Raw genomic sequence first — 72,089 nt, forward strand, 5'->3', positions numbered from 1 at the left:
ACTCCGGTTGCTTATGACAAGGGAACCATAATTCAAAGTTTTTTGGTTATGCCTGCTGGTACCATGGAAGGGACTATAAACTTAGGGCGCAAATGGATGATGGCCACCAAATGCAATATCGATTGGGCAACCAGACGAGTCACGACGTAAGAACCAACACTAGGTCTGACCGCTCAAAATCTCGCTCCTAAGCCATCGACTCTAGACAAAATGTTGGATAATGAAAAATCACAAAGTCCAGTGGCAAAACCATCTTTGATTGTTTTCCACCCCTCTAACGCTTCAACGCCAAGAGTGGAAACAGGCAAGGTGGTCTCTAAGGTTCCGCTTACTATGCCAAAGAGTATATACAAATGGGTCCCAAAAGCTTCGTTAACAGCTACTTCCCCTACTCAATCTCGTTCAGACAAGAAGCCTTGTAAAAGGAAAGCAGCTACCCACCCGAGAAAGGGCAATGTAACATCACGATGGATCCCTAAAAAATTATTAGTAGCCCAAGGGTACTACGAGGGGAATGACCAGATTTGGGTCCCTAAACATAGGTTGAATCCCTCTACATTACCTGTAAAACCTTGCAAACTGAATGTTGCCACCCTGACGACAATTCAAGACCGTGGTAAGGGAAAGGTAACAGAGTGCTCTGCACCACTTCTTCCAGAGCTAGTTTGGATTCCCAAACGATATCGATCAATACCACCCAGCTCAGGAAGGGGGGAGTCACATGAAGCTTCTAGCTCTTCATGCCAAACACACATTGATATAGAAGTTTCTTCATGCTCTACACCTACTCTTGTCAACACCCGACAAGAGACCAATGAGTCTATGTCTCCCTTTGTAAAAGTATCGTCAGAAACCATTTCCTCCATTCGTCAATGGGAGTGTACACTACCATCTCTGCAATTGGATATGGCCACAAGGGTCATAAAAAGCTATCTGCCCACATCACAACCTATGACCCGCTGGACAAATTGGTTCCAAGAGGCTGCAACATCATTGCAAATAATATGATCTACCCAAGGAAAGGGGGAGGATGTACTCACGCTCGACATTCTAATGCTTCCTCCTTAACCTTCTCCCCTGACCATGTAATTGCCAAATTCAAGGAGATGTATATATATAGCTTCATACATTTTTTTAAAAAAAATAAAGAAAAAATAAACAAAAAATAGTAAAAAGAGCAAGAGCACAAAAAGAGGAGAAATATCCATATCCAATCAAGAACTAGATTGACCTGTCATAAACCTACTGATGCTATATCTGTGTTTGCAGATATGGCAGATGCACGATCATCATACACTTCATCCACTCCCACCTTTGGTGAGAGGTATCATCTGTACCTTTCTCAGATATTTCACATGTGCTATCCTATAATTAAAACTGAATGGGATCATATAGATGTACTAGCCAGAAAGGAAAATGTTGAGGAATTAGAATGGCTAATTCGCCTATTGACCATGACTGACCCCTACTCCGTAGAGGAAATATCCCCGATAGCCCAATGCTTTCCTTTTCCACAAGATGACTATCCTCGCATGGTTACATTCTTGATGAGTTTATGTGGATGGGAAAATGAAAAGGAAATATCTGACAATGATGAATGGACGGATGAAACTCATGGCACTACTGAGGTTGACTTTATTTATTTGGATGATGTGGATAGAGGATTAGCCTTAGGGCTAGAGCTAGGACTCTATAACATCCTCTTACCGTATCCTCAATCTCATCAAATTGCGGGCATTTCTCTCATCGAATCAAGGAGATTTTCAAAATACAGGTGTAATTCTTCCATACCCACTCTCTTTCGTTTTTTCTGTTCAATTAATTGCATGAACTATAATGCATGACCACATGGAAATTGTCAATGTACTACTTAGTTTTTGAAGTTGCTTGACGTGCTAGTGTAAATCATTAATGAGCTTAACCTTATTGGATATATTCCTGAGAATGCATGACGTCTTTAGTTAACCTTGGAATACGATTGTCTTAGGTCTAGGGTCAAACCATCTTAATGTTTGACACCTGGCCATGTGTGTGTTGACCTCTAGGACATAGCCTTTACCCCTTTGTCGAAAGGATGCAAGACAAATTATAGTTCAGGAGCGAAGATCAAAAGAAATAGATTTAAAAAAAAAAAGCCTACAATAAATGGCAATACAAGTCTATGATGTGCTTTAATGTTGGCCTATCGCCTTATTGATACTTGGTAGGCGAAGAGTATTCTACTCTAGACCGATGCCTTGGTTGGTAGGGGGTAGCCTTGCCTAAAGTGAGCTAATAGATTCCTGGATAATGCCTTGTGTTAAACATGGTACCAGGATCGATGTTAGTTTTGCCTTAGGAAGGTCGCCATTGTGTGTAAAAATTGTCACGTGCATAAAAAAATAAAGGCAAAAGGCTCCTGTAACTCTGATGTTTCTTGTGTCCCTAGGCTCGTGGTATTAACTTGTTCTTAGAGTAGACACAGTGTGGTCATCTGTTTATTTATTAAGCTTGGTTATTTTCCTTGACTTAGGCCAGTTATAAACCTTGATTAACCTTTGACACCTTGCTAACTCTTGGTTTACTTTCAATAATTTTAAGCTCCTGTTAATTTGCTACACTAGCTCATTCATGTGACCCTTAAACTAAGTTCTCATAACACATCCATTGTGGTCTAACATGCTTGAATTTATACACTTTATATCTTTTGAATTCTAGCATACTTTCACTCTACTTCCTTGTTTTACAGACGGTCTACCACAACAACCCTCTCGAGCTTACCATACCATAGCTTCCGAGGACGGAATCTACATCAGGAAGGGGGGCATGTTAACCTATGATGACGGACATTGAGACGTACTATGTTTTACGTCATTAATTTAAATATTCTGAGTCATGGGCCGGGCTTGTCGGCACCATATGTTAAGGATGAAGGGATTGGGTGATCGCCGATGAGAGGCGCACCTTGAATATCAGTAGGATAAGGGTTAGGATCGGCCGGCCATGTATGGGCGCCCAAGTGTGAACGGCCAAGTCACCTATAAGAGTCAAATGTAACCCTAAAATCCTCATTCTCATGTGTTGTGAATACAAGAGTGCTCTTGCCTTATCTCCTTGGTTTCCTTCTCCTGCGTGAGAGAGAGAGAGAGAGAGAGAGAGAGTGAGAGAGCGATCGAGCACTGTGTAGCAGCACGGCGCGGCGGAGAGGCGGTAGAGCGGCGACGGTGGCTCCTTCTTCACTGCGACGCGGGAATCCTTCAAGGCGGCGGTTGAGCGGTAAGTGACACACTCTTTGCATTTTGTTTGAGCTTCCTTCCCTGGTTGTATGCTTGCAGCCATTCGTGGCTCGCATACGATGTCCGGCAAGTCGGTAAGGTGTGATGTTGTCCGTGTTTCTCGAGCCTCTGACCATGCTGCTGGTAAACTGTTATTTTATTACGCCTGCATGGCTTGAAATTAATTAAACTCTTATTTGATTACGCCTGCATGGCTTGAAATTAATTAAACTCTTATTTGATTTCATGTAGGTGTTCTTCCTTAGTTCTCAGCTTCATGGCAATTAGTGGATGGGGTACGCTTGCATGCCTTGTTGGGATGTTGTTCATGCCAATCGGTTGATGGTGCTACGCATGCATGCGCTGTTGGGGATGGTGTTGTTGTGGGTTGCTATGAAGCCTATGCACATCTACTTGTAGCGTCTTTGACGTTCACCTATCTAGATCTTATTTTCTTTCTTGTTTCTGAAAGTTCTTGAAATATGATGCATGGATAGCAAGTTTATATTGCAAGTACTTTCTATCTGATGCGCTGTTGGTGCTGGCTATGTATTTAATGGCATTTTGTGTTGTCTTGTTTATGTGCTTGTCTTCACTATTATCTTTTTTGTTTGCCTGTGACCCGTGTGCTATTTGTTCATATTCTGTTATAGTCTTCACTGCTATGGCTCCCAAGAGAAAACCTCTACATGATATCACTAATATCATGCGAGTTGATCGTGCTAGATCCTCGTTCCCCTTTCGTCAGTTTCCTGCTTGTACTTCCAACTCTATAGGAGCTGAGGCGAATTCAAATCAACCATCGACATCAACTGTTCCTAGAGCACAATTACATGCTACACCTAAGCGAGTTTTGACTCCTCTGGAAGGTCCTTATGGACTTAGAAATTTGCATTCTATGAAGCAACGAGCACATTCGTCTAGTAATTCATATATAATATTAATCTTGTCGTTTATTAAGTTGTTCTTCTTGGCTTCCTATCTATAGTTAACTTAGCAAATAATTACTATTCGCATTAATGTTCTCTATATATTCGCTTGCAATGTTATTAGGCCACTGATGTGAATATTCACATATTAAAAAAAAGTAATTAACATGTTCGAGTGATATATATATTCAGCTAATGATGTTAATAATAATATATATAAATTTATTTATTTTATGGCTGATTGAACTTCGATTTGCAGGTTCTACACAACCCGACAAGAAAGGGAAGAATCCAATAACAAATGATAAAAACAGTGAATCTGAGCCCTCCGTGCACAAAGTCCCTAATTTCCACTGGAAAAAAAACAAGGCTCTTTGAGGTCTCCGTGACTGTTGGGATAGGTAATGGGGAAAGAAAACTTTCTTGCTGGGAGCCATTAGAGGAATTCATATGGATGAGTTGTTTGAATGGGCTCTTTGCATTAGAAAAGGTGGCACTTTAAATCACCTGCATTTTCAAATGGTATTAGTTTGATGGCTCCCTCCCTCATTAGTATAGGCAAGAGCATAAAAAGATATTTGGGTTGGGACTTTTTTAAACCCAAGGGTGGTTTGGTAATGTGTAGAGGCCTTAGGCAGATCAAGTTGCACATATTAGAAGGAATGATTGGATATTGCATGAAGGACCTACATAAACCATCTGTCACAATATCTCTACAGAATATCTCTACAGAGAAGATAACACGGGGAAGATAACTATATGCCATGTATGGGCAAGCAGACTTAAAAAACAAAGTTTGCCTTTCGCTAGTGAACCTTTTTGAGAGGGCCTATGTCTATATGGACAACTACATAGCCAATAATATTGGAGCTTCTCTACAAAGCACTCTACTGAAGATGGTGAGAACTGGAAAATACTATCCATCGACATCGTGGATTATACCGAAGATCGGTTCAGGTATGAGTAGACGAAGATCTGCTGTGCTGCCGTGTGGAAAGTGATGAAGCTCCCACATCGGTTCAGGTATGAGTAGACGAAGATCTCCTGTGTTGCCGTGTGGAAAGTGATGAAGCTCCCACATCTAACGCATTGCGTCGACATCGAAGAAATCTTCTTCTCTGACACACCACTTGCAAGATATTTTGTTGCCATGCAAGAACAACGTTATGCATAGCATGAAGATGACCAGAGTGACAATGATAAAATGAACACAGCAACCATGGCGCAGAACTAGGGAGTCAAGCAAATCCCATCATCATTCATGACGATGGTAGTGATCAATGCTACCAAAAATATAGCAAGTAATATCTGTTTGTATGGGAAAGAACTTAGAATTTCAAAAAATCAATTGTGATGATTTTGTGCCCCTTTCACCGGAAGTATGTAAATATGTCAATCTCAAAGAGGAAGATGCTTGCTTCCTTTGGATGTCTATTATCTGCAGACACTTGTTTTTGATCACTGCATACTGTGATCTACAGTATCATTGTACATGGGTTTTCTTGGATACTGTGGCACTTTATAAATACAATCCAGAAGTCTTTGTTGTCATAAAAAAAATCGTAATTTGCTTATTTATCGTTGATATATTTTGAAATAAAGAAAATTTACATGTCTAATTTTGTCCCATCAACACGAGTTTTGTTAACCTTTGTCAACCTTATGTTTAATACCCTTCACTAAGGTTTCATAACCTTAGTGAACCTTATTTGTGAACGAAAAAAAAATAATTAATACGTTTGAGTGATATGCACCTATATATGTTTTTTCTCCAATCTGGTAAGTTGAATATATGTAACACATATTTTTTTAATATAAAAAAAGCACTGGAAATGACGACGTGCAAAGATTTGCTTGCGGATACCAATGGCGTTCCGGCAGCTGGACCGACGAAACGCGCCGGAGCATAAAAATTAGTGGCGATTCTGGCGCGGCAGTCCGCGTGGCTTGTTGTGACAGTTGGACAAAAAAAAAAAAACAGAGATTTGTCACCTGCTGAGTCGGCGACTCGGCGGCCTTATTATTATTATTTTTTAAAAAACGACCACAATTGCATAAGGTAATGTGAGAACATGCAATGTGGATACTGAGTTCTCACACAAGCAGAGCACCATGCCTACCGCAAGAGTGTTTGAGTGCATATGTGTGTGTTTGGGGGGTTTCTGAGTTTCTTTGTGTAGGCGATTAATTCATGAGGCATTTGTGTGTGTGTGTGTGTGAGAGAGAGAGAGAGAGAGCCTACCGCAAGTGTTGAGTGCGCATGTGCACTGTGTGTGTGTGGGGGGGGTGGGGGAGGAGGGGCGCTCCACTTTCTGAATTTCTTTGTGCTACTGGGCGACTAATTCATGAAGCATTTGGTCAACTGGGCGATTGATTTTACCGGAGTCTTTCTCACTTGGCGTTTGATTCAATGAGCAGATTAAAGTTGGGCGATTGAATTATCCAGCTTTTCCCATCTGGGCGATGGTGTTTCGCCAGTATTTAATCTGGGCTCGACGACATTGATCGCAAGAGAAGGCCATTGATGAGAACAAAAGCTAGCTAGCCTTTTCGTCGGTCCTGTTTCATGTGGGCAGAAGAGTGGTGGCCATTTTTTGCATGTTGCCACACACATAGATATCGTGGGCGTCCAGCAAGGTTTTGCAAGGGTTTAAGGTAATTAGCTATGGATTATCCACCTCTCTTTCTTTGCCTTTCACCTCATTGTGAGCACTGATGTTTTGCACCTCAATGTGCGCAGCACCTGCAGATAAAAAACTGTTTGATTCTACAGCCTGCATATGTGATAATAACTAGTTTTGTATCGTGCACTAATGTGTGATGCGCTGACTTTATGTTTCCATATGGAATCAGCTGCATCTGTATCATACATCCCAGTTGATAATATTGGTGTACATAGATCACTTAGTTATTGCTTCCTTTGTAAGTTGCATGAAGAAGGATGACACCTACATTCTCAAATTTCATACTGAATAGGTTCTGAAGTATGTCTAGTTTTCTACCGTAGGTGCTGGAGCAGTTTGTGAGGTCAGGTATCCGTTACTTGGAAGCAATTGAAGGACTGACCAGGGTTTCGGTGTATGTGAACAGTATCCATGGCAAAAAGGGATGAGCCTTCGCTGACAGAACTTAGAGGGGAGTGCATCAATGAAGCCAGGGAGGATGCATTCAACAGAGAAGGGGTGGAGGGCACTGAAGCTAGCCCTATGGATGAGACTTTTCCATCCCTGCTTAAGACGATTTCTACTGGAAGCTATTCTTTCTTAGCTAGTGATTTCCTTGACACAAGTACTCACTCAAGCATTAATGTTGTGGAATTGGAGGACAGCAATGATGCATTCACAGGCTTCGATTGTAGAGGACTCGGTAGTCACCTTCAAGGGGATGGGGGATCTCTCGAATATGGTGCGGTTCCAAGCGACCAAACAGATGCTCCTAGTGAAGCTGCAACAGTGGACATATCTAAGCTGGTAGTAGAGAAACAAAACATGTCCTGCCAAAGTAAACTGAAATCTGGTGGGGTACTTGCCCCAAAGTTGATCTTGTCAAGACGAGGAGTTCCATCTACCCCTCAGGGGGCCCAAGCTGAACTAGCCAAAAAAGTGTCGTTTGGCTCTAGGAGCCCGAAATGTGATGCCGATTGGGACAATGGTGATGCACCTCAAGCACCCCAGAATCCTATGCATGAGCCTGCAAAGACACAATCCAAGAGGAAGTTTTTCTCACAGCCAATGCCAACAACCACCAAGCTATCAGGTACAATGAAAGGCAGTAGATCTACTCATTTTGCACGGAGATGTACTTCACATGATTTGGATGGAGCAAAAAAAGAAAACTATGTCATGTTCAGAACAAAGTCTGCTAAAATTGAAAAGCAACTCTCACGCCTGCGATCCAAACGACCACAAGAAGAGAAGTTATCTGATGCTACGTCCAAGAATGAGTGTGATGAGGGCAAAGCCATGCCTGCAGGGCGTTACTTTGATGCACTGGAGGGCCCCGAGTTGGAAATATTGAAGGTTAGAGGACACTGGCCTTTTGGGAATGTTATCATGGTGTTGAAGAAAATTCAAACTTTACTGCTACATGAGATGTTTTGCTGTCTATTGCATCTTATATTTGATTTCATCTCATGTCTGCATCATCTCATGGATGCACGCTATTGAGAAATGAAAGCTATACTTTATGATCTCTTCAATGATGCTCATGTGTTATGAACATGCATTTAAAGGAAGGATCAAACCTCCTGGATGGTCTGAATGTTTAAGGGTGATATATGCGTGTGACATAAACCTTGAAAATCATACTGCAGTAACTTAGTGTTTATCATGCAATTGATTTCTTTGTCTCTCCTCCTTAAATGTGGTATGGACTGATAATGTTAAATTGTTTTTTTTTTGTGTAGGACTCAGAGGAGCTCTTACTTCCACTTGGTCAACAATGGCCGTTTCTTCTTCGATTTCCAATAGGGTGCTTCGGTATTTGCCTTGGGTTAGGTAGTCAAGCGATGCTTTGGAAGACTCTGGCCACCAGTGCATCCATGAGCTTTCTAAGAATACCCCTGATCATAAATCTGCTCCTGTGGTGTTTGGCTGTTGCTGCACTTGTTGGCATCTCCATTATATATGCTCTGAAGTGCTTGTTGTACTTTGAGGCTGTGCGGCGAGAATACTATCACCCAGTGAGAGTAAATTTCTTCTTTGCACCATGGATAGCCTGCATGTTTTTAACCCTGGGCATTCCTCCAAGTATTGCTACTTCTATTCATCCATCTGTATGGTGTCTATTTACTACACCACTCTTGATGTTGGAGCTGAAGATATATGGCCAGTGGCTTTCAGGAGGAAATAGAAGACTATCCAAAGTGGCAAATCCTTCCACTCACTTGTCCTTGGTGGGGAATTTTGTCAGTGCATTGTTAGCAGCAGTGGTTGGTTGGAAAGAGCCAGCTTTTTTCTTCTGGGCTGTCGGTTGTGCTCATTACTTGGTTCTCTTTGTAACTCTCTACCAGCGGTTGCCCACTGCAGAGGTGCTTCCCAAAGAGCTTCATCCTGTATTTTTCCTCTTTGTAGCCGCTCCAAGTGCTGCTAGTGTTGCCTGGAAAAGTATTGTTGGGGACTTTGACCGTGTTTCAAGAGTTGCTTACTTTGTGGCATTGTTCCTGTATTCATCCTTGGTGAGTTCATACCTTCCAATTGTGAGATGTGGCTACATGTGCTTGCATGTCCAAAATATCAAATTTGAATAAAGCAGTCCATAGTTCCAAGCCATTGGCCCCTTACTTTTCCACACGGCCTTGCAGGTTGTTCGAATCAACTTCTTCTGTGGATTTCAGTAAGCTTATCAAAACCAATCCTTGAGATGTCTCGTTTCATTGCTTTTTCACAACAATGACAACTTTAGTAAGCTTAGCTCTGAGGTTAATACCTTGGAAAACATCTGTGACAGAACAAAATTGTAGTTGAATCCTTTTGGTCAGTCTTGCCATGACCTCAATATGAATGTTAAGGGTGACTGACTAGCTGGCGCCTCTTTACATGCCAGCATCTGATTTTCGGCAGATATCTGTGATTATCATGACTTTGTGGGAGTTGCAAGTTTTATGCTCCAATGTGGCACACATTTCTTTTGCCATGCTGCCCACTTTTGATTCAAAACAAGGGCACATTGATAGCCTGTTTGACTAATTCCGGAGCTGAATCTATTTAAGCACGTTGAAAGTTAGGGAGGAAAGAGCCATGGTTTGGTGAGATCATGTGCATCCTTGAGGTGTCTCACATCCTCTCTGCCATAGCGTGGATGCAGATAGAGAATTGTTTGTTTTAATTTTCCCAACATGAGTCGAGTAGGACTCTGAGACATGATATCTATACTCCACCTTCCATTCTGATGGCTACCCCTGTTCCTCTCTCGCAAGGGCCAGTCTCTCACTGATACAAGGGTCTCTTAGGTGTTTCTCATCCTTCTGGTGAAGAGCTGCAAGTGTATTTCAAGTGTCCTTTCCTGCATGACTTCTAGTTCTTCGCCTCCACCATAGATTGACAATGCTCACCATAGTTCTTCGACTCTGAGGCATGGTATCTATATCCACCTTCCATTCCAATGGCTAGTTCCTCTCTAACAAGGGCCAGTCTCTCACTGATACAAGGGTCTCTTAGGTGTTTCTCATCCTTCTGGTGAAGAGCTGCAAGTGTATTTCAAGTGTCCTTTCCTGCATGACTTACAGTTTTTTTTGATTTTGTTTTTCGAGCCGGGGTCAGAAGCGAGCAAGCTCGTTCTAGGACTCGCATGACTTATAGTTCTTCACCTCGGCGTTTGAGAGAGCCTTTGCTCTGTGAGTCAAGTTGAAGTTCAGATAATGTCAAATCTTTACAAAGATCCTTCTATTAGTTAAAAGTAAAACCTGCCAGAATGACAGAATACAATCCCTGCAATAATGCAGTCAAAATGTACAAAACATGGGGGGATTCTACCTCCATGGCTGGCCGTTCTCAGAGGGAGGCTACATTGGGGAGAGAGAGAAAGAGAGAGAGAGATTCACACTCGGGCCTATGATGCCAAGTAACATCTCCACCCTCACATGAAAGAAAGGGGCCTGGGCTCCAGATGCGGAAGAAAGCCTCCCGCCTCTGCTGCGAATCTCCAGTCAGTCTCTCAAGGCCATGCAGAGCATGTCAATGATATCCATCTAGATCGTGTGGATGGTCTCTATGGGGGGAGTAATCAGCCCGTCAATGGTCTCGCTGCATTTGGGCATGTTCCTGGATTCATCTAGGTATATCTTTATGCTGAATTAGCAAACATAAATTTCACATTGTGAAGTTCTGTTGATATTGTTAATTCTTTCTATCTTTAGTGGTGCATATACTTATCAACTACCTTTTTGTTGTAATAATTCTTTCCATTTGTTATGATCCTTAGTGCTAGGCTTCATTATGACCGAGTCTGCCTTGTGTCTTCGAAGCTCTGACAGAAACTCAGTACACACACCTTTGTATGAATGTATGCTCTTATGTGTGTGTGCGTGTGTGGGGGAGCATATATTGATACCAAGTTCTACATCCACTATTGGGCACTGATGCTGTAAGTGGGGATGTCGTAGTATCTCCATACTATGCATGATGGAGTTGATGGTTTATTGTCTTGTAGATGACTACCATGAGGTTATAAATTGCACCTTCTTATAAGATGACTTTGGGATTCATCTAGGTATATATAAGAGGTTCCAACGTTGGCTTGTTGACATAGTGATATGAAAGTGGGTGAGCTGCAAAGGCCAAGCCGCTACCATGATCATCCATATAGAAGAGCGCCGTCCCCACTCAACCGCCCAAGCCAATGCCCCAGGTGACTGCGGACAATGCTAGGGTCGAGGTAAAAAGGTGAAGGATGCGTCACCACAGACCCGGTGGGCCTCCAATATCTGCAGCAGGCGACAGGTCGCCCGGAGACCGCAAGTTATGTGCCTGCTGCGAGGCTCCTGTGAGCCACCAACCACCACAGGAAGGGTGGCAGAAGCTACGCCTCCAGAAATAAACATCCGGGACGCCCTTCTCATTCGAGTAAGGTAGGACCAAAGGCGTGTCATCTGCCTTTTGGAGTAAGATTTGGCTGCCTTGGCGAATGGAGTACTCTAAAAAGAGCACACTAGGCCAGGATCCCAGTGGACAAGAACCAAGGGTCGGTTCTCCCAAAGCCACGAGCGTCGAGATGCAACGTCGGCTATTTTGAGAGGAGTGGGTCGATGTGCCACTGTCAAGCTTGAAAACCCACAATGTGACGCGCTGCAAGGGAGTGGGAATACAGCTCCGAGTGACTGCCGGCAATGAGTAAGTCTCCCATAAGGGCCAACCTCCATCGTGATCAATTGGAGGTCTCCCTCCAATTCGAGATCCAATTTGGGAGAAGGAAGCCATCTCAAGGCCATGCGGATTGCAATTGGCCATTTACAGGTTTCATCCCACCTTCTACAGGAGAGCTGAGTGTGTCTTTAGCGCCAGGGAGTTCATACGGAGGCCTAGGGAGGAGAGGATCTGCTCATTATGCCACACAAAGGTTTGAGACAGAAAGTAATATTAACGTCTACAGAAGACCATAAGGGTCTATTAGACCATAAGTGGTAAAGTGATATGTGGATATACTGAGCCATGGAAAAAATAATTGTGCAATATATATATATATATATATATATATATATATAGAGAGAGAGAGAGAGAGAGAGAGAGAGAGAGAGAGAGAGTGTGAACATTAAGCGTCTTCTAAAGACCCAATGGTTCTATGAGACCAAAGTGATACAATAATGTCCATGGTGTATCTCATCATCATGGAATAGAAAATAAAGTATAACAAATCAAAACTATCTCACTAGAGTGACAAGGAACATGAAACTGCTCGATATCAATGCTCCATCGTCATATATATATATATATATATATAGAGAGAGAGAGAGAGAGAGTGAACATTAAGCGTCTTCTAAAGACCCAATGGGTCTATGAGACCAAAGTGATACAATAATGTCCATGGTGTATCTCATCATGGAATAAAAATAAAGTATAACAAATCAAAACTATCTCACTAGAGTGATACAAAAATGTCCATGAAAATCTCATCATGGAATACAAGGAACATGAAACTGCTCGATATCAATGCTCCATCGTCATATTGTATTGTCCAAGCATCGGCTAGCTCATGTTTGTACAGCCCCCATTATGAGGAGTAGCCATGGTTGAGTAGCCCGCCGGCATCCTCGTATTCACATAGGAAGGTGACCGAGGATGCAAGATGGGTTAGAGACGACGTGGATTAGATTTGGCACAATGCCAAATAGGCTACATGCTACATTGGACCATTATCTGGCCTACTGTGCTACTGCTCGTGTAGCCTGCTTGCCTGCCCGATGTGTGCTGTGCCACCTACTGCACATGCCTTCTGTCCGGATGCGCATTTCGCATGTGTGTATACCCGGCTTCCCTTCCTAACACACCATGTATGGCAGTGTTGCATGCATGGAAGCCTTGCTATATTGATCCACAACCCTAAGCCTTATTAAGAACAAGATGCCGATTAACACATGATTAAGACAGAGGGGAGAGAAGAAGAGAGAGATTGGTATTAGGCTTTTCTTGTATTTTTATATGGTACAAAAAGGTTACTGATGTATGTACATGGTCAAGCCCTTGGTCAGCCCCAGAGAGGCGACCTCTGGCATCTTACATGACTTCTACCGTTGACTAGACTTATGAATGAATGATTGAACTTGATGATTACTGAATTATGGACTGAATGCTCATATATATGCTTGGGATGTAGGTTGGCCAGCTACTAATGCTGTCGGCTTGTTGTGTGGACAATAATTCACAAAAAATGCTGAAACGTTGCACTTTTTCCTTGTTGCTCTTCCCACACTTGTTGCCCATTGTATGAGCACCTAGCCGCCTACTGTACAAGGTTTTGCTGCTAGCTGATAGCCCTTGTGCCTTCCCATGATGATGATAATGATGATGATGATGATGTGCTATTGACTTTGACCTTCTTCTGACTTTGATTTCAACTGACTGATATTTCTGTCTGAACACCTTCACTCTTGATCTCCACTTTCAAGTCTTGTTGAAGAACTGAGCATCTGTTCAACTGCCGTCTCCATGCTTGCTTTTCCCTTACCCTTAACATAGCGGTGGGTCACTTGCCAGAACTGATCATGCCTATTGTTGCTAGGTCTTTGGAATTGATATGAGAGCTTAAGGATGTATTGGTTCTGTGTACATACCCTCAAGGGAATGCTTCCTCTTGCTTTGCCTGTTTGTAGACCACTCCATCTGCTACCTTGTTGCATCCTTGCTGCTGGAACTGTGCACCTTTCTTGGGACAATGCTTAGTGGGCTGAGCCTGAATGTTTTGATACCAATGTTGCATGCGCGAAAGCCTTGCTGTACTGATCCTCAGCCCTAAGCTTGATTAAGAACAAGATGCTGATTAACACATGATTAAGATAGAGGAGAGAGAAGAAGAGAGAGATCGGTGTCAGGGTTTTCTTGTATTTTTATATGGTACAAAAAGGTTACTGATGAATGTACATGGTCAGGCCCTTGGTCAGCCTCGGAGGGGTGACCTTTGGCCTCTTACATGATTTCTAATACTGACTAGACTTATGAATGAATGATTGAACTTGATGATTACTGAATTATGGACTGAATGCTTATATATATGCTTGGGATGCAGGTCGGCCAGCTGCTAATGCTGTCGGCCTGTTGTGTGAAATGCTGCACTTTTGCCTTGTTGCTCTTGCCACACCTGCTGCCCATTGTATGAGCACCTACTAGCCGCCTCCTGTACAAGGTCCTGCTGCCAGCCGACAAGGTGTTTGCTGCGAGCTGACAGGCCCCTGTGCCTTCCCATGATGTTAATGATGCTGATGCTTATTCTGATGTTGTAGATGCCGATTCTGATGATGATGATGGTGGCGATGTGCTGCTACTGCTGATGCTGATGTTAATGCCAATGGTGAAGATGCTGCCAGCCAACAAGGTGTTTGCTGCGAGCTGACAGGCCCCTGTGCCTTCCCATGATGTTGTTAATGATGCTGATGTTGATTTTGATGATGATGATGATGGTGATGTGCTGCCACTGCTGATGCTGATGTTGATGCCAATGATGAAGATTATGACACCTATATGCTGTCCTAAACTGCTGGATTAGTCAGGGATTAAGACTGTTCATGGGAATGATTAGCCATGGCATGGGCGTGCACGTGACATGCAACATGTAATCAGCAGAAATCATAGGTTGCCACATTGGAGGGGGATTTGTCTATATGACAAGCCTTAGCATTGGAAATATAAGAGGCAAATTCAAAGTTACAAGCTGATTTGGAAGAGGCTAGAATGTCATCACAAGAGAGACCCAAAACCTCCGTGCAGAGGTCGAGGCAACAACATCCAAATGAGTGGAGGTTGCCAAGGACCTCGACAACTAATGGGTCGAGGCAACCAAGAAGCAGAAAACTGCCATGCCTTCTTTGGATGCCATCATGACATCTACATTGGAAGAGGAAAAATGAGCAAAGAGCTTGGCGCGCCATGCAGGAAAATGGGAGTCACAGGTACCCCATTCATAGATGCATGGTGTGTGGGGAAAGATGTAAGGAAGAAACAATCCCTCGTACTCACACTTGGATGCACTTGGACAGATTTTGCACGGAGTAGATCTGTTGGTCAATTTGTGCTCAACCAAGGTTTATCTTATGTGGTCAGCTCACGATTATCTTTCTTATATAGAGGCCCTGGTGGAGATTGTGCAGAAGTATGTATACCTTGGAGTCACTTTTACAGGCCCCACTTTTGCATGACCATGGCTGCCACTGAGGGGGCATGCCTCTCTAGCTTGTTTGGAGAGAAATGTTTCCAGGCACATTTCCAGGAGCCCCGCACTCAGTGTTAGATCTTTGACACTTGAGTACGACCAATAGTTATGTATGGCACAGCCTTTTGGGGGCCAGGACTAGGGAAGGATCAACGGTGGAGCATAGAGAGGCTATAGGTGATGATGTTATCACACATGAAAATTATACTTGTCGAGTTTGGGGTGGTCCCATTGGTTATATATCCCTCTTTCGGACATTCAGCATGCCTCTCACGGCTAGCTCTCGAGTCCTCTATGCAGCTATATTGTGAGAGGGAGAAGGAGTGGGTGAGATGAGTTGGGTCACTGCCCTACCGCCCTCCTCGTTGACACGGACACCACCATTACCGACACATGCATGGTATTCGAAGGTAGTTGAGTGGTTTCGTGCACATGGCATACAGATGGACCACCTTCCCCCATTTCAGTACACAGCCTAGTTCCCCCCTACCTTGACCTCTCACAATATGAGATCAACCGTCTGTGCAAGCTCCACTTTCTGCATTAGTGGATGTTTTGTCCATCTTTTAGTGTTAAGGCTGTGGCCATGTTTAAATGTTTTAATATACATTGATGGTATCAACAAGTGTGTCAAAGGCCCTAGTCTCCCAAGTGGCACCGCGAGTTACATTGGTATCAGAGCACAGTCTTCCTTGGAAGCGGAGGCTTCCTTTTATCAATAAGGAAGAGAAAAGATCTAAGTGGGGACCACACTTACCATCATTGCTGTTAAGCATGGCCATCCGCTTCATAGCTTATGAAGCAAGAGCATGAGCAGTAGACAGCTTGTTGATCTAAGGATTTATGAATTCACAAAATTTATCTTGGAAGTATGGAGTTGGCTTTATGTGCACACGTTTAGCACTCTTTCCATATGGATATTGTGGATTATATTATCAAGCTTACAGGCAAGCTATATGGAGATATATCTCAGGATATCTCAAGGATATGGTGACGAGATATTTCTTTTGGCTTCATGACCAACTTGGCAAAGAAAAGCTAAGTATACTTTGAGTTTGCAAAGTTACTGCTTTTGCTATGAAGTGTTTTTGATGTTCACTAACCCTTGTATAGCTATGCAAGGAGAAAGGTGTTGTTGTTTGCCTTGAGATGGTTTCAGGGAAACATTATGGCTCCCTTTAATGGGATAAATTCTTTTCATGGCTCCCTTTATTGGGATGGATTATATCTATGGAGATCTCTTTCTTGGATAAGATTATGGACGAATCTGTCCTAGTTTATAGAGAAGAAATCTTTGGATATCTCATGGATATGATGCTTTTATGGATAAAGTCCACCTCTACTCGAAGGTGTGTGGTTAGCACGGAGTATGTGATAAGAGGTATGGTATACAGGTCTATGGATTCTTGGACTTCTTTTCTAGGGATTTGGATCCATCCTCAGGTTTATGAATTATGTTTATGACTCCCTTTTACTAGGATGGATTATTCTTTATAGCTCCCTTTATTTGGGATGCACTGGACTTATGAAACTCATTGTTCACATACCCTGTGTAGTGTTCTCTTGTCCTACGTGCTCTCTTGAAGATTGTTTCTACCATGTGTGGGTGGAACAATAGAGAGCAGATGGAAGGGAACATGGGCACTTCAGAGGGTAGTGTCGAGCTCAACATACCCTGTGTAGTGTTCTCTTGTCCTGCGTGCTCTCTTGAAGATTGTTTCTACCATGTGTGGGTGGAACAATAGAGAGCAGATGGAAGGGAACATGGGCACTTGAGAGGGTAATGTGAGTTGGTGGCCGAAATGCCTACAAACTATTAGTGGCCGAAAACTATGTGTAGCAGAAATGCTTATGGAACACCAGGCTATCTATGCCTGCGAGTGATTGCTTTATCTTGTTACTTGAGTCCACCTCTCATCCAAGGTGTGTGGTCAGAGTACCAACACGGAGTGCAAGTGGTAACGTGGACACGACGCCTGGTTGGCACAGGACTTATGTCTATGCCAAGGGTCATGTGGACCGATGCCTTGTTGGTAGGAGACTTATTTTGTCTCGCCCATTTACTTGGGACATGGATTATGATATCTGGACTTATGGGACTGATTTGTCTCGCCCATCTACTTGGGACATGATTATGATATTTGGACTTATGGGACTGTTTTTGTCTCGCCCATTTATCTTGGGACATGATTTTGATATTAGTATTATGGAGACTTATTTAGTCTCACCTATTTCTTTGGAACATGGATTCTTCAGCTATATTGGAATTTTGAGACTGTCTCGTCTCGCCCACTTGATGGGACATGATTATATCTTGAATATATGGCTTGAAGCTTAAAGTTGCGGATGACTTTTAAGAAACTGGGGAGGATGTCACCAGCCTGGACATTTCCCAGTATGAAAGGGGTCTGGTGGTGGACTCAAGGATGTCTAAATATTTGGAAAGTACAAGCTTTGGGAATGGGGGATTATCCTAGAATACAAAGGGACCACACTCCTAAAATTTAGGAGAGTTGCTATTTTTGGCCCGACTCCGATGGAAATTCTGTTCGCGTCATTACATCTGGAATTGAGCAGATACCAAGAGTTGGCAAAGTGCCTATGACAGAATGTCTACCAGTTGGGATATTTTTAGAGATAAAGTTTATGGAAGGACCCATCTCTTAGATTGGGACATGTGGCAAGAAAGTGGACCAAAGTGAGACAAGTGGCCTGACACTTGTTAGAAAGTAGATCAAAGTGAGACAAGTGGCCTCACACTTCTCACTTCAGCTATTGTGTGGCTCTCCACTTGTCATTGTAGCCTTCTCTTGCCATTTTAGCTCATGGGAGGTTCAAATCTATAAATTGGAGCCCTCTCTCTTCATTAATAGAGGCTCTCTTGCTGCACACTAGTCTCTACCACCGTTACAGGCTGCCCTAAGGATGGCTACTCTCTTTCTCTCTCTCGAAGGCTGCCCATGAAGAATACCAGCTTTTGGGGACTGTTTTGGTGGAGGCTTCCATCGCGAAGAAATACTGAAGGCAAGGGTATTTAATCATTTATTATGATTTCTAGCCATTGTACTTGTTGTACCATGGTGCCTTTGTACCTATTGTACCAGCCATTATACTGCCTGTACCAGTCCTTGTACTTGTTGTACCACCCATTGTACCAATTATACCAGCTTCTGTACTTGCTGTACCAGCCACTATACCTGTTGTACTAGTCACTGTACATGCTGTAGTAGCATTTGTACTTGCTATACCTGCTGTACCAGCCACTGTATTGGCTGTACCAGCCACTGTACCTGCTGTACCAACCACTGTACCAGCCATTGTACCTGCCATACCGACTAAATGGAGAGTTGTACTTGCTGTACCAGCTCTATTGCATGAAGACCCGTGGTTTTTGGGAAAGAATCAGTACCCACACGGAGGTATATGGATTATATTGTTGGCTCAGCATTTCTACAGCCTATGTTTCGGCTTGGTAGCCTCGTGTTGGGCTGTGTTATGGCATTTGTATTGTATATGTGAATATACTGAAAATACAACCATCTCTTTCTCTATTCTCTATCTATGCTGATTGTTCTTGCATCAAGAGTTCCTATGCAGTACTTAGGGCTGAAAGAAGACTCAGAGCTTCCGCATGTGACATTGGTATCAGAGCTTTAGGCTGATTCTGAGATATTGTTGCTGTCCATGTCCCACCTAGCCTTACTGCATTGCACATGGATGAAACCATCGCCCGTGTCTTGATCTTTTGGTGGTGTGGTGACCAGGCAACATTGTGTTAGAGCATCAGGCTCAGTTAGGCCAAGTGTTGTTGGTGTCCCAGAAGAAGCACATAGGTCTAAGGAGAGAAACACAGCTTGTGTCAAGACCTCCAAAAGCTAGTTGGTGTGAGGCAAACCCAAGGGGAGAGTTTCATGACAGTTGGAACTTGGTAGCCGGTTGGGACTATCCTAGAAGCTTTTATAGAGTACTCTAAGAGATGAAGTTCATCCAAGGGGTGGAGCCAAGTGTGCGAGGATCAGTGTTCAAGAAGAAGGATTCATGTTTGTGTTTAGGGACATGGCAAGAAGGGAAGGGGACAAAGTGGAACAGATGCACAGTTCTCTACATCAGATTTCGAGTGGATTCAAAAACCTAAGGCAAGGTTTTCAATGAAAAGGTTGCCAAGAAGGGAAGGATGATAGGTCTGGGAGACTATATGTGAAGACAAGGGATGATGACAATCATCTAGGGTTAGAAGTTGGAATCTCGTCATCAAGTTTAACAAGTTTAACAGGAGGGAATGTCATGTGCGCATGTAACCGCTCCCTACTGGAGGCCTACAAATCGGAAGACAAAATTCACATTTTTAGAATACTTAACTAATATGAACAATGGACATTATTAGCAACATTAAAACTGAAAATGACCAATAAAACTTGACACCAACACTGGGGCCGGAAAGGGCTGCCCCCCCCTCAATACATTTGTATTTCTTGGAGTATTTATATGTACAAGTGTCACAGGCCAATAGACTAGATTTCTCCTCACATGGAGTGAATACAACTCAAACGAATTGGGTACTTGTCGATGAAGTCTGGAAGTCAAAGAAGTCCCAAATCACAGGCACACTCCCCCCTTCATTGGGTGCACACTAGCCTTTCACTGGTTTTCCGAGACCGTGTACCAACAGGCACGCCCGTACTAACACAAGCAAAGGGGTACACCGCGGAGGGAACTTTGCGTGGTTCTCCCAAATAAGCTTTTCTCCCAGATTCCCTAGTGTGTCTAACCTTCACTGGCTCTCAGAAGTTCTGAGGGCGCGGTTAGCACCACCACACAGGGAAAACTAACCACACTAGGAAAACTTCCTGAGCATGGCTAGCATAAACATGCTTTGTTCCTGCTCTGCACAAAACTTCAAGAAATCTCTGAACTTAATTTAACAAATTTTAGGTTTACACAAATAAGAAACATGAGGCATCTAGTACAGCGAGTACAATTTAGGTACAACAGGTACAATTCAGGTACAACAAGTACATCACATGTGTGCAGGTACAATCAACCAAGTATAAGGTATAGCAAGTACAATACTTGCAAGAGGTACAATCAACCAGGTACAAGGTACAAGTACAATACTTGCAGCAGGTACAATCAGCCAAGTACAAGGTACATCAAGTACAGTACTTGCAGCAGTTATAGCAGATTCAGCACATGGGCAGCAGGTACAACAGATTCAGCATAAGCGGGTACAGTTTACAGCAGCCATACAGCTCACATGTGCAGGTGAGAGGTGGGTACAGCAGGGAGGTGGGTACAGAATAGCAGAATTTCAGCAAGTGATGGAGAGAAAAGTGAAGCCAGCCACCCATGTGGGAAAAATACTAAAATGTTTCATGCAAAACCTTTTCCAAAGGTTATATAACCTTAATACCTATTTAATACTATGGGCACCTACACTAGAAAATGTCCGGCCCCTCTTTTAAATGTGTGAACACATTAGCTTCTAAATATTAAAGTTTTACATTTTAAAAAGGGCCAAAATGGTAATACTTACCATTTGTTCACATGCCACACCAATGTGTTAGCAAGCAGCACTCCCACGGTACACTGGGGGCGTCCCCGTCCAGTGTACTGGCATGGCAAAACATGCAAACACACGCAAACAAATCATGCGAAAACAAGTTTATGCATGCAGTCATAAATGCATGTGCACATGTAATGGATGAAATCTCCCTTTCATGAAACTTGTACAAAGAGTTCTTGTCGGGCACAAAACGGCCCTGACAGATATATGAATATATGTCCTGGTCTTCCTATAGAGTGATAATCCCATAGGTAAGACGCCATCCTGGCCGTACACTGGTGACACCAATAGGCTCCCGTCCATATAGCACGAAGCAAGTCACACACGGGTGGCATAAAACTCGTTCCCATCCATGTGACGCAGTACTAGTCACACGTAGGTGGCACGAATCTGGCTCCCATTCATGTGACACCGAAAGACTGGCCCTTTTACATGGGACACCGGCTTGGTCCCATGTGAACATGGCACAAATTTGGCCGCTCTATGGAGTGACAGACCCATAGAAGTGGCTCTAGAAATGGAGATGGACCAAATGGTGACATCCCCGCGGGCTTCTAAATAGCTGTCCTCGAGTGAAAAGCCTCAAGATATGCCTGCAAAAGCTGAGGGTAGTCAGCAAAATAATCCTTGTCTATCCACTTTGCATCAATTGGCAAATAATTTTTAAATTTCACAAGATATCTCCTGGAAAGCTTCCCATGTGGTAACTTTCTCTCCTCGTGAAATACAATCTGCTCTGGCTGGAGGATCTCCTCAAGCTCATCAACTTCTGGCGGATCTTCTGTGACAGGCTCCTATGGATTTGGCTCCACATACTTCCGCAAAAGAGTCACATGAAAAGCATTGTGAATCTTCTAATGGTTGGGTTAAGCAAGCCTGAAGGACACTTCATTGATCTTGTCAACCACTTTGAAGGGTCCATAATATCGAGTAGAAAGCTTTGGATATGATCCCTCTCGTCCTGGCCTCTTCCAAAGCCTAGCTTTCTCAAATTTCAGCAATACCCAATCACCTTGCTTGACTTGCATGTCTCTTCTATGCTTATCAGCAGTCCTCTTATGCTTGTCTCTTGTGACCTTGCAATGGCTATCCGCACCTGAGAAAAGGCTACATCCAAGTCACGCACATACTCATCAGTTGCAAAAATCTCATCCTTTGTACGAAGGATGGGTGGCAAGGCCACTCTGCCATAAATAATCTCAAACGGGGCCTTTCCTGTGGAGGCATGAACTATGTTGTTGTAGGCAAACTCTACAAGTGGAAGATACTTCTCCCACGCACTCTTTTGATCTGCCACATAACACTTCAATAAATCCAACACGGCTGAATTCGCAGCTTCACTTTGGCCATCCGTTTGGGGGTGATAAGCCGATGGGAACTCAAGCTTAGTGCCCATGTTATCAAATAAAGCCCTCCAAAAGAGGCTCGTAGTCCTGGGATCTCTATCCCCAGCAATGGACTTAGGCGTGCCATGATGCTTGAAGATGTGAGCAAGAAAAAGCATCACCATATGATCAACTTTAATGGATTTCTTGACGGGCAAGAAGTGAGCTTGCTTGCTAAACTTGTCCACAATGGTCCAAATAGCATCAGTCCCATGCTGGGATCTAGGCAAATCCATAATGAAGTTCATAGTAATGCTTTCCTATGGCTACGAGGGAATATGCAATGGCTGAAGCAAACCTGGAGGCTTTTGCCTATCAAATTTCACCTTTTGGCAAGTAATACATGCACGTACATATGCCTCAATGTCTTTACGCATGCTTGGCCAAAAGAAATATCTTTCGATCATGCATGTCGTAGGTAAAATACCTCTATGACTAGCATAAGGTGGGGCGTGACATTCCTCCATAACCTTTGGACGCATATCCTTCACCGTTCACGACACATAAGCAGTTATCCTTCATAAGATAACCCTCTTTGATCACATAATTGGCATGCGAGTGACCAGCCATCAAATCAGTCCATAAATGGGAAAAATCAACATCCAATTGATACAAATCACGCATGGCAGATAAGTCTCCATGAGAAGCCAGTGAAACTGCAGCTATATAAGGCTTCCTGGACAAAGCATATGCCACCAAATTCTTCTTTCTCGGAGTATGTACAATCTGAAAATGAAACATGGAAAGAAAGTTTGCCATCCTCATTTACTTCTTCGAGAGCTTAGTTTGAGATAAAAAGTTACCTCAAGCTTTGATGATCTGTCTTGACTACAAATTCAGCCCCAAGAAGATTATGCTTCCATATCTTTAAGGCATGAATTACAGCTAAGAGCTCTTTTTCATAAATGTCCATATGGATCTCGGCATCATGCAATCGACGGCTTTCATAAGCAATTGCATGACCCTCTTGATCTAGGACAGCCTCTATACAATTTCCACATAAATCACATTCCACCGTGAATGGCTTTTGCAAGTCGGGAACAATCAACATGGGCCCACAAATGATAGCTTTTTGAGTTGCAAGAAGGCATCTTGCTCATGCGACGTCGATTTGAAGGTGGCTTTCTTCTTTGTAAGATCATGCAATGGCGAGGCAATGTTGGCAAAATGCCTGATGAATCGCCTATAGTATGAACATAACCCCAGAAAGCTACGCACTTGACGTACATTTTGCAACTCTAGCCAATTTCGAATGGTTTCAATTTTAGGTAGGATCCATTCTTACACCCTCTTAGGATACGATGTGTCCCAAATAGTGTATCTTTGAGAGGAAGAACTCACTTTTCTTAGCGTTTATGAAGAGTTTATGCTTTCGCAACTCTTCAAACACTGTAGCTAAATGAGTCTTTTGCTCCTCCTCATTCTTGGAGAAAACCAAAATGTCATCAAAGATACACATGTGAACTTACGATGGGGTCGAAATATCCTGTCCATCTCATGCGGTTGAATGTTGTTGGGCATTGGTAAGGCCAAAAGGCATTACCAAGAATTCATACAATTCAAAAGCTGTCCTGAATGCAGTCTTATGGACATCCTAGGGTACCACACGAATCTGGTGGTAATCACTCTTCAAATGTGTATGACTGAAACAAGCCGAATCATCAAGCTTATCCAAGATGTCATCTATGCGTGGGATTGGGAACCTGTTCTTGATGGTGAGCTTGTTTAGAGCTCGATAATCCACGCACATGCGAAAAGAGCCATCCTTCTTTTGCACAAGAAGTACGGGAGAACAAAAGGGTGAGAAGCTTGGCTGAACCAAACCCTTTTCTAAGAGCTCATTAACTTGCTTCATAATCTCCTCTTGTTGTGCAGCACTCACACGATATGCGGGTTTGTTAGGTGGGGAATTACCTGGCACAAGATCTATGCAATGATCCTCAGGCTTCTCAGGTGGTAGCTTTCCTGGCAATGCATTGGCAAAACAATCTTTATATGCATTAAGAAAACTCAGCCTATCTTGAGTTAATACATCCACATTCACATTACTTTGTTTAATTTTGTCATGAACAAAAACCAAGTACGCGGAAAGACTTTTTTTTCATTGCCTTATTAATTTGGATGTGAGATACAATTGGGATGGAATCCCCTTCCTTGCGAGCATCAATAACATGCATGCGGCCTCTATGCATAAATGTGATCGTGTTGGTTTTATATTCTTTGCGAGGCTCAAGCTGATGATGCCAAGGCTTGCCAAGTAATACATCACATCCATTGAGTGGGGAAATAAAGAAGTGCTCATGAGCCAAATAACCCTGTATATGAATGCGCAACTTTTCAATAAGAGGCGTGACCTGCACCTCTTTGCCCACAAAAGTTGCCTCTGCTTCAATTTGGGGTCCCATGTTCCCAATCTCTATGCCCAAGGTGGCTACCATCTGTGTAGAGATGAAATTATCTGTTGCATAATCATCAAACATGAATAGAGCGGGCTGATCCTTGATTTGTCTCCAAGCTTTGCATACCACTCTCTCTTTGCTATCATGCTCGGTGGTACTCTGCACATCAGGTATGGCATGCACATTTGCCTTTGGTGGCTTGTCCTTATGCTTTTGCTTGTGGGTAGGGCATTGCCTAAACATGTGCTCTTTACTACCACAAGAAAAGCATTTTTTCTCTTTGGTATATTGCTCCCTTTGCTCGGGGGTTAAGCCAAATTTGTTCTTCTTTGATGCAATGTCTTTGGATGGGGTTCTTTCAGCTTTACCACCCTTTTGGGCTTCCTGGAAGCTCTTTTTAGGTGGCTGTCCACTTTTTTGCAGGTTTGGGACAGCCCTCTCTTTGCCCTTGGAACCTCCCTGATCTTGCTTAATTTTAAGCACCAATTGCTCCGTAGCAAGAACAGATGCTATGAGTTGCTGAAGAGTGTGTTTCGGATGCAATTCAATGCCCGAACGATAAGCTGGTTGCAATCCGGGGCAAAACTTCTTCTTCCTTTCATCTTCGCAAAGTTGCATAAAGGGAGTTACCTCAAGCAACACTTTCCAAAACTTACTGACATACTGTTGCACACTTTCATTTATCTTTTTGCTCAAGTCTATCCCACTTTTGGGTGAGAGTTTGCTCCACATTAGGAGACAAGAATTGGGCATAAAATCTGTCCTTAAACTCTTTCCAAGTACAATTGGGATCTTTGGTGGTCTTTTCAGTAATCCACCAATGGGCAGCTATTCCATTCAAGAACATGCTTGCATGACGAATTTTGGACTTCTCAGTGAAGTCCTCATCACTAAAAGCAATGTCAAACTGTGCCACAAAAGCTAGCACCTTAGAGGCATCATACTCTCTATGAAAGGCATCAAATTTCACGGACTTGTCCCCTGCCTTGAACTCCTTGAGCTTCTTGGGATGTGGTACATGTTCTTCTCTTTTTCTCTTCCCCTTATCCAACGGGGCAACCCTCTCTGCATGGGCTTCATGGGTAATCAAAGATGTTTCAAGAGGCGCGGTGGCATGTGCATTATGAACCTGTGGCCCCGATGCATGTGACCTCCCCAAATGATGCAATGTCTCACCTCGAGACAATTCAATGGGCAAAGTCTTTCGGCTTGCATGCCGACCACTCTCCATGATATACCTTCTTTGAATCCACAAGGCCATCATGTGGCCCACTAACTCCAATATGCACATACTTGTTGCCTCCTGTCCCATGAAGAGTAGATGCATGGCGAAAAGTGACCGATACCTCTTCCTTGTGTATAAAAGACCTCAACCCTTGAGATGCTGGGTCTCCTTGCTTCAAACGAGGTGGATTCTTGAATACTAGCTCTCCATCCTCTCCTTCCTTGAGATCACCCTTGCGGATGAGATAGGAGAGTGCCAACTCCCTTGGCTTCTTGCCCACTTCACGAGCCATGGACTCAAAGGTCATATCCACCATAGCATTAGCTTTCCTTGCTTCAATGACACTTTGTACATGGGGATCTTCATGCAGAAATTTCAGCTCTTGCTCCTTTGCCTGCAAAAGCTTCTTCATGTGCTCCAATTCAGCCCTCAAGGCATTGGGCCCATCTTCATGCATATGCTCTTTTCCACGGGATGGCTGTCCCATGAATGCATTGTCATAACCTCTCTCAAGAGGCTTGTGCCTACCAAGCAATGCATCAGAATCACGTGAAGCACTTGATTGACCTCTAGAATCTGGCATCCCCAAAGGATTGCCTTGGCTGTTCATTGAGTCAAGTGTCCGTGTATGCTTCCAATCTCAAAACACCGTGTCTCCTCTTGAGAAAGAGAGACGACCGGGCTCTGATACCAATGTAACTGCTCCCTACTGGAGGCCTACAAATCGGAAGACAAAATACACATTTTTAGAACACTTGACTAATATCAACAATGGACATTATTAGCAACATTAAAACTGAAAATGACCAATAACACTTGACACCAACACGGGGGCCGGAAGGGGCCGGTCCCCCCCTCAATACATTTGTATTTCTTGGAGTATTTATATGTATAAGTGTCACGGGCCAATAGGCCAGATTTCTCCTCACATGGAGTGAATATAACTCAAACAAATTGGGTACTTGGCGATGAAGTCTGGACAGTCGAAGAAGTCCCAAATCACAGGCACACTCCTCCCTTCACTGGGTGCACACCTACCTTTCACTAGTCTTCTGGGATCGTGCACCAACAGGCACGCCCGTACTAACACAGGCAAAGGGGTACACCGTGGAGGGAACTTTGCCTGGTTCTCCTAGATAAGCTTTGCTCCCATATTTCCTAGTGTGTCTAACCTTCACCGGCTCTTAGAAGTTTTGAGGGCGCGGTTAGCACCACCACACAGGGAAAAACTAACCACACTAGGAAAACTTCCCAAGCATGGCTAGCATAAACATACTTTGTTCCTGCTCTGCACAAAACTTAAAAGAAATCTCTGAACTTAATTTAACAAATTTTAGGTTTACACAAATAAGAAACATGAGGCACCTGGAACAACAAGTACAATTCAGGTACATCAGGTACAATTCAAGTACAGTAGGTACATCACACGTGTGCAGGTACAATCAACCAAGTACAAGGTACAAAAGGTACAATACTTGTAGTAGGTACAAGGTACAACAGGTATAGTACTTGCAGCAAGTACAATCAGCTAGGTACAAGGTATAGTAGGTACAGTACTTGCAATAGGTACAATTAGCTAGGTACAAGGTACATCAGGTATAGTACTTGCAACAGGTACAATCAGCTAGGTACAAGGTACAACAGATTCAGCACAAGTAGGTACAGTTTACAGTAGCCGTACAGCTCACATGTGTAGGTGAGAGGCGGGTACAACAGGGAGGCGGGTACAGAACAACAGAATTTCAGCAGGCGATGGAGAGAAAAGTGAAGCCAGCCACCCACGTGGGAAGAATACTAAAATGTTTCATGCAAAACCTTTTTCAAAGGTTATATAACCTTAATATCTATTTAATACTATGGGCACCGATACTAGAAAATTTCTAGCCCCTCTTTTAAATGTGTGTGAACACATTAGCTTATAAATATTAAAGTGACCATAGCTTATGGATTTTACATTTAAAAAAAGGCCAAAATGGTAATACTTACCACTTGTTCACATGCCACACCAATGTGTTAGTAAGCAACACTCCCACGGTACAATGGGGGCGTCCCCGTCCAGTGTACTGGCATGGCAAAACAGGCAAACACACGCAAATAAATCATGCGAAAACAAGTTTATGCATGCAGTCATAGATGCATGTGCACATGTAATGGACGAAATCTCCCTTTCATGAAACTTGTACAAAGAGTTCCTGTCGGGCACAAAATTGGTGACAATCCCATAGGTAAGACGCCATCCTGGCCGTACACGGGTGGCACCAACAGGTTCCCGTCCATACAGCACGAAGCAGGTCACACACGGGTGGCACGAAACTGGTTTCCGTCCATGTGATGCAGTACTGGTCACACACAGGGTTGCACGAATCTGGCTCCTATCCATGTGACACTGAAAGACTGGCCCTTTCACATGGGATACTGGCCTAGCCCCATGTGAACATGGCACAAAATCTGGCCGCTCTATGGAGTGACAGTCCCATAGAAGTGGCTCCAGAAATGGAGATGGACCAAATGGTGACAGCGCACATGTACATGGCTCATAATCCAAGGCTAACCTTGATAGGCAGCAAATAAATAGCTAGATTAGGGCTCATGCCAAGGCCAGACAAGCATAGAAAATAGTCGAGGGACCTTGCTGGCCAAATTTGGAGTCCCTCTGGGGCAGGTTGGCAGCATATAGGATTTTTTTTGGGATTTTCTACTGTGGTCGACTAGTCGGCCAGCTTCTTGGGCATGTTTGAGCCTATAAAAGGCATCTCCTTGCTCATTGTTGATTGTCTCACTCCTTGATGGAGTAGGTCCTAGAGTAGGGTTTTCTTTACCCCGTCCTTTTGAGAAGGCCTAAGGCCAAAGACATTGTATCCCTTTATACTCTTATGAATATACTGAAAACACAGCCATCTCTCTCTCTCTCTCTCTCTCTCTCTATTCTCTATCTATGTTGATTGTTCTTGCATCAAGTGTCCCTATGTAGAACTTCTGCATTTGACACAATTCTTCTACATGGGAAACCTTGCGGATTTTGTCACATCATATGTAAAATTGGGAGACCTTTTGGCCAGCTCAAAGGTCGAGTACATGGCCGGATTCATGTGTGTTTAAGGGCTATTGTGCCATTTCATTGTAATATTGTCGAGGTGCCCACTGAGCAACCAAGTTGTGGGAGAGTAATTGGATTATTGTGTGAACACACTTAGTTGGAACATCAAGTAAATTTGGACTCAAAAAGGACCCTCTAAGAAATGTCATATCAGCTTTTTCTAGAAAAATGAACTGATGGTTAAATTTTTACAAATCAAATCATTCCCCCCTCCCCCCCCGCCTGGAGATTGTAGATTAGGAATCTACTCTTCGAGATCTTTTCAATGATATATAGCATGATGGGAAATTTTTAATATTCAAGAAGTTCCCAAATTGGTGATGACATGGCATGATATCCCATCACCAATTTGGAAATTTCTTGAATTGAAAAATGTCCATCATGCTATATGTCATTGGAAAGATCTCAAAGAGTAGATTCCTAATTAACAATCTTCGAAACAATTTGATTTGATTTGATTTGTAAAAATTTAACCATCAGTCCATTTTTCTAGTAAAAGCTGACATGGCATTTCTTAGAGGGTCCTTTTCGAGTCCAAATTTTGCCTAATGATTATTATTAGGGTTGGTAGCTAACTCACGAAACAATTTGATTTGATTTGTAAAAATTTAACCATCAGTCCATTTTTTTAGTAAAAGCTGACATGGCATTTCTTAGAGGGTTCTTTTCGAGTCCAAATTTTGCCTAATGATTATTATTAGGGTTGGTAGATAACTCACTAACATTAGACACTAAATAGGAGTCTAGACCTTAGTCATATTTATTCATTGATCAGTCAGTCATCATCATTGAGTCATTGAGAGCTCAAGAGCAGTGCTACCATTGAGTATCTCTATTCAACATTGTATATTCTTCATGTTAGCATCGTATATACTTCATGTTAGCAATACATGATAGATTAGGTTATCTCTTTCTACTATGGATTTAAGTCTTTGATTAGGTGTGCTAATAACAATCAATCAATCTTAAACATGCTTCTGCAAGCACCCATGTTACATAGTATGCAGATATTTTTATGTCATAGCCCCCAGCTCAGTAGATGAAGCTAATAGACAGCCCATTATCTGGAACGATTTTATCAGAGATGATCTTGGTAGACCCTTGGGTGTAGCAAGATGTATCTAGTGGCCTAGATGGGAGGGATGTGCAGCGGCAATACTTGACTGGAAGAACTTAAAAAAGTCTTCTAGATGATCAGAGAGAAGTATCTACCTAGCATCTCAGAGGAAGTCACTGATGGATCACATAGACTGATGCAACTATACCTAACCACTAGATCACCGGTATGTGAGCCATACATTAAGTGTGCCATGTGTGGTTTTCTGCCAATAAACTTCTGTAAAGGCATTATGCCATGGAGGAGGAAGAGGCTTCTATTTCATTCAGTTTGGATGGTGGATGGAGAGATGTGATGTACAGGTGATCAAACCTCGCTCTGATCCGTTTGGTGAGAGTAGTGGGTCGCACTGGAAGCGTTGGTATACTGACCCTTCCCCAATGATGGTTACTCATGCTTTGTGGTGCTTATAGCTATATGGTGCAATCCCTATCAGATATCTACATTGGGACCCGGTGAGTGGGAATGGACTGATGTGACTAATCCTATGAGGAGCATTTCTTTAGCTACATTGTGTAATGCCAGGTTGCTCATGCTTGGACAAAGCCAGAGAGTTCCCCCTCTTAGGCCTCACGACGAGGTGTATGACATTACACCCCCCATTCAGAGGAGATTCTTGCGAGACTTTGGCCCTTGTACACGAGGAGCCAGTTGGGTTGCCGGAGATCTATTTTTGATGTGGACCCCTCTTGTCCTAATGCCCAGCTCCATCCGGGACAGTGTATCATGCTTATGGGAGTGAAGAGGAGCACAAAGGATCTGGGTATCTATAGCCCATCGCTTGAGTAGTGATCTTGGTGCTATTGTATGGTTAACTCGGTCTAGCCTACAACTTCTTTTCGAGGGCACGAAAGCAGATCCTGTTATACTTGTCCATATTAGAGATGTCTGCTTCAGGATATCCCCCAGTCACGATACAGACCACCTTCGTTGAGTATTGACACCACTTGAGAGATTATTGCTAGTATCATACCGTGGCATATCTGGAGGGCGATATGCTCAGAGGCCTTGAGGGTATTCAGGTTTACGACACCCAGTGTATTTATAGTATACGGAGTGACGTCGCTCACACTCTTTTGGCCACCTCGGCCTGCATACAGGGATCATTAGGATTACGATTCTGGGGCTAGTATATAAAGCAACTTGAGGGTGCTTTTATTTCCCATTGCAAGCCTATCTAAGTGAGTGGATTGCTCATAATTGGTTATCTTCACGTGGGAGAATTCCTAGGATTAGCCCCTAGCCACACACTTGAATAAGCTTGGAATATAGCAAAAACCTTTAGTCACTCGCAAACTGCTAAAATCTGCTGCATTAGGAAGTTCTGGACTGAGCTGCCTTTGTTGCTGTCTGCAGGCTGCTTTTGAGGGCTGGACCTGCTCTCTGTGGTCCTCAGGCTCAGTTAAGCTTTACAATTGTAATCGTGTCTAAATTGATGCACCAAGCTCCCTCATAGTCACAATCAGGTGCTTGTAAAGCTACTTAAACTTAATTGACAATCAGGTGCTTGTAAAGCTCCCTCATAGTCACAATCAGGTGCTTGTAAAGCTACTTAAACTTAATTGACAATCAAATTCTTATATGGTTAATCCCAAGTGGGCATGTATATTTTGAATGTGACATCAGGGCATAGGCTGTGTGTGAGCAACATTGCAGGCATTATTGGACTAAATTGGAACACACAATCAATCACAAAGAACGTCAATCCTTTTATTGTGATTGCTTCATCCTCTAGGTTGGGATATTGATGTTTAGACATCTGTGAGGGCATGCGTTTGTGGCAGCTTGAAAGGTTCATAAAGGAATTTCATTGACTTTCCCAAGTGTACCACAAACAAATGCTGTGGCGTGTAGTGCAGTGGCAAAATGGGTTGGCTCACCGCCCAGGATAGCGAGTTCGAACCCAGCTGCACTACACCCTGCAAGGTTTCTGGCTGAATGGCCTAATTTCAGTACCTTTGACTTTGCCCAAGTGTACTGCATGAAAATAAACGAAATGTTTCCCATGCTTGTCTGAGGAGGAAAATATAAGGGGCCTTTCACAAGCATAGGTAGATAAGTGCTTGGATGCTCCAACATCCAGTAGTTGGGCCTTTTCTTATAGGATCCAGGTGGAAATCAATTCACATGCTAGAGGTTTGCCATGTGTGTGAGGGCATGATAAAGACAGGCAGGGTAGTGACCTAAGAATGCAGTAGCATGCTCAGTTGTAACTTGTGCTAGGCTCAAGTGTTACGTCGGCAGCAGATGTCTTGTATAATCCCTTGACCAGTAAATAAGCACCAAAAATGGAACTAGGAAAGAAAGAAAGAAAGAGAGATATATTAACGTCTCCTAAAGGCCGAAATGGCCCATGAGACCATAACAAGGTACAACTGATGATGATGATGTCTCATCATAACAAATCTGAAAGAAAGAATGAAAACAGTAACATCCTAAGAGAGCTAAGAGCTGAAAGCTGAACCGCTGAATCGTCGCGGTAAACTCCTCCGGTGGCGGGCAATGATGGCTTGAATCTGCCGATGGTGAGGGAGTCGTGCACGCGATCCTTGTGGTCGTGGGCGTCTTGCTCTACAGATGGCAATGGCTCTGTCCAGGGTGACTCCTCTGGAGGGTGGTCTGCCAGGTAGGCCTGTAGATGGGGGAGTAGAGGCTGGTGGGGTTACAGTGCTGGCTCTGATAAGAAAAAGAAGGTGAGACAAATTAGAAAGAAAGAAAAGATAAAAGGGGGAGGATAGGGACATTGAAGGCAGTGGAGAGCTGACCAGTGACCAGAGGAAGCTGGAGCAAGAGAAGGGTGTGAGCAGCTATCACAGACGCAGGAAGAACACAGACATGAAAAGAAAGGGGGTAACAATGACGGGAAGCCTGCATCACACTATTTGTCCCTTCAAGATTAGGGTTCAGAATGTGGCGGATTTTTCTGGTAAACCCTAACCCTAGCTAGTTAGCATGGGACATGCTTCTGGTTCACAGCAGTTCATAGCAAGATGTCCACAAGGAGAAAGGTTTTAATTTGTACGGTATCACAATGGTTCTGGATGCTTTAAGGTGGTCACAACCCTGGAAAAAGATGAATAAAACAGCTTTCTTGTCACAAACATTAGGTATCTAGATTTTCTTTGTAAGTGGTGTGTCACAATCTTCAAGAATGCTCTAGGGCCATATTAGGACCAAAGATACTTAACTTTTTCTAGTCACATTCATGTTATCTAGCTGTTTTGGATGGCTGACTTGCATGGGAATGTGTTCAAGGTTTGTGAACTTTCACAAAAATAGGAGCACAAGTACTATGTCGTTAAAGTCTTCCATTGCCAAAACCTGCTGTTGTGTGGAACCTGCAGGTTTTCTGTTGCTTGGTGGGCATACACATTTCCGATGACCGCATCAGCCATCGCTACAATCCATTATTCACTGGAGATACGGCATCCGATCACACAGGTTATGGCAGTAACGCTTTCCTTGATTTCAAGTGTCACAGTGTTCAGCCTTTTTTTCTCCACAGTAGTCCATGCCATAATGGGCACATTGTTTCCAAACGACATAGCCATTGCCATCACAACAAGGCGGCGCAAGGGAAAGCACAAGTTGTTAAAATCAGATTCTTCAAAGTTGGGGAATTGTGGGGATGATTCTGATAAGCTTTTCTTGTCAAAAGAGGGAGGGATGTTAATAGCATCCGTTCAGAATGGTTTGGTCACTGTTGCATCTGACCCTCTTCCGGTAAAAGAGCATGCTAATCGAGGAAGTATGGGACTTTGAAGTAGTCTTCATGTATCCTCATCTTTCTTAAAAGAAGTGCCTGTCTGTGGTGATATATTATGTGCCGGAGGCTATTTTGCAGGGTGGGCTGGAGATTTTGAATTATGTGTATGGAGTCTTAAAAGGGCTGGTTTGTGGTGGCTGTTTCTAAGATGTTGATAGGTCAGCTTGATATAAAGGTGCAGCACTTCTTTTCTGTTGGCAGTTGGCTTCCATCATGCTGAGAGAGACATGTATTTCAAGTGTACCATTATAATTTGATCCTGGGAAAATGTGAATTCGATTTATACATGTCATCATGGTTGCACCTTGCTATATCATCATTTCCCGTTTTCCCATGTTACTCTTGATCTCTAGATCTTTAGATCTTTTCTCACTTTTTTCTGCTACACACCACTGACATTTGTTCTTCATCTGACCAGATTATTTGTAACTTTTGGTCTCATAGGTCATTTTGGCCTTTCGAAGACGTTAATACAGATTTCATTTCATTTCATTCTCTCTCTCTCTCTCTCTCTCTCTCTCTCTCTCTCTCTCTCTCTTATGGATCATTTGTGAACCACTGGCTTGGCTATTATGGTAACCCTCGCACTACCACCACATTCAATGTTGCATGTGGGGTTGTAAAGGCTGAGAGAGTATGGTCTAAGATTGCATCGCTTTTGTCTAGCAATCATCGTGTGGGGTTCATTTATGTGGCACATTGAACATGGTGCTCTCTATGCTACCTGTAGAGTAGTATATACTATGATTCTATTGCATGCTCCCTAGACTCCATTCGGATATAATCACCCAGCAGTAGATTCTGTTTTGATTGAATTGCTTAGTAAAAGACTCAGCATGGGAGATCATTCGGAGCTCAACAGTTCTGGCAGATTTGTGGAGAGCCAGATGCGCAGGAAACCCGTGTAGGAACTTGGCATTCAGGAAAGTTAGGGATGCCCTTTTTTTTATAGGTATGGTCTTTCCCCACCTTGCAATGGTTTGAGAGGGTAGGTGGACCTATGCATGCAACATAAAGTTCCTATCACAGAAGGTGTTGGTTTAGGTCAACATGCAGCATTCAAATGGACCACTTAAGTGCCTTCTTTCTTGAAATGAACCTTTTAAAAGACTTGAAGATTGCAACTCATTGGCCTCAGCAATCACTTCTTGCTGCTTTCTGCCTAAGTCACGAGCCACCTTAACCATCTATGCGTGAACCGTCAAAAGAGATTGCTACTGAGTTGAAGGACTAGATCATAGTTGCCCTAGAAACAGCCCATATAGTTATGTGGCTCTATGAAGTACTCTACGACACACTTCCTCCAAGAAAACTTAAGCACTTTTCTTCATGAAATTTGGAACAATCTCTGGTGTGTTTGGCCACAAAAGGTGACTCTTGTTGAGATCCTCGCCTTTACAACATTTCCAATCTAGAGTGGTTATGATTGCCATCCATTAGCAGGAGGTGTCAGCTTTTAGTGGAACCCTTGGTCGTGTATAGAAGTTTCAAGCAAGGTTACCCAATGCTGTTTGTTGACAATCTAACAAAACAGTTAACACTAGTAGCCAAACAATCATACAAGTTCTTTGGTTGTGCTTATGCTACTTAAACTTAAAGCATGTTAAGGGTGCACATAAGACTTTCTACTCTAAAATGGCTCCTTAGCTTGTCAATTTTCTAGGTTCTTAGACTTAGCAAAGGTAACTCCATCTTGTAGATATCTGGCATCGCCGGAGATTGTGCTATTGTGTAGCACCTCAAAGTGGGATGGGAATTATTTCCCTCTTCTTTAAGCTTTCTTAAAGTGTAACACAACCATGTATTTTCTCATGGTGCTTTGACAGATAAGTTCTCATCCACTTCCTTTATCCATTTTGATGATGTTGCCATCAGATGGCTAGGCCCTAGGGGAGTAGTGTCTTGTAATGTTCAGTTCGCCAATGAGATCTAGCAGTTAAGCTGAGTCTACCTCCAGTCTCAAATGTGCCCCCTAAGCTAAGAAATTAGTTCTTACTATTGATTGATTATTATCTTTCTCTATTCACAGTTGTGAGCTGTCTGCCTTTAATCACTTACAACTGCCTATAACTCCAATGATCAAAGACAACAAAGTCCAAAAGATATAGACAAAAAGGCAGATTTTGTGGAAGTCAAATGACAAAGCAACTCCATCATCATGCACATCACTCAGCATGGCTAGACGACCTGTCCACTCACATCAAGAGTAGGGGCCCATTTATGCTTCTCGCCTGATTCGTGTGTTTTTCCAGCATGGGGATGCTTTTTTCAAAGGACTATGCAGAGTGTCACAAAAAGCTATCTGAGCTCGGATTTAGGAGCCCGTCAGTGATCTATTGGTCTATGCGACCTCCAAGGGATCTCGCAGTTAGCCCAACAAGTGCTGTGGGAATAGTTGTTACTGTAGCTGTGGTTGTCTTGGGCTATGTAAATGAAGCTCGCAGAAATGCGAGTGCTCAGTGATGATCTCTTCACGTTTTCAACAATTTAGTGATGAGGAACACGTTCTCTTTTGGAGGGGTACAGATTACAAGCAATATGGACTTAATGAAATTCATATTATCCTCTGAGAGAGAAAAACATGGATGCATTTTATTAAATGTGATGAATTTTCTTATTTAAAGTAGTACATCTGTTTTGAGTGTGTTTTTGTTAAGCGACATGTATGATTACCACAGTTGCCTATGCAGAATGCACTCTCTGGTAGCTTCCATCACCTTCTTCACCCTGGAACTCTGTACACAAGCAATGATCCACCACTAGTAACTTCTTATCCGCCTATGCATGCAAATATCACCTGGAACAGCTTGTCTGACAGACCCATTCGATAAAAAAATATCTTCCCTCAAATGCTGTGGGCCTGCAAAGAACAGGACACATTTACTGCTTGGATGTCAAACATAGAAACAATGGCCATAATCCATCTGGCAAGCTATTAGGGATGTAAGAGCTAGCCAGAGACAAATATGTGAACAAAGAGCAGCAGCTGCTGTGAAACAGAAAGAAAGAAAGATATATTCACGTCTCCTAAAGGCCGAAATGAGGTACAACTGATGATGATGATGTCTCATCGTAACAAATCTGAAAGAAAGAATGAAAATACTAACATCCTAAGAGAGCCAAGAGCTGAAAGCTGAATTGCTGAATCGTTGCGGTAAACTCCTCCGGTGGCGGGCAATGATGGAGGCCGAATCCCAAATAAGTTCTGATATTATCAGGTAGCTGTTGATGCACCAGTAGGTCCAAATGGCATCACAGAGCACTCACAAATTTAAGATCTTTGTGCAGATCACCGTGGCACGAATGGTCCTACCACAAGCAAAGGCGATGAAGACACGACCAGGAGTTAAAAATGGAGTAGGTTAGCAGAACACCTGGCCTGCATCAACTCTATTGAAGAGATTTCCACATGCTCAGCTTCAAGCTTCAATCGAGAAGTTTCTCCTTGGTTCTAGACTGCAAGGCATGGGAGTTGTGACTAGCATCCATGCCTAAACACAGAAAGCTACAAGGGTCAGCTGATTTCAGGGCCAGGCACCAGGGAAAAAAGCCAGCACTGCTTGCAGGGTTTCTATACAACCATCATCTTGGCTGCTGACAAATACTTCAAACATGACAAACACACGTTTTGATCAAAACTTGGCCTATTATTCAAAAACTGGCAACCAAAGTGCTCAATGACAAATAATACAAAAAAGAGAGGTACTTGCTTGCACTAATTTTGCTTCCATTTAACAAGACATACCAAACCCTTCTCTTGTCAGCTTAATAGTGTGTCATATAAGTATAGGGCTCAAACACTGCATGTTAACCACATATTGGTTAACACATTCCTATGATACTATGTCTGAATACTTAGCACACTTATGTAATGAGCGCCCGTGCTATATTGTAAATCCTGTCATCTGATGAGGGAAACGCCCTAAAGACGTTCCAGGTATTGAGCTTCAAAGGACAGACAAGAGAATCTTGGTCAGCTGGCCAAATTATAGAGAAAAACCTTGTAACTGTGTGTTGGGTGCCCCGGGTCACTCACTCCCGAGCGGCCTAGTGGAAAAGGCTTGGAACCATAAAAGCTAATTTTTCTTGTTTGTAACTCATTCTCCCATTTGTGCAATAGAAGTGGAGTGCTCTCTCTCTCCCTCTCTCTTGCAACTCTAATCTAGCATGTGTAGTGTGCTTAGGGTTAGAGTTTGGGAGTGATTAGTACTAATCACTTGTTTCCTCTTACTTCCCTCTTGCTCTCTCTCTCTCTCTCTCTCTCTCTCTCTCTTATGATTAGGTTAACCAATGCGATCCTCTTTTGCGGAGATCCCATACGATCTTCGCGAGATAGCTTGCATCACCCGTTAGATTAGAGCAACCGCCTCGGTGGTGGGAGGATGGCAGTGACGAGGGGCTACGGTGGAGCTCTTAAGCCATGCTCGAGCTCGACAGCTAGGCAACTTCCCATGACACATTAGCGTAGGCTTTCCTTGACATCTTTGGCATTGCTGTCGGCGAGTGTCATATGTTACTTGTCTATGCCATCTTTGATTCGAATCCGACGGAGCCTCCATAGCCCGATGCCAAGTAGGCTCTTTGGCATGCGGTTTTTTTAAATTTTTGTTGTATTTTGATGTTTTTCTTGGTTGTTTTTGATTTTTTTGTTAAGATTCATGTATAGCTTTGTGTTTAGAGTAGGATTACTACTTGTTTGAGTAAAAAAACTTGTGAATTGGGTGATTAGAGAGCCTAATCAAGAGAGTTTTTGCTTAAATTTAGACTTTTTTTGGGGTTAATTTTTAGATTTTTAAAGTTTTTTTTAAAGTTTTTTAAATTTTTAAATTTTTTTTGCTTAATTCCTTTACATAGGTTAGCATTACTAGATAGAGCACTAATCAAACAAAAAAACCAAAAAATCATGAACTCTCTTAATTTTTATTAATTATTACTAACTTACTGATTAATATGATTAGCGGACTTAAAAAGAGCAAAAAAACTAAAAAATTGAGTCTATTTGTTTGCAATTAGACTAATTGGAGTTGCATTAGTGTTCTAAATATATGTCTTGGCTTAAATCTATGTTTAGTTCACTTCAATTAGGTATTAATTAGCAAGAATTAACACTAATTTGGTTTTTTTAATCTAATTTTTTTCTCTTTTGAGTAGATTAATTACTGAAATTAAACTCAAGTTCCAACTTGCCACTCGGCTATTTCACATTTGCCACGGTTGTTCCACCCACGGGCGTACGGCCGTACAAAAAACTTTTTTTATTTTTTTGAAATTCCGTACGACCATTCCGCACTTATCGCGGCCATTCCATACTAAAGCCACGGGCGTACGCTTGTGAGCATATGGCCGTACCAAAAAAAAAACTTTTTTTTTTCAAAATAAAATCAAAAAAAGAAAAATATTTTTTAAAAAAATTTCGAATGGCCATTCCATACTTGCCGGTGGCTGTGCCATGCTAAAGCCATGGGTGTACGCTTGTAAGCATACGGCCGTACCAAGCAAAAAAACTTTTTAAAAAAGTCATTTTTTTTCAAAACTCCGTACAGCCGTTCCCTTGCTTGCAGTCGTTCCATACTAAAAACGACGAGCGTACGGTCGTACCAAACAAATTAATTTTTTTTTTCATACAGTCGTTCCACACTTACCGCAATTGTTCCATACTAAAGCCACAGGTGTACGCTTGTAAGCGTACGGTCGTACTAAACAATTTTTTTTAAAAAAAAGAGAAATTTTTAAAATTTTGAACGATCGTTTTACACTTGCCATGACCGTTCCACACTAAAGCCACGGGCGTACGCTTGTAAGCATATGACCGTACCAAACCAAAAAAAAAGTTAAAAAAATTTTTGTAATTCTGAATGCCACACTTGTCACACGGCCGTACCAAATCGAAATAATTTTTTTAAAAAATTTCGAATGGTCGTTTCACACTTGCCACACGACCATTCCATACTAAAGCCATAGGCATATGCTTGTAAACGTACGGCCGTACCAAATCGAAATAATTTTTTTAAAGAATTTCGAATGGTCATTTCACACTTGCCACACGACCATTCCATACTAAAGCCACAGGCATCTGCTTGTAAGCGTACGGCCGTACCAAACCCAAATTTTCTAAAAAATAAAAGTATTTTTTTTAAAAAAATAAAAATAAAAATTTTTGAACGGCCGTTCCATACTAAAGCCACGAGCGTATGCTTGTAAGCGTACAATCGTACAAACCAAACAAAAAAAAATTAATTTTTATTAATAAAAATTTTTAAAATTGTGAACGATCGTTCCACACTTGCCATGGCCGTTCCATACTAAAGCTACGGGTGTACGCTTGTAAGCGTACGGCCGTACCAAACAAAAAATGATAATTTTCAATTTCTTTTTTGAAATCTTCAAAATTTTCAAATCTTTAGAGGTGATTTTGGTCTACCTCCTCGACTCACTAGGGTTGTTTTTACACGCATAAAACGCCTCAAAAGACCACTTTTAAGCTTAAGGGTGCGTTCACGCGTAAGGTAAAAGTGAGCTAAAACTCCTATTTCGGGCCTGCACGTGCACCGTTGAAGCTATGCCATTCCATTCGGCGACACCTCGGCCTTAATTGCACATTCACATGTGATTGCCATGCCATACATGTTTGGCCGGGAGGGCGAAACGATCTTTGAAGAAGAGCCCTCCATACATGCACCCTGGCGTGGATAGATGCCCCGAGCACATTCACGTACCCTCTTCTCTATCCATCACAGATCTATTCCCACTCCCCACCCTTGTACCACCCTCCCCTTGTGCCACAACACTTGACATTCCGAGCTTGGCACAAGCTCTAGGAAGGGGAGTGTCACAACATTTACATCCACAAACATCACATACAAAATCTCTGTGGGCAAAATTTTCAAACTTCTGCCAAAATTCCACGGAGTTAGAGACCCTGTATTCCACATCGAGGTCTTTAACCAAATCTATCAGGCATTTAAAATTTTCGACGATTCAACCAAAGTCCATCTCCTTGGACTTAGCCTTGAAGATAAGGTTGTGCAATGGTTCCAATCCTTGGACCCTTGGCACAAAAGGGCTTTCAAATTGGTGAGAGAGGCCTTCATTCTCAGATTTGCACCCTACGGGTCCAAATGAAGCCCCGTCATCCAACTGTTCTAATTGGAACAAAAACCTGAGGAAACATTACGTGACTACATCGCTCACATCAAGTACCTTGATTCGCGTTGCGAAGAGAGGAAAAATTTGAGAGATAAGTAATTAATGGACCGTTTCCTCTTGGGCTTGCACAATCCAAGGCTTTAGGAACCTATTGGTCAAGGACCCCTCCACCTTTGATCAGGCCTACAAATGGGCGATCTTTCTCAATGTGAAAACATGCGAGAAAGCTATTCCACGCAACCGGCCACCATGCCAATAACAACCGAAAGCTCATTTGTAACGTTACCTTCCTCTCCTCCTAGGCCCCAAGCCCTACTGGTGGCACCACCCCAAACTAACTACTCATACAACATGCCACCCATGGGAACACTAACACAAAGTTCGATAGAGACTCATGAGGTCCGCACACCAAATTTGCTGAGATATTTTATCCTCCTACTGCAACCACCTCTTGACCTCTATACCTGTCAAATAAGGACCAAATTGAATTTCCATATACTATTGTTGGTCCATCCTATGATTAAGGCCTCCTGAAGCTCCTACTCATCAATGCGACTTGGCCAGCCTCTCTACCTTCCTTTCCTCTCAAATCCAAATGCTCATAGGAAAGGTAGCCCAAATTTATGGAATGACCTTCGGGATTGGATGGAACACCAACTACATGCTTATGTGGAGGAGGAAGCTCCCTCAGATCCCTCGGATGAATTTGAGCTGGAATAGTAGTAGCTCTTGGGTCAAAAGGAAAGCTCAACTCCAAAGAGATAGTAGCCCTGTGCTCAAAGCACAAGCCACAATCAAAAGCCTCCCCTTTGCGTTGACACCCACCTCATAACTCAAACCCTCGTCGACACAAAAGCCAGAAGCCTCGCCAAACTGTAGACCATCAACACTCGATAGCATGGCTGCCCAAATGTCTCTTAGAAGCCTAAGGCTTCCATGATGGCAATTCCATCATTTGGCTCCCAAGGCCTACCCCTCAGCAGTTTTCCCAAACCACACCCACCACGCTAGTATGTCCAATCAACACTCATGGGCACTCCAAAGCTCAATTCGCCAAATCCTTTCAACCAATGGAGCCTCATCCACGAAGCTCCACCCCGCCCCCCCTCAACTTCATCACCAAACCAAGGGGCAGTGCTACACATGGTTGAGCTTATCCAACCACTCAAAGATAAACTCATAGGTAAGCTCACAACTCTAGCCACATGGGCCACTCAATACAAAACCCTTTTTAGGGGTGCTGACCCCTATAAACACATGTCAAGCAAAAAAAGAGGGGAAAAAAAAGAAAAAAGAAAAAAAAGGAGTCTCTAGATGATTAGGACCACATGCACACCTTTTGCCCTCGCCTATGCACAACACCTGCAAATCTCACTGGGCTCTGTCCTATGTGCACACACCGCATAAAGCTTCATCATTGATAGCCATCCAGGTACATCTCTAGTGGATGGGGGGACTTTGGTGGGCGCAAGCCTGTTCCATGGTACGATCCATCGCTTGGATCTTCTTAATCATCCCTACTGCACCCAAATAATTGCGCTTCATGTCTAATCAATCCTACTCAAAACTTCTTCTTTGGCTCAACACCTATGGATCCTCGACATCGACTACCACTCCTATCAACACAGGATCCCAGAGCTTCAATGACAAAAGAAGACAAAGCATAAAAAGAAAAAGAGAGAACACCGCAACCTAATGACTCAACATCCACGGGAGCCCAGATACCCATCACGGTGTCTTGACAAAGATGTTAGAGCTTCATGAACATCGCCATCGACATACAACATCTCGGAGGAGTGCACGCAGTCTCCATGCATGTTGCCTTCTTGTCCCTCTGGAATTCCCCCCTCACCCCACTTGCTTACTAACCCCATTGTTTTACTAACTCCCCTTTAATCATACCACCTACCATTGGGATACTGGTCATTAAGTATTCCACGCTAGTCCACTCATTCAAGTACTCTAACTCCTCTAATGAGAATGCCCCACCACAAAGGCGATTAAAAAAACACTAAAAATAAGATAAAGAGTACTACTGGGGTACATACAAAAAAGCAAACTCATAAGAGCCCATACGACTAGCTGGACACTTAATTGTCGGTACTCCACTAACTTCTTTCCATCATCTTACTAACTCCCCCACCCCCTCTCATTTTTGGAAAGACAGGAAAAGCAACCAAGTGCGACACTTCCCTGTGTGCCTCGACAACCCCTCATCGATTCACGAGGACACGATCAACTTTAGGAAGGGGAGCATGTTAACCACATATTGGTTAACACATTCCTATGACAACTATGTCCACACACTTAGCACACTTATGTAATGGGTTCCCGTGCTTTATTGTAAATCCTGCCATTTGATGAGGGAAACGCCCTAAAGATGCTCCCACAAGTATTGATCTTCAAAGGACAGACAAGAAGATCTTGGTTAGTTGGCCAAACCATAGAGAAAAGCCTTGTAACTATGTTTTGGGCACCTCGGGTTACTTACTCCCAGGCATCTTAGTAGGAAAAGGCTTGAACTATAAAAGCCAATTTCTCTTGTTTGTAACTCATTCTCCCATTTGTGCTATAGAAGTGGTGTGTTATCTCTCTCCCTCTCTCTTGTAACTCTAATTTAGCATGTGGTATGCTTAGGGTTAGGATTTGGGAGTGCTAATCACTTGTTTCCTCTTGCTTCCCTCTTGCTTCCCTCTTGCTCTCTCTCTCTCTCTCTCTCTCTCTCTCTCTCTCTCTCTCTCTCTCTCTCTCTTTCTTGAGTGATTAGGCTAACCAACATGATCCTCTTTCGTAGAGATCCCACACAATCTTCACGAGAGAGCTTGCATTATCCGTTGGATTATAGCAACCGCCTTGGTGTGACCAACGAGTGCAGGAGGATGGCGGTGATGAGCAGCTACCGTGGAGCTCTTGAGCCAACAGTGGCTAGGCAACTTCCCACGACACGTTAGGATAGGGTTTCCTTAACACTGCATAGTGTTCTTTGAGATTCATACACCTATAGCTCCTAGCATTCTAAATAACCTATTGCCATACTTGACAACTTGACCATTAACAAATGCTTCAAGACCAAGCAAGAATTTTGCAAATAAGGCTTGAATTTATCTTCTTGAATTTCAGTTTGACTATCATCAAGGCCATGTATATCTAGTGCCTTAAGCTGACTCTTATCTTAGCCTATGTTCCATGCTTGTCAATGTGAAGTTGACAAAGCCAAACCTGTGGTGTCGTGTAACCTCTACAATTAACACACATTTGTGAGCCTCCTCTAGCTCCTTGTCTATGCAACATAGTTAACTAGTTTTACACAGTGACATACCATAAAAATCCAGAATGATTTTCTGTCCAGCATTTGCATCATGGATGTCATAAGTTGTCCTTATGAGCAATGCCTAATTGCAAACATAAGTTCAAAATTTTGTTGGCAAACTGTAGGATTGGTTGTGCGTTTGAACCTCCATAGTATGAACTTGACTATATGACCTAGTGCTATAACTATGCCATAGTTTAGTAATCCAAATATGGCTATCACATAGTCTATCATCCACTAGCAGCATATTAACCATAATCTCACCAATCGTGTGCCAGTGGCATACGTGCGGAAGCTATCACGCAAGTGGGTCATCAATGTTTGAAGCACTAGTTGAGCTCGATATTTCAACACTTTGTCTTGAGCTCAACTCCACACATTGTACTCTAAGTAAGCTCCTAAACTTGTGGAGCTTCTTTGTGTCCAATGCCTTTGTGAAGATGTCAGTCACCTAATCCTCTGTGCTAGCATATATTAGACCTACATCACCTTCTAGAACCTTCTCCCTCTCACACAAAGTGATTATGCACCTTATATGCTTCATCCTATATCATGGTATAATGGGTTACTGGCCAGCTGTATGCTACTCATGTTGTCACAATAAAATCAACAGCCCCTCTATCCCACGGGCTCACCCATAACACCACGTAGCTTTTGAAACCAAGCTACCTCACAAGTTGCCATAGTAGTGTTCCCATACTTTGACTCTCTGTACTTGACAAGGCAACGTTGATTTCTTGTTCCTACAACTCACAATAGCACTCCCAAAAGTAAACATAAAGCCACTAGTAGATCTCTTGTCTGCGACACTACCAACCCAATCATCATGTATGTATCCATGTAGTTGTATCTCTATGCCATCCTCATAGAAAAGTCCATGATCAATTGTGGACTTTATGTACCTAAGAATCTATCTAGCCATATCCAAGTGTGGGTTCTTGCAGGGTTACATAAACTGATTCACAAGTCCAACAATAGAGCTCAAGTCTAGCCTAGTAATGGTCATGTAGATTAAGCTACCCACTATGCACTTGTATTGTTGGGGCAGGTGAGAAAAGCTCTTAGTTCACTGCCAAAGGGAATTCTAACGGATTCACTTCAGTCATCATAAACAATTTGTGCTCAATGGATAGTACTCGGAAACAACTTGTACCATCTATGTTAGGAGTGTCCCCACTCTCCCTTTCCGAGTACTATCCATTGAGAAGAAGTTGTTTATAACCAATTGTTGGAATTAGGGTTAGGGTTGCAAAAATGTACACACACAAGATAGAGAAGCTTGAGAGCACACAAACTCACTAGATTAGAATGAAGAAATGTGTGCCAGATACAAAAGATAACTACACACCCCAAAATGAGTAGATAAGAGTGTGTACATATGCACAAGGGAAAAAACCTCCTAGTGAGGGAAAAAGTGCCACGACGGTCCTAAGTGTGTTCACACACATCACTACCATATAATGCTACAAATCCCCCCTAGAGTGATGATGTGAACATGTACAGGGTATGGCCTATCAATCCTGAAAAGGTAGTAAGCCCAAAGCTTTACGAAAAGCTTTGAACTTTTCACGAGGAAGAGCCTTCTGATGAATAAATCTGCCATGTTGTCATGTGTAGGCTGTTGAGAGATGTAATCACGGTGTTGTATGTGGGAAAGCACCCTAGAGGTGCAAGATATTGTGGCAAGATAGGAATGCCACATGTAATATTGAATGGTGTGTGAGTGTGACCAAAAGAGTGGAAAAGGGAGTGCCACATGGATGATGATGTGTAATCATTGTCTATCACCTTAATTATGTTGCTTAATCATTGTCTATCACCATGATCAATCCCATTTTTGGATTGTTAGCATGGTATCAAAGATGGGTGGGCTCTTGGTCATGGTGAATATTTATGTATAGTTTTCATGGTTATGAGTTCTTTGATTAAGCATTATTTTCAGTTATTATGAAAAAGAATTATGCACTCATATTATCATTTGAATTTGGATTTGCATTTGTGAGGATTTGAGAGAGATTTGGAACTGCCATTCTAAAGTTTGAGAGGAGGTTTGCAACAAGGAGGTTGCATAAAAGTTGCCCAAGAGAGTTGCAAATGGGAGTTTTGCAACATGGAGAGCCTGCTTATCATCAAAGAAGCTGAAAATGAAGATTTCAGCAAGTATGAAGGCTATGGAGCCTTCGTTATCAACAAGGAAGCTGCCAAGAAGTTTGTGGAGGTAATTGTGAAGTTTTGTCTCAATGTTTTGGTTATTGAGCATGGGAGAATGCTCTTGTGGAGATGCATACTTGTCAAGATGATGGCAAGTGAGATGGGAGACTCAATGGAGTTCACATGTGTGTGCATCAAGAAGAGGATGCACTTGTGGATGTTGCTCAAGGAGATGAGCAAAGTTGTGGGAACTTTCAGAATGGTTTAAGTACCTTGGTTTCTTGTGAGAAACTTCTTGAAGAAAGCACCCTTAGAACTGATGCATGCAAGGGAAGGGCATGCAAAGTTGGGGAGCTTATCCCGGCCATAGCAATGGCCAAGTTATCCTCAATTAGAAGGTTTGTCAATGCAAACAAGAATTTGCTACAAAGGAGCTTCTATTCAATAAAAAACAACAAGACAAGAGGCGTGCATGTGTTTACCAAGCCCCACTCAAAAGGTCTTGATAGAAATCAACAACATAAACAAGGCGGATAGAAGAGGCACAGTGTGTGGAGCAAGCGAACTTCACATAGCAGCAGAGGCACAATGACTCAGGGAGTAGCATCATCAACAAGTGTTTACGGCATAGAGATTGCATGTGTATAAGCGATGGGTGTCGCTTCTACTACTTCCCTCTCCTTTCCAAGCTTCAATGGCTAGGAACTAAATCCCATCAATGTACTCGTATGCAAAGTGGGTGGTATTGGCAAGGCACATGTACATATGATGGCTCCCCTCCCTCATACCTAACTGGTAATATCACCGGGGGCAATTACGGCGGCAGCGGCTGGGACACTGGTGGATTGTTCGTCAATCTTGAGGCCTTTGACAAGAATCGAGAACTGGAGGTGATCTTGACAATGCTAATAGGGCACTATAGAAGAGCAGCCTAGTGACATCTCAAAGATACAGTCAACGTAGAACAGTTAATGCAATAGCTGATGTCGAACAATATGGTTTAGGAGATGCAGGAGCATATGGAGCATCTCAAAGAATATTGTTCACACACATGGGTCCCTTGCCTGACTGGTAGCCAAAATAGTTTGTATTTGTTTCTTTCACCCATGGTATGAGGGTAACCATACCCGAGCTCACCTAGAAGCTCTAAATGGTTGTTGTGTGATGTGTGCATGAGCGATGCACGTGTGAGGTGCATGCGAATGGGTTGGTTCCCACCCGAACTTCCATATTCAAATCGGACTCAGTAGTTCCGCTGTGAGCGAGTCAGCTCAAAATGGACTTGGTGTCTAAGATGGTAGACACGCGCACACATGTTTGGTTGATGGACACTCCAATGTATCATTGAGGGGGAGTGTTGAGAGGTAGCAATTGCGTTTGTGCAATGCTACATTGATATGGGTGATGGATGATGGGTGAGTTGTGGAACACCTCGATTAAGAGGGGGTGCTGAGAGATGTAATCGCAGTGTTGTGTGTATGTGGGAAAGCACCCTAGAGGTGCAAGATATTGTGGCAAGATAGGAATTCCACATATAATATTGAATGGTGTGTGAGTGTTGACCAAAAGAGTGGAAAAGGGAGTGCCACATGGATGATGATGTGTAAAGTGGGATAAGGCTAGAGGGCCTATATCATTGTATGGTTCATTGTGATATGTAATAGAATAGAACTTGTGTTGAGTGTGCATTCTCTCTCTATCTCTCATGGAGTTCTTAGTGTGGTTTAATACACCTTAATTATGTTGCTTAATCATTGTCTATCACCATGATCAATCTCATTTTTGGATTGTTAACATAGGCACATGGACCAAGCTGATCCCTGTTGTTGTAGAGAGTCTTTCCCTGACATAGTGGTAATGCACCTCAATGTGCTTAGTGCGAGAATGAAACATTGGGTTCCTCACAACTGCTAATGCGCTCTGGTTGTCAGTGAAAATCGTAGTGCTACTGTCCAACACCCCAATCAACCATAAGACGTCTGAGCCACACACACTCAACTATAGTTGTAAAAGCTGCCCTGTACTCAACTTCATAGCTGGAAGTGGCCACTATAGGCTGCTTTGATATACATGAATCACCAAGGTGAAAGAAAAACCCACTAGAGTGGTGGACACTCGTGTGTCATAACATCCAGCCCAATATCACTGAAAGCATGCAGTTGTGACTAAAACAATCTATTGTTTTGAGCTATCTCTATGTCATCTCTCTATGTAAGAGCTTGGTGTATGAGTATGATTGTCGTTCCCTTTCTATCTTTGTCCATTCAAGTGCATACATAAAATGGAGGGAAACAAGAAGAAGAAAGAGATAGACATCCAATGTTGATGGATACAGAGGCCCTGAAGTACCCAAAGTTTAAAGGTTTGAGTCAAGGATCTGGATTCACACATCTTCTCATTCAAAATGACATTTTTTGGCCACTAGAGCACTAATAGCTTAGAAAATAGAGTACTTTGCTCGTCTCTAGGAAGTAAATCCACCAGTAGCATAGCTGGTACACACACAATATGGGTTGGACCACTTCTTCTAGACATTCGATGAGGTGAAGAAGGATTTCTTGAAGAGGTTCTAAAGATACAAAACTAGCACGGAGCTTTTGGAAAAGCTATAGAGGTTGTCACAAAAGACGTGACCTACATAAGATTATGCAGCAAAATGCAGAGTTCTCTTGATGTGGTTGGACCAAGTCAACAAGCCAGCAACATCCACATTAAAGCTAATGGTTTGTAAGGGGATTGTGCAAAAAGCTTTAGAGACAATAGTAGTGTCGTTAGACTCTGGAAACCCTTACATTTAAACAAGTGGTAGAATGTGTAATGAGGGTAGAGAGGATACTGAGCTGGACAAGGAAAGACCCAAAGAAGCAAAAGAAAAGATCAAAAAAAGGTAAAAAGGAGTAGTAGGAGTCTTCTGGTTCTAAATCTGAAAAAGGAACTTCTAACTCTAAGTTTAGTTTAGATTTGAATGCCGATGAAGAGAAGAAGCCCCATAAGAAAAGAGGCAAGAAGCAAGCAATGGGATGTTCATGGGAGAACTAAAGGTTGCCTTAGCCAAGCTCATCGTGGAGGATACGTAGGATCTGGACTGAGACCGGACATGTGTGTACAAAATGTAACAATCAAGGTCACAACAAGAAAGAGTGTAAAATGTCTTGAGCCCATCCGTGTGACATTTGCAGTAAGAGTAACCACACAACTGACAAATGCTACTACTGTGACATGAAAAATTGATATCTTCCATTTTCAATTTTGTGCATATTTTGACGGTTTCTCAATGGAAGCTTGTCCAAGAAGATTGCGACGCCCAAAATGGAATAATGGCGTGGTGATAAACAGCATTCTATCTTCAAATATAATGGTTTTACTTGATTTAGGGTGCACACATTGTAAATGCCACAAGTATGCTTGATAAATACTTTGGTATGGTAGATAGGCTAGTGATGTGGAAAATAAAAGTGGGCCTTTATGCTCACATGGATTTTAATTGTATTATTAATATAGTATTCACCATAAGGCTACAAGTTGGGGAGTGTGGAAGGCATGTGGAGGAGTGTGTGTAGGTACATAATTTGGAAAGATTCTTCTAGAATGCCTACATGGAAGAGGAGAATTCCGCCATGTGTAAGTGGGATCTCCACCTACATGCCACTTAGACTTGGCTATTATCTCATCACACTTTCAAAGTCAAAAAGTCTTCAATTTAATAATCAATAGAAGACTTAGCCTAAGAGGACAATTGATGGTGACATCTACCCTTATGTCACTGAAGGGTTGAAGATTTTTATGTTTTAATTTGTAACAATGGAAGAGAGGGTGATTTTTATGTTTTAATTTGTAACAATGGAAGAGAGGGTGATTCTCCACCTATAAAAGGAGCCCTCCTCTCCCTTTCAAATCAAGGAATGAAGCCTCCTCAATTGAGCATTTTGTGTCATTGCCATTCTCTTATCTTCAAACCCTTATTCAAACACTCTCTTTACATGTGAATGTCTCATTTAGCATTAGCTCCTCATGCTTGACCCAATTTTGGACCTCTTTGATGATTCATGATAAGTGGGATAAGGAGTTATTATCTTGGTGGGCATGTGACTTCTCAAGGTAGCCCTTGCCTTATTGCCGCCCTCCATTGGAGGTACCAATGGTTTTAGCGGTAATGAGCATACGGAAAGACTTTGGGGACCATAGGTAAATCTTTATGATTGTACGCTGAGCAATGTTAACCCTTACCCTCTAGCTTGAATCATGAAGGAGATGAAAGGCAAGAGGCTATATGAAAATTGAGGTTTCATGCAAAGAGAGGGAAGTGCAGTTTTGTGGTCTAATATCCAAATTTTAATCGGTAATTACTCATCACTCGGGTATTGGTTTCTAAAATTGATCATATGTCTAGGAAGCTCTTTATATAGTCTTTCCACTCATGTAACTAATTTCTTAATACTTTACTTCATTGATGATCAGAATTTCTCCCAAAGTTGCTAACTTTCAGGTGAATTTTGGCAGTTTTGTAGTCGTGTAGTAAAATGCTTATAACTTTTCGCTCGGTTGCCCGTTTTTGAAAGTTTTTATATAGGCATGAAGCTCTCTTCAAGCTCTACGTACCTATGTAATCCTCTTTTGTACAATCTATATGGATTTAAAAATGCAATTCTCAGTGTATCTCTATTTTTATAGACTTTTGGCCATTATTTCTTCTTTATAATGATTAATTCCTCCTAATCTCTTATCAAAAGGCAAATCCCATGTGTCTTATCCTCTTGTAAGTGATTTCTATATTCTTTTACTTTAACATGTTCCGTCCAAATCGCCCAATTCGAACGGATGAACCTTACTAACATTCCCCGTATGTTTTCGTTCACATGATCCTGAGAGTCGGAAGATTTTCTTCCAACAAAGAATTGCCCTCTTGTTTGGAGTTACAAGACTGGCAGAAATTCTTGCTTCTCCCAAGTCTTTCATCTTTTCTTCCATGAATTATGATCTCACCTTTGATGTGTTTATCTTTATCTTAACCTAGGGAGAGAAAGGGAGGTGAGGAGGTTGTGAGGTTTCATACAAGTGTGTTTTGATTCTAAGAAGTGACTGAAGTCAAAACCCCAACTTTGTGTCACATCTTTTTGGTGGAGAAGGCAGACAGGTTTTACTTAGAATTATTCTATTTTAACCCTCGGGGGGGTCACTATATGTAAATCCTCTATATCACGTGCGTTCAAGGCCTATTTAAAAAGTCCCTTATCCGTGAATTTTTTAGTGAATATAATGTATCCTTTCCTATTCAAATCTGTAAAATTTTTTTAAAATACAATAAATAAATCCCCTCTGTAAATATATTTCTGTAAGTTTTAAATATTTAAAATGTCCTTCTGTTGAACCCACGTGATACTTACATATTTATACGAGTGACCCCCCCCCCCGAGTTTTAACCTCAAGGTCTCGCATGATTAAAGAAAAGTTATTTTGAAATAAGTAAATTTTCCTTGTTGCTACTCATCTTTTGGTGCAAGATGTTCAACATTCCGGTGTTCCAAGGATTGGAAGGAGAAGACCCGGGGAGTTATCTCCGAGAGTTTAACCGAGCATGCCGCTTGGTGACGGGTTGGTCTATGAAGGAGAGGGCAAAAATACTTCCAGATTTCTTGGAGGGTGTGGCCTTAACTTGGCATGAGGCTTTGCCAGAGGAGTCCAAGAATGATTGGGAAAGGTTGACCAAAGCAATGAAGGAGAGATTTGGAACAGTGGAGTCACCAAATGCTTTACTATTACAATTGGATCAGATTTTCCAAAAGGAAGGAGAGTCAATTTCTGCGTTTTCAGTGAGGTATGAAGCCTTGTTCATCAAATAACAACAAGCTGCTTTACATGTGCCTCATTAATCTAAATACGCGTTCGTCTCAACAATGGATCCTTTTTTAGCTTATTCCCTAGCCTAAATTTGAGGTTATATTTTTTATATTTGTGTCATCATATTGTTTTCTTTATTTAGTTGAGTGAATTTATTTTAACATGGATGTAGTTAGGGACCCATGGAATTTCCTCAGCTTGTTCATTCATAAAGGAATAAAAAGGAACTCCATTTCTTCTTGGAGAGTCTCCATATAGAATCCATAGGTTGCTCTTAACTGTAAAGTCACACTTCTTTAACTGTTGATTAAACCATTTCTTCTTGCAGAGTCTCTCCACATAGAATCCATAGGTTGCTCTTAACTATATCTCATTTAGTTATTCTAGTTAGAATAACTGTTTAAAAAAATATGTTATCATTAGGCCTTTCAAATACAATGATTCTTAAAGAAGGAACAATGTAATCCATAAGCATTATAACTTTCAAACCATAAACTAGATAGAATCCATACGCTACTTTTAAGTGTTAACTATTAACTATGTCTCATTTAGTTATTCTAGTTAGAACACCTATTCAAAAAAATGTTATCGTTAAGCCTTTCACACACAATGATTGTTAAAGCAGGAACAATGTAACCCATAGGCATTATAACTTCCAAATCATAGATTAAACGGAATAGGGCCATTTCAGTTGTAGTCTTGTATGTTGTCCTGTAAGCCTACTAACCCATTTTATGGTTAACAAGGTTACCACACCCAATTGTATGCCAAATCATGAGTAATCTACATTAAATGTCAAGGACAGACATGCCAAAATCATGTACAAACAAGCCATGAAGTAGTGTCCAAAACTCAAACTTGGACGAGAACCCATAAAGGTCCGATGGTGGATAATTAATGATATCTCCAAGAGCATGTGGTAGTGAGATAGGATGTGCTCCCTAGTGTTTCAATGCATTAATATATTATGAGATGAAGCAATGTATAAGAAATAGACCAAATAGAAGCATTGGATGCCTACCTAGTCGCTTATTGGTGGGGACAATTTACTCAAGAAAAAAAAACTTTCCAAAAATTGAATTTCAAATTTTATGCAAAATCACGTTTTTGGGTAAACATTTTCGCTTGCGATTTTTGGGATTACAAGGCCAAAAATAGTAAACTTTATCTTATCTTGATCAACATGATTATAAAATCATGGCAAAAATGGATGTGGTTCTATAGTTCACAGGTGTACGAATAAACCACAGTGTACAAGTGACATGATACTACGCTGTTAGTAAAAAACAACGTGATTCTATATCATACAATAAAATTTGATGTGATTTTGCAATTAGGGTATACGAACAAATCACAGTGACAAGCGACACAAGGGAAAAGCTATCATTATGGCCTCGTCTCATGATAACTCCTCTTGTTAAAGTCCCTAAGTCTACAATCCACAAAAGAGATCGAATTCACAATCCAATTTGGTAAAATTCAAGACATAGCCTTAAGATTGGTAGCCCCTCCTTTCTTAAAGACCCTAGTCCTTCATCGATGTTGCCATACCCCATAACAAAATCCTCACCAACCCATAACTAAAGCCTCATCAACAATGTTGCCACAACCCATAGCTAAATCCTCTCCAACCCATAACTAAAGCCTTGTCTCATCGATGCTGCCACAATCCATAACTAAAGCCTCACCAACTCATATTAAATAGGTTCAAAAGCTTCAATTCCAGCAAAGAGGAAAGCTTGTTTGCTCCGCTAGCAAGAAGACCATCAAGATATTTCTAAAGCATCAAGAGGTGGGGTGGAAAAGCGATGGCTTCAAGCACAAGGATTATATGAGGGTGGAAATCCTATTTGGCTACCTAGAGGAGATCTTAGCCTTGCGTCGAGCAGTTTCTCTGTAGTGAACTTGTACTGATTTTGGAAGTAATACATTTTAAAAAAAGCAATATTTCTATTCACTTTATCTCTATGTACTCCTTGCAATGTGTTGAATAGGAATGATGTGTCTCTATTTTAAGAAACAGGCTGTGTACGAGAGAGAGAGAGAGAGAGAGAGAGAGAGAGAGAGAGAGAGAGTTACGTAGCGGAGTAAGAGTAGAGTGTGAGTGTGTGAAGTTCTAAAGCTGAGTAGTGTTTTAAGCATCCTCATGACCACTTTGGAGTTGGTGTTCGAATCTAGAAGCTCTAGTGGGTGGCTACATGTCTCCCACGACATTGCCGGACTAGTCTGATATCTTAAACCGCTGCCTTGCCATTCTGCTGAGAGGAAAATCAACGAGAAACACCTAGTGATCATGTTGGGAAACTCTACCGCAACTCCGCTGGAAAAGTCCCTACTAAGAGGAAAATCAGCGAGAAACACTTGGCGATCCTGTTGGGGAACTCTACCGCAACTCCCTACTAAGAGGAAAATCAGCAAGAAACACCTGGCGATCCTGCTGGGGAACTCTACCGCAACTCCGTTGGAAAAGTCCCTACTGAGGGAAACATCTATTGCAACTGGACCAAAAATCTCTTTTTTGGGAAATCGCATCTAAGCAAAAAAATCTCCACTGAGCAGCATCCTGTGCCTTTAAGCAAAGGAAACCCTGAAAAAGAAAGTTCTGGCTCTGCTCAAACTGACCTTGTTGGAAATAGACCCCTAAAACAAATCTGCAGAGAAGCCATAACATGGAGGGGATTTCATGGGAAAGTCAGTGGGGAGAACCTTTCACTACACAACCATATAGTGGAGAAAAGTAATGCCTTCCAAGAAACCCTCTAGGAAGCTCACAACTGGGAGTGTATCGCACCATTCCAATAGGAAGATAGTGCAGAAACGTCTACAACCCCACACGAGCAAGAGGGAGTGTCAGGTTTCAAGCATAATTTGGACCAAGAAAAGGAGTGCCGAGCTAGAAGCTATGTACAGTCCAAGTCCAGGAAGCCTAAGAAGTGTGGAGCAACAAAATCAGGAAGAACAACCACAACAACAAAACCCCCGAAAAAGGTTCAAGGGAGCCATGGCATCATTAGCCAAAAAATTCTCGGTGTTTTCTCAAGAGAGAAAGTGTAAGATTTCTTTCTCTAGCTTTTGAGGTGTACAGGTGTAAGAACCTCCCCTTCTGATCTTGTAATTATTCCCCTCTTTGAAATAAAAGAAAGATTCTGTTTTACCCTGTTTTGACTTAGAGAGAGAAAATGTCTAGAGAGAGGTAATCCAAAATTGAGATATTTTTGGATATAAAAATCCTCCTAGTGTCTAAAATGGTTTCCCCTGAAATAGAAATTCAAAAAGAACTTTCCAATGTGCATTTGGAATTAATTGAAAATAAGTATAAAGGACCTTAGCCTAAGAGTCCAGAAGTTTTCAAAATTTTTGAATTATGCTCCAATTAAGGTTTCTATGGGCCAATAGGATCAATCCAAGTGTGGGGAGGAGATAAATCCAATTTATAAAAGAAAAACCCCCAAAAATGAGTAAATGCTCACATAAGATGAAGAGTTAACTAAGGACAAGGTTTATTAGTAAAAAACTAAGAGTATTACTAAAAAAATGAGAGATTTTGGATATAATGATTCAATTTTGACACCTTGATTAAGGAGAAGGAGGGCTCTTCAAGGAGGAACCTATTTCACATGTGTGGTGGAGTTTTAAACTAAAAAATATTGTGATATTTTTTTATCTCTCCTCTCTCCTAGATCAAACCAAATCAAAAGGGAGCCAAACTAGCTCCAAATCTTATCCAAATTCAGCCAAACTGAACCTCGACAATTCTAGAAACTAGTTGGACTTGGTTAGAGGCCTCCCTCACCTATAAATAGATCCTTAGTCCTTTGTAAAAAAAATATTAGAACTATACCTTACCACTATTATACTGAAATAATGATATTTTCTATTATCCTCTAAAATCCTCTACAAATTGAAGAGATTAGAGCTTCTCTCTCTCTTCAATCTTCCTTTGAGTCTTCATCAACATACCAAACCAATTGATTGGTTGGGGGCCTCTACTTTGATCAAACAATCAAGAAATCTAGGAGGTAAATTGTGGTTTATGGCCTTTTATCTTTAATCTCCAAATGTTTCTCTCTTCTCAACCCCTCTCAAGCTTGAGAAGCATTCAATTGAACAGCTTTTTAATACACTTGAAGTTCTTTAATGAAATGTAATGATAAAACACATAAATTTTTATTTATGTTTAAATTAAATATTTTTTTAAAGCATGTCTCTCTCTCCCCCAAAGAATGGTCATTCATACGACCTATTCTATATTCAAATAAAGCTTCTCATGAAGCAATTCTCTAATCTAAAAGTAATTTCTATGCTTGTCAAATTGAGGCCAAATAAGTGGCTTTTTAATGCTTTTATGCTATTTAATTCATGGAAAAATTAGGAATCAATTTCATAATTGGATAGTGATCCAATTAATGGTTATTCTATCATATGATATTACTAAACTTTATGCTTTCAAAATTATTGAGAATTATCAGTAATAGTAGCGGAACTATGGTAAAATTTTCTGAAAAATTAACACATAAATCATTTTCATTTATAATATGAAAAGAGGACTTCCTACCATATTCTAGGATTAATCATCCTAGGTTAATTGATTAATTCTCATCATAACCATGGATAAATTGATTTTAATATTTATGCACAAATAGTTGTTAGCAAAAAGAAAAATTTTTGGTAATATATTTAAATGTTAAAAGAGGAATTCCTATAACATTTGGAATTCCATCATTTAGATGGGAAAAGAGAAATTCCTAGCATATTGGAATTAATGAGTATTTTAATTAAATTCAAAGATGAATTTTAGATAAATTGATTTTATCTATGAGAAATATTTAAATGTTAAAAGAGAAATTCCTATGACATTTGGAATTCCATCATTGAGATGGGAAAAGAGAAATTCCTAGCATATTGGAATTAATGAGTATTTTAATCAAATTCAAAGATGAATTTTAGATAAATTTATTTTATCTATGAGAAATATTTAAATGTTAAAAGAGGAACTCCTATGACATTTGGAATTCCATCATTTAGATGGGAAAAGAGAAATTTCTAACATATTGAATTAATGGATATTTTATTTTTACTTTATGAGAAATATTTGATGATAAAAGAGGAATACCCATGACATTGGAATGCAATTAATTAAATGCAAAAAGAGGAATTCTCATGGTATTTGAGATCCAAGAAATTAAATGAGAAGAAGAGGAATTTTTAGTATAATTCAATTTATGACTATTTATCAAAAGTGGAAATATGGGTAGAATTAATTTTTGTAAATCCCATGAATTCTTTTATTCAAAAGAGGAATATTGAATATAATTCAATTGAGAATGAATATGGAAATAGTCGTCGAGAAGAAGAACCTTTAATTAGACCAAGCAATTGGCAAAAATTTAAAAAAAGTCCCATTATCGAGATCAACCTAGAAAAAGCTATTAAATGGGAATAGCATGTGAATGGATGAGATAAGGTGAAAATAGGATGCTACAAGATGTGTATGGGATGTGATAGGATGTGATAATATGTAAACGGGACGCGATAGAATGAAAATGGATGTGATAAGATGTGTATGAGATGTGATAGCATGTGAATGGATGTGATAAGAGGTGTATGGGATGTGATAGAATGTGAATGAATGTGATAAGATGTGTATGGGATGTGATAAGATGTAAATGGGATGCGATAGAATGAAAATGGATGTGATAAGATGTGTATGGGATGTGATAGAATGTGAATGGATATGATAAGAGGTGCATGGGATGTGACAGAATGTGAATGGATGTGATAAGATGTGTATGGGATGTGATAGAATGTGAATGGATGTGATAAGAGGTGCATGGGATGTGACAAAATGTGAATGGATGTGATAAGATGTGTATGGGATGTGATAGGATGTGATAAGATGTAAATAGGATACGATAGAAAGAAAATAGATTTGATAAAATGTGTATGGGATGTGATAGAATGTGAATGGATGTGATAAGAGGTGTATGGGATGTGATAGAATGTGAATGGGTGTGAATGGATGTGATAAGATGTGTATGGGATGTGATAGAATGTGAATGGATGTGATAAGATGTGTATGGGATGTGATAGAATGTGAATGGATGTGATAAGATGTGTATGGGATGTGATAGGACGTGATAAGATGAAAATAAGATGTGATAAGATGTGATGTAATGAGAATGAATGTGGATGTGTATGTGGAAAAATGGATGTGGATGTGTATGTGGAAGAATGGATGTGCATGTGCATGTGGAAGAATGGATGTGCATGTGCATGTGGAAGAATGAATGCGGATGTGTATGTGGAAGAATGGATGTGGATGTGTATGTGAAAGGATGTGATATCGATGTGAGTGAATGAATGAGATGTGATGTGATGTAAATCGGGATAAGAATGAATGAGATAAGATGTGAAATGAATGAGACGAGATATGTGAATTGAGATAGATGTGAAATAAATGAGGTGTGATGGGATGTGAATATGGGTTGATGCGAGTGGATGAGAATAAATAAGGAAAGATGTGATGAGATGGAAAATGATGTGATTGGATGAGAATAAATGAGGAAAGATGTAATGAGATGGAAAATGATGTGATTGGATGAGAATGGGTATACATATGAATTGGATATGGATTAAGTAATGTGGACGGATGTGGAACAATGTGAAGGACGAGAGTTCATTACAGGAACTGTATTTATGACCTGTTTTTAAATGACTGTTTTATGTCAAAAATGCTGGGGAAGCATTTTGACCGTCTTGTGAATGAGGTCGTGGAGACCTACTTGATAAAGTTACAATAGCTGACGGAGAGTCAACGGAGGATGTCTCGCAAGGTCGGCCGAGGTCTTGACCAACCTCGGTTGGATTCAAATGGTAAGCCGGTACGGTGGATGAGAGACCAAGGAAGTGGCCTATGAGTGAAGTGCTAGGTGACCTGCGAAGGATCCTTGAGGGTGCTGACCATACGGTGCTCGGGCTCTGGGTCACTGAAGATACCCACACATGCATCGTGGAAGATATTGGAACAAGGAGTAAGAGTTGTTTTCTAAAACTGGGCATGGATCTGGTTGATTGACCTTGCTGATCCTTAACGGATGAGTCCATGGCTCTTTTATATGGATGTGTTGGTTGATCTTGCTAATCTTCAACGGAGATTCCATCTTGATTTTTATAAGTGAATATATTGTCGAGTACTATGAGCTAGGAACTATCGAAAAGGCCCCTGAGGAACAGGTGGTGAGCGTTTTGGTTGCCAATGATGCCATAGGTACACCGATGAAGGAATGATTGAAAATTAGGATTCAACCCGATATTTTGGAGGATTATGATCAGTGACACTACGGTTTCATTAAATGATTGTTTTAAAGATAGCTGAATCTGTGAAAAAGGCGATTTCATATTGGGTGTGTAAGTGGTGTGACTGGCGTTAAATTTGCATGAAGATCTGACTAGGGGGCCTCGGAAATCTTTTCCCTGGTACCCGAGATAAAATCTAACCAAATTCCTAATTGGATCTCATAACTACAGTGGTGGTTGGGCGGTTGGCTAACCCATGGGATTGGATGGGGTTAGGCTAGACTGATGGATCCGTAAAATGAGACTCAAAGTACGATAGATGAAGTAAATCCCGGATAGTAATTGTTCTATGGAAAAAGAAACAACGGATGTGCCTCTCGATGGGGGAAAAAGCGTTGGTTTCTATGTTCCAAGTGAAAGTTTCTTCCTTGATCTGACCAAGTGACTCGCACGTTCAGTCGGATCAGTTTGGCCAGTAATGACCCTGGCTACGTTAGAGTACAAATATCCTGGAGGAATCGCCCGTGCTTTCTGTGAAGGGGAAGTTTTTTCGGGTTCGGTTTTTGAAAAACCAAGGGATTAGTCTCTTGACCGGATATCCGTGGGGGGGTGAGGCCCTGAGTGAAGGGATCCTGGCCTGCGCAAGAAGTGCTACTTCCGGTGCTAGCACCCCCGAATTCATTGCGCGGAGGGGGCAGGGATCTTTCAGCTGGTATCAGAGCGAATTGACTAAAGTGAATCAACTAAGAAGCCAAAAATGTCAAAAATTTATGAAGTATCAGTAAAACAGGTTGGAATTGTGTGATGAAATTCATACAAATTGGTATTCAAACTGAAATTCATAAATTGGTAATTGGGTCTTCAGATGGAAGTACCGCAATTGTATGGAATCCTTGACTTGCTTGAGGCCTAGACATGATGGTATTTACCTTATACCGTGACTACACGCGTATATACCGAGAGTATAAGTGCAGCTCTTTACTGGCAGTATATACGAGTACATCTAAGACTTGAAATTATAAGCATAAATGCTATCCAGATGATGTATTCGAATGTGGTTGATATGATTTTAAAATTCTGGTTGAGAACTGATGAGTTGCTTTGGATTCTGATTGAAAAATGATGATTCCTGAATTTTGGTTGAAATGTAATAAGCTGAGCAAAGCCACAATGAGGATGAATGGGACAAGTCCCTGTGATGATGTTCGTAACTGGAATAACGATAATGACTTCAACAAATCATTACGAGATTAGTGGATTGTGCTGATAGATTGCTACTGTTAACACTTGACCTAGTGGATCTAGTTAAGGATGACAAATTAAAAACCTGCATAACTATATTGGAACAAGGAGTAAGAGTTGTTTTTTGAAACCGGGCATGGATCTGGTTGATTGACCTTGCTGGTCCTCAACGGATGAGTCCATGGCTCTTTTATATGGATTTGTTGGTTGATCTTGCTGATCTTCAACGGAGATTCCATCTTGATTTGTATAAGTGAATACATTGTCGGGTACTATGAGCTAGAAACTATCGAAAAGGTCCCTGAGGGACAGGTGGTGAGCATTCTGGTTGCCAATGATGCCATAGGTACACCGATGAGGGAATGATTGAAAATTAGGATTCAACCGGATATTTTGGAAGATTATGATCAGTGACACTATGGTTTCATTAAATGATTGTTTCAAAGATAGCTGAATCTGTGAAAAAGGCAATTTCATGTTGGGTGTGTAAGTGGTGTGACTGGTGTTAAATTTGCATGAATATCCTAGTAGGGGGCCTGGGAACTCTTTTTTCTGGTACCTGGGACAAAACCTAACCAAATTCCTAATTGGATCCCATCACTACAGTGGTTGGGCGGTTGGCTAACCCATAGGACTGGATGTAGGCTATACTGATGGATCCGTAAAATGAGACTCAATTCTGTTATAGTACGATAGATGAAGTAAATCCCGGATAGTAATTGTTCTATGGAAAAAGAATTAGGCTGTGCCTCTCGATGGGGGAAAAAGCGTTGGTTTCTATGATCCAAGTGCAAGTTTCTTCCTTGATCTGACCAAGTGACTTGCAAGTTTGGTCGGATCAGTTTGGTCAGTAATAACCCTGGCTACGTTAGAGTACAAATATCTTGGAGGAATCGCCCGTGCTTTCTGGTAGGGGAAAGTTTTTTCGGGTTCGGTTTTTGAAGAACCAAGGGATTAGTCTCTTGATCGGATATCCGTGGTGGGCGAGGCCCCGAGTGAAGGATCCTGGCCCGTGCAAGAAGTGCTACTTCCGCTGCTAGCACCCCCAAATTCGTTACGTGGAGGGGGTAGGGATCTTTCAGAAAGGGGAAGATGCAGATCTACATTTAAGGAGGTTTGAGCAATGCTAGAAAGTGGCCAGACCTCGGGATGTGGAAGAGCTAGAGCTGAGTGAAATCCGCAGAGATGATTTCATAAAAACCTTCAAAGACAGAGCCAGATACCAAGACAACCATTTTTAGACTTATGAAGAGGCCATGACTACTTTTTTGGGAACATTATGCAAAATAAAGCTGCAACTTAATTCTGTGTGATCAAATGAGAGAACTTCGACAAGAAGACATGGATGTAGAAGCTTATGGAACAAAATTGTTGAGCTTGAGGGAGAGAGTGGCGGAAAAAAATCGACCCTCAATGCAAATAGTAGTAGATTGGTTCATTTAAGGGCTTAAGCTGGACATCCATACAGCAGTCCAATACAAAACAAGCAAAAACTGAAGAGGAGTTTGAGAAATTAGTCGAGCTGGCCAAAATGGCAGAAAAAAGAAGCCAAGAAAGAAGCTAAAAGAGGAAGCCCAGGAAAAGTGTCACAACTAAGGAGGATGATTCAAGTGACACCTCACAGGACACACCAATGGTAGTGAAGAAAAGGAAGGACAAAAAGAAGAAAACCGCGAAGGCAAAAATAAGCCCCGGAGAACTTTTGCTGTAGGTGAAGCAGCTGATGCAAGAGATGAAAAAGAGAAAAACCTCATAATTCCGTAAAAATGTGTTCTGCTCTCAATGCAAACAGAAAGGCCATATCAAGGAGGAATGCACAGTGCCACCAACGTGTACCATTTGTAACATATACAATCGTAGTACATGGAACTGCAGGTACAACATGAAAAATAGAGCTTCCATGTGGTGAACAGCATGGAAGGAGCGGAAAGAAGACCCCCAAGAATAGGAAGGTATGGGAGTAGAGTCTGCAAAAATTTATCCACCAGCAATAAGAAGCCAAGGACATGTTGGTGGTTCTACCACCTTCACATGCTACTATTGCCACAACAGCCTGGGCACACCAAGGCGGAATGTGCCATGAAGAAAAAGCATGATGAAGAAAGACATGCAGAATTGTTGCAACCAAAAGAAAATCCAGCAAGTGCCAACATGATGCAGCCGGATGACAACACATGGAGGTTCAAGATATATGGCAGTCACAAGGGCTAAAGCTAAGGAATCTGGTGTAGTAATAACTCTGGTAGATAATCCAGACTCACCCAAAGCCCACAAGAAGGTAGCTGTGGACAAGGACCAGCAAGAGAAGGTGAGGATTCAAACCACTAAGGAAATAGAAAGAAGGTAAGGCAAGAAGATGGAGAATAGCTCATGTGAAGTCATCGCACAGATCTTCCCGAAAAGCAAGCGAAAATTTGCACAAGATGCGTGCTTTAGCACAACAATGAAATATGCTTGGAAGAAAGCAAGAAGGATGCTGATTGGTTGCAAACCAATTTTGGCAAGCCTAACTTGTAGTCCCTAACCTTTTCTATTGCATAAGATATCTTTTAGTCTAAGATCAAAGATGAAATCCACCGCCAAATGCCATAAGAAGTGATATCATCCCAAAAATGTATCAAGTTACATTGAGTGAACCTCTCATGGCTATATAAGCACTATGTACAAGCTCATTTGGAACAATGCAATCAAGTGTACTTTCATTATGAATGGCTCACTTTTCTTTCCTCCGTAATTTTAACATGGTATAAGAGCATAGGAGACTTCTATTTAGGAGTTTTCTAGAGTAGACTTATATTTTGGATTTTTTAGGAGGAGTTTTCTTTCTATTTTCCTATTGGAGCACCCAGCCATTTCAAGTTTTGGAGCTTATTATTTAATTTCCTTTTTGGACATTTCTATTACTTCTTTTGCAGTCCGCTCTTACTCCTCTGCAACAAGATGTTTCAATGCTGGGCCCATCTCCCCTTTACGCTGCTTCATCATTGGCCACAAAGTGCACAAAAGATCACCATTATTTACTATGTTGTCATCTGCTTTCATAAAATCTCTCCTTTGTGCCTTCGACTATATATGCTACTCTCTTCAATCACTCGACACTAACACCCAGCCTTCCTCCTGTTTACACCAGCACCACGCAAATGCTTTGTCACACACTTGCCCCCCGCTGCTGTTTCTCCAATCTGGTTGCTTCCTGCTCCTCTTCGCTGGTGAGATCTCCTTTGAGCTCTGTTAGAGCAGCGCACGTGGCATATCCAAGCCATTAAGGCTTGTAGCCTCCTTTAAATCCTAAATTTAATAAGGCTCACAAAGGCCTTAATAAAAGGATTAAAGGCCTTAATTTTATAAGCCTCAAAAAGGCCTTAATAAAAGTATTCAATACGACCAAAGAGACAACTTGCGTCAGAGCAGAAATCGACAACAGAAGAAGAGATTAGAAGAAGAGATTGACAACATTTGTAGAAATCATCAAAACAACAAAAAAAAGGGTTTAATTGTTGTGGGGCTTTTTCAAATTGGGAATTTTGTGTGACATTTTATGCCAATTGGGACTAATCGTAGCCACCAGTGCAAAGTCCCTCGACAAATTCAATGGCCAAGGTTTTCACACTTGGTAGACCAAAGTCAAGGGGCATCTCAAGCATGGGATGAACAAGCCCTAGGCATCATTATCACTGCACTAGATGATAATTATATTCATTACATTGATGATTGTGACACTACATCTAAAGCTTGGGATACTCTAGAGAAAACCTTTGGAGCATGGACAAAGCACTCTAAAATAATTCTAAAAATGAAATTATATGGGCTTTCTAAAGAGCATAATGAATCTATTACATCTTTTGTTAACACCCAACTTGTGTATGTAAAAAGTCCGCCCTTGTGCATGATGAGGATGCTATAGCCATCTTGCTTAAAGTAATGCTTATCGAATACAACAACATTTTCACTGTGCTCAAAGAGAAGGAACCAATTCCTTCTTTGGAGAGTGCAATCAATTCACTATAGGAGGAGGGGAAGAAGCCAAACTTCAATAACAATCTCACTTCAGAAGGAGCATATGTTGTCACCAACAACAATAAGAAGTGTGCTACTTGTGGAAGAACCAACCATCTCACAAAGGATTGCTTTATTAATAAACCTTGTGTGCATTATGGTAAAACCAACCATCCACCACACAAATGTTATTTTAAAGACAAAAACAAGAAGAGTAAAGAAAAAGCCAATCTTGCCACCACTGCTAAAGAAAGTAATTTTGTTGGTCTTGATTTTGATGATGAATCATATGCTTTCTAGTACACTCTTTCTTTTTGGGTTCTAAAACCTTGTCTTTTATCCTACATGACCTTGATTGTACTATGGAGAAGAGTACACACACCTAATGTCATTAAGGAGAGACTCTATCTCATTCTTGTATCAAGGGGATTACTAGGTATAAGCCCATGTATTGAGTGTCTTTCACAAGTTTGGCTTAAGGGAGCATTTATTGGCAATAAGCCCAATTTGTAGTCCCTAGCCTTTTCAATTATTTTGCATAGAATATCTTTTAGTCTAAGATCAAAGATGCAATCCACCATCAAATGCCATAAGCAGTGATATCATCCCATAAATGTACCAAGTCACATTGAGTGAACCTCTTATGGCTATATAAGCACTATGTATAAGCTCATTATTTGGAACAATGCAATCAAGTGTATTTTCATTATGAATGGCTCACTTTTCTTTCCTGCTTAATTTTGGAAATAAGCCCAACTTGTAGTCCCTAGCCTTTTCAATTATTTTTCATAGGATATCTTTTAGTTTAAGATCAAAGATTAAATCCACCACCAAATGCCATAAGTAGTGATATCATCCCAAGAATGTATCAAGTCACATTGAAATGTCTCATGGCTATATAAGCACTATGTACAAGCTCATTTGGAACAATGAAATTAAGTATATTTTCATTATGAATGGCTCACTTTTATTTTCTCCTTAATTTTAACAACCAATGTAGTATCAATGTTACTGGATAGACAGGTTCTATTAAGACAAGTGATGGATTTATGCCTAAGACTTAAGGCTAAAATCTTGATGGTGGTAGGCAGCATTGAAGGACTGAGCAAGGAATTAAAACACTCAAAAGAAGAAGAAAACTCGGAATGTATTAGAATGCAAGCTGAGGGACCCCCAACATCTAGAGATGATGAAGTGGCCAAAGTCATAATTCAACTAATCAATGTGCTCATCAATGATGTAGTGTGGGATGGTGGATCTGGAGAGTAAGCATCATTACGGAGAAAACTGCATAGGATTGGGTCTCAAATGGGAACCCATTCCATTCAACATAAGAATGGTAGACAATAAAATGTTGGTTCATAAGGAAATTGTAAAAAATGTCCAAATGAAAATCAAACAAGTAGACTTCAAGGTCAACCTAGTGGTCATCATAAACACTGAAAACCACACCGGGTCTTACAGGTGTTATTGGGAAGGCCTTGGTTGTGAGACACGACAAAGTAAAGTAGGAATGGGGCAGAAACAAAATCTCCATTAGAAAGGGGAAGTAGAAAGTCCATGTTGACCTTTTCGATGTAAGGGGATCAGTAACACCTGCTCAAAGGCCACTCCATGTGAAAACATTCAATATGTCAGAAGGCTTTGATGATGATGATTAAGAGGACAAAATGCTCTAGGAACATCCCGACCTGGTGACCTTGTACATGTTACATGTAGATGAATTGATGGGACACTATGCGGAAGCAAAAGATGAAAAAGCGACAGAAGCAGCCAAATAAATAAAGAAAAAAGAATCAAATTCCGCAAAACCAAAGGGTTCAAGGAGAGAAAAACTGAGCAAAACCATGCAAGAGAAAGCCTCAGAAGAGGTTGAATGGGCCTGGAACAACCTGGTCAATCAAAATGCCTAGAAATCTTGGATGGAATACCTTTTCTTAAAATAGTAAACGGCTTGAGGATGAGAAAGTACATGGGCCAACTGGTGGTAGTCACACCAGCGGAAGAACAAGAGGAGGACAAGGAACCGATCTGGAGCATCTAATGTGGCATAACCTCACTAGAGGAGATTGATGCGAAAAATCCAAGAAGCAAGAAAGCCGTGGAGGAATTCCCAAGGGTGTCCAGCTCATCAAAGAACACAATTCCACAACCAAACAAGGCCAGGTCAGCAAAGAAGCAAGCAACCAAGTGTACACTAGCTAGATCCACACGTCAGCAATGCAAATGGCCACGATGTCGGCATAAGTAACTGCATGGAGGACAGCTATCACATAACATCATTAAAACTCCATATGCAATGGTAAGACGGGGAGGCAGCAAGTAAAGTTTAATGCCTTTAATCCAAGATGGAAGGAATGATACGAATCAAGGGTCAAGTCACATCGAAAAGTGGGAAGCTAAAATGACAATGCCACAAGAAAGGAATGAAAGAGGAAAAAGCATCGCAAAAAAGAGAACAAGGAGCCAAAACGCGCACACTCTCAACCTGCCTTCTTGCTCACAACTTCTCACCAATTCATAGCACTCTCTCTAAAGACAGAGCCCATAAAGATCTCAAAGCTCGTAGTGCACCATGCACTAGGGCTGCCGCTCGATGGATGGTGCACTGGACACAAATATGAAGCCCAGGGTGGAGAAAGAGATCCCAAAAATAGGCAACATGTACCAAGTGAAGGATGTGGCAGATGAAACCCAGAGAGAACAATTTGTCTTATTCTTACAGAATGTGATGTTCATGGAAAAGCTAGAGGACATGTCAAATAAAAACTACAGGCTGCTAAGAGCAGCAAAAGTAGGAGAAAAGATCAGCTACCAACTACAAGGAAAATTTGGCAAAACAAGAAGCCACATGGGCCAAAGAAAAACAGTCGACGGTGGTGCATGCACACTTAAGGGCAATCGTATAGGCTGCCAGTGAAAAGATGCAGGGGAGAAGAGAGCTTGAGCTCTTGCAAGCACACACACACACTCACACTCACAAAACCCTAAAAGAGAACACACAAGGTGAGAGGCTGAAAATCTTCTTCTTTTCACACAACACTCAACACACCATATACAAAGATAAGAGTACACGATATGAAAAGGTACTCAACCAAATACATACTAGGGTTCTCTATAGTGTGAACCCAACTAAATGAGCTGGCACTATAACTATGCCAGTCTCTAGAATGGTTGTCACATAGCCTTCCATCCCATTGGTCGCATATCACCCATGATCTCACCAACCATGCCAGTGGTGTAAGTGTGGGGCCTATCCTCCAAGCGGGTCATCAGTGTCCACCGTCTCACTAGATGAGCTCATATCTCAACACTCCCCCTCGAGCTCAACTCCATCTCATGTATACCAAGCGAAGTCTGAATCTACGGAGCTTCTCTGTACCCAATGCTTTGGTGAAGATGTCAGCGACCTGATCCTGTGTGCTGACATAAACAAGGTCAACGTCTCTTGCCAAAACCTTCTCCCTGACAAAATGGTAGTGGACCTCTATATGCTTTGTGCGAGCATGAAAACCTGGGTTCGTGTGGCCAACTGTATACTACTAATGTTGTCATAAAAAATGATAACTATTCTATCCATTGATAGACCCAAATCTGCAAGTAGCTTTCTCAACCAAGCTACCTCACATGCTGCCGAGTACAAAAAGTCAAGAAGGTGTACCCCCAGCTTAGTCTCACCACTTGAAGAACATACCTAATCCCACCCTTGAAGGAGTCATTCAATCTTAATCTTGTCTTGATGAAGAAAAGAGGCCAAACTCCATTGAATATCGAACAAGCTTTGTCACATCGAGTGAGCAAAGTAAGATGTACCCATTGCAAAAAGGTAGGTCATTTTGCAAATAATTGTTGGATCAAATATCCCAGCAAGATGAAATGTAACAAGTGTAAACAATTGGGACATATCACTTCTAAATGTCCTAACAAAGAGTCAGAGGCTAACTTTGTATCAACCTCTAACTCCTCTGAGCACTTGTTTTAAATCTCAATGTAACAACACCTATATTCCTAACCTTGTACGCCTATATTCCTAACCTTGTACGCCTAATGTTTTAAAGGCAACCTATGTCCAATACCACCTATTCCAATTCTTTCATAGTTGGTATTGAGGGAGGCTATTAAAAGACTAAGGTCATGTAAAAGTGTAGGAGAAGGGTGTGTGTGTGAATGGACTTATGATCCACTAGCTTACCTATTTAAAGGTGAAGCTACAAGGCATTATGTAGTGTGCAAAGGCCAAGTTGTATGCATAAGCAACTTAATAAACAAGATTTGTTCTTGTATTTTGTGGGTCTCCTCCTCCAATCATCTTGATCTAGCATAAGCACCACAAATTTCAACAAGGCATTTGATCTGTATACATTTTTTCTTCTCGATCAAGGCTTTAAATCTCTGAAAGTGAGTAAACACCTCACTTTTCTCCTTCATGAAATAAACCCACACTTTCGTAATGTGATCATCATCAATGAATGTAACATAATACTTGCAACCTTGAATTATTGCAGTCTTGGTTGCCCCCCATAGATCCAAATGTATAACATCCAATGGCCTTGTACTGATGTGCTTTCCATGCGAGAAATCATATTTTTCTTGCTTTACTAAGTTGGCATGCTTCACATACTATGCATACCATCAACCTTAAATTACGGTAAACTTGCACCAATATTTTGGGCTTGCATAAAATCCAACCGCACTGTATATTCACATGACCACTGCACTTGTGCTATATGTCAATATTTGCAATGACTCCCCTCCCATGTGCAAACATGGATGGCTTCACCTTAGGCACGTTCACATCTAAAATAAACATCATGTCATTTCTCTTACACTTTGCATCCAAGAGGCACGGATTTTTGAAGTCTTCCACAAAACGTCCTTGAGGATTCAACCTCACTTGTAGACTTTGATCAACCATTTGTTCAATAGAAACGAGGTTCTTTTGTAATATTTGCAACATGAAGTACATCTGCCAACAAGTACTTTAGTTTTCCATCCTGCATAGATAATAGTGTTGAGAAATGTGGTGCCAAAGAGCACAAGGAAGAGGTAGGGAGTGAGTTGAGTAGCCAAGAAAATGCAAAGCATAGCATGAAGCCACATGAAAAAAGGGATAATCCCACATCAATGTACAAGCCCAAGGGTGTACCTCCTCATATAAAAGGGGACCATTTCAAGCAATGAAATCATATCACTTGCGCACATCTCAAGCCCAAGGGTGTACCTCCTCATATAAAAGGGGACCGTTTCAAGCAATGAAATCATATCACTTGCACACATCTCAAGCCTCTTTATGAGTACAAGTATTAATCTTGTAACCTAATGGTGCTTGAGTTTATTGCACGTACTCATCATCATGAGTAAACTTAGATTACATCCTCCTTAGAAAAGATTAATTATATTAATCATGTTTAATTAGTAATAAGATTAGGCTTGATTAGATAGATGTTTTGCTAGTAGGAGAGCTTGATCCATATTAGCCACCCCTCTCCCCATATCATCTCATTAGTCAATCTTTGCATAGTTAGTGTGCTATCTCATCATTATTTTACACTAATTCTAATCTTGTCTATAAGCCTTTCTAGTGGAGGAAATTTGAACTAGCTAGATCTCCCCAACCAAGAAACCATTTGCCAAATTCTTTAAGGGGGATATTGCTCAATGCTAGACGACCCTATAGCTTGAAGGAATCAACCAAAAAGAAGTGTTGTAGCCCAAATTTGTCGTACAGCCGTCCGCCCTTGTTTCTCTCCATTTGATGTTGCCTTTGAGCAAAATCAGCTCAAGCTCTTCTAGGGCTAGTCAGCAACTGGTAGTACAAGCTGCCCACATTATAAATCTCAAGCTATTTGATGCAGTATTCAAGTCAGGAGAAGCAAAAAATCAATCACTATAAATAGGCAAAAATCCATTGTTTTTTGACATTTTGAGTTGGTTTGTCTACTCAAGCACTTGATCCTCATTAAGGTCAACACCCTTGTGTAAAAAGACCCTTCAATTCTTGCATCTACAAGCTCAATTTTATCCTCCACATTCCTTGGGCTCTAATCATCTCATGATTAAGCACTAATCACCACCATCATGAGTGTAGTATTAGCAGAAATTAGACTAATTAAAGTTAAAAATTAGAAAATAGGGTGTAAATCCACTATGAAAAAATCTCTCTTGCATCCAAATTCATTGCATTCATTTAATTTTCTCAATTTTAGCATTCTTCAGTGCATTTAGTTTAATTCTAGTGCATAGTTTGCATCCAAATCATCTTCATTAACTTGAAATTAGTCATTGCATGAAAAACTAGATCTTAATATTGTAAGAGAGTATAGACACTACCATAGAGACTTGTCACAAGCTCATGGTAATACCCTCTCATGGCATCAAACATTGGGAAGTTCATTGGGGAAGGGTCACATATCCTTGGGCAAATATGGCACCTCACAAAGCAAAACATGAATGCACAAAGCACAATCCTAAGCATGTCTAAAGAACAAGTGCATGAGATGACCATAGCACATAGCATGACATCCACACTAAAATCATCAAAGCACCCGAAGCATGAAGTTCACACCAAAGGAGCTATCAAAGAGCCAAGAGTCAAGCCAAAGAGCTAAGAAGAAATCAACAAAGTGAAAAAGGACACAACATCGACATGAAGAATAAAGGAAGCAACAAGGGATCTTCATCAAGAAAAATCAAGGAGATCTGGAGGCAGTAGAAGGACTAAGCAACATCGCGCTACCAACCACTACCCTAACCTAAATCATATGTTGTAAAGGCCACCAAATGAGTAGGCCAAAAATAATTTGTTATGTGTATCTACTCGACCACTTGAGAGTAGCCACTTGAGCACCTACGGGGGAAATGATTATTGTAACGCTATTGTTTTAGAAGAGACCTCTAAACCTCAAAGATAGGTTAAGTATCTATCAAGTGGGGGACCTTACTCTTAGAGATGACCTCTAGACCTCCCTCCTTGATAGGTCAAGTCACCATCAAGGGGGGAGTGAAAAATGTGTTGTA

The 72,089-nt window shown here is 41.5% G+C and overlaps 1 protein-coding gene across 2 annotated transcripts; it reads left to right on the forward strand.

The window, feature by feature from the left end:
* Nucleotides 1–6,268: 6,268 nt before the first annotated feature.
* LOC147637781 (S-type anion channel SLAH2-like) lies at nucleotides 6,269–34,526 on the forward strand. 2 transcript variants are annotated; one of them, XM_086799613.1, is made up of 5 exons: nucleotides 6,269–6,838; nucleotides 7,191–8,202; nucleotides 8,589–9,359; nucleotides 9,486–9,517; nucleotides 33,672–34,526. In XM_086799613.1, exons 2-5 carry the CDS (start codon nucleotides 7,279–7,281, stop codon nucleotides 34,087–34,089), a joined length of 2,145 nt encoding a protein of 714 aa, XP_086655739.1. In that variant the 5' UTR covers nucleotides 6,269–6,838; nucleotides 7,191–7,278; the 3' UTR covers nucleotides 34,090–34,526. The 2 variants fall into 2 exon arrangements, with proteins under 2 accessions (XP_086655739.1, XP_086655740.1); XM_086799614.1 differs by having other exon boundaries at nucleotides 6,445–6,838; nucleotides 7,274–8,202.
* The last annotated feature ends 37,563 nt before the right edge of the window (nucleotides 34,527–72,089 follow it).

This window comes from Cibotium barometz, chromosome 6 (assembly GCF_041138505.1).
Source record: "Cibotium barometz isolate CiBa-2024 chromosome 6, ASM4113850v1, whole genome shotgun sequence".
NCBI lineage: Eukaryota > Viridiplantae > Streptophyta > Polypodiopsida > Cyatheales > Cibotiaceae > Cibotium > Cibotium barometz.

What these genes read in the sequence shown, in the direction of transcription:
- LOC147637781 (XM_086799613.1), top strand. Translation starts at nt 7,279, where the DNA reads ATGGCAAAAAGGGATGAGCCTTCGCTGACAGAACTTAGAGGGGAGTGC. An exon ending in CCGAGTTGGAAATATTGAAG is followed by an intron (nt 8,203 to 8,588) that starts GTTAGAGGACAC and finishes TTTTTTGTGTAG; the next exon opens with GACTCAGAGGAGCTCTTACT. An exon ending in AACTTCTTCTGTGGATTTCA is followed by an intron (nt 9,518 to 33,671) that starts GTAAGCTTATCA and finishes TGGAACCTGCAG; the next exon opens with GTTTTCTGTTGCTTGGTGGG.